Source organism: Rhipicephalus microplus, chromosome 3, assembly GCF_043290135.1.
Source record: "Rhipicephalus microplus isolate Deutch F79 chromosome 3, USDA_Rmic, whole genome shotgun sequence".
NCBI lineage: Eukaryota > Metazoa > Arthropoda > Arachnida > Ixodida > Ixodidae > Rhipicephalus > Rhipicephalus microplus.
In genome coordinates this window covers 22,707,407-22,779,495 of record NC_134702.1, presented here as the reverse complement: position 1 = coordinate 22,779,495, position 72,089 = coordinate 22,707,407, and the positions used below count along the sequence as shown (strand labels likewise).

At 45.5% G+C, this 72,089-nt stretch overlaps 1 protein-coding gene across 1 annotated transcript; it reads left to right on the top strand.

Annotated features, from left to right (window-relative positions):
• The first annotated feature begins 11,884 nt into the window (after nucleotides 1–11,884).
• LOC119163449 (uncharacterized) lies at nucleotides 11,885–69,518 on the top strand. The gene is made up of 7 exons (XM_037415450.2): nucleotides 11,885–11,993; nucleotides 55,366–55,517; nucleotides 56,510–56,622; nucleotides 63,229–63,305; nucleotides 67,337–67,408; nucleotides 67,558–67,799; nucleotides 69,036–69,518. Exons 2-7 carry the CDS (start codon nucleotides 55,374–55,376, stop codon nucleotides 69,489–69,491), a joined length of 1,104 nt encoding a protein of 367 aa, XP_037271347.2. The 5' UTR covers nucleotides 11,885–11,993; nucleotides 55,366–55,373; the 3' UTR covers nucleotides 69,492–69,518.
• Nucleotides 69,519–72,089: the final 2,571 nt, after the last annotated feature.

The window sequence follows — 72,089 nt, the reverse complement described above, 5'->3', positions numbered from 1 at the left end:
CGACGTTTCCTGGGGCTTTGTGCCTACTATAGGCAATTCGTTGAAAACTTCTCCAAGATTGCGGAACCACTGACACGGCTTACGAAGGAAGGTGTACCATTTATCTGGCACCAAGAGCAAGAAGACGCCTTCTCTGAGTTACGACGGCGTTTGCAGTCACCTTCCACACTCGCTCATTTTGACGAAGATGCCAAAACAGACATTCATACAGACGCCTGCAACGTTGGCCTGTGGCAATATTTGGCCTGTGGCAACGTTCGAGCTGTGGCAATATGAATACCTTCATGCAATCCATCGCCGGGCAGAGAGAAAATACAGGAGGACGAAATCACCATCTGACGCATCTACAGCACGCCAAGGACAACGACATGTATTGCGACACCTCGATAAGCTCTATAGGCAACGGTGGAGGGTATTTTGTAGCTCTCTTGATCCCAGAAAACCCCTGTCTCGAATATGGCAAACTGTCCGAAGCTTTCAGACGCCTACTCAACAGTTGTTCCCTTTCCGATCTTTAGCTCTAAAGCAAGGTCGACCTGAAGTAGAGGTTGCAGAAGATTACTGCCAATTACTCGTAGGTATGTCTTCCTCATCCATATCACCTTCGTGTTAAGCCTCACCGCCATCCAGCGACAATCGCCTCGACTTACCATTCCCAATGCACGAACTCGACGCTGAGATCTCTGCGTCCCGACGCTCGTCCGCACCAGGCCCTGACGGAATTACTTATTCGGCTATATATCACCTCAGCCAGGAAGCAAGGCAGGCTCTCTTGTCGTTCTACAACTCTACGTGGGAAACAGCGACAGTCCCAGAGAGTTGGAAGTGCAGCCGCATAGTGGCCTTACTGAAACCAGGCAAGTGTTCACACGAGTTGTCTTCTTATAGACCCATTACCCTAGCCAGTTGCATCGGTAAAGTGATGGAACGCATGGTGCTGGCAAGATTGGAATGGCTGCTGGAGAATAATGTCGGCTTACCAGATTTTATAAATGGCTTCCGTAGAGGTCGATCATCTACAGACGGTGTTGTAGATCTAGTTTCTTCTGTTGAAAAGGAAAGACAACGTCGGAGATTGGTAGGGGCTATTTTCTTAGATATAAAGGGCGCGTACGATAGCGTCTACCATGAGGCCATTCTTGACGCACTTGAAGACATCGGCGTAGGTGGCCGACTACACGCATGAATAGGGAGCTATCTCAGAGGACGTACCATTTTTATGTCGACATCCGACGGTGACACGGCCAGGCACCTCGTAAGCCGTGGAGTTCCGCAAGGCGCCATCCTGAGCCTCATGCTCTTTAACATAGCACTCATTGGCCTTGAAGCTGAACTTCCCGACGTTGTCAGAATCACTGCGTATGCGGACGACATATGCATATGGGCATCTGGAGTAACGCGACCAGAATGGCGAGCAAGGCTACATCAAGGCTACATCAAGGCACATCTATAACATCTAAGTACTTACGACGTCAGGGCCTAGAACTTTCAATAGAAAAATGTGCTGCATTAGCATTTACGAAGAAATCAATGTCGCGGTACCCAATCTTCGCTCACGGAGCAGTGCTTCCCGTGGTCAAGCACCACCGCTATTTAGGGGTCATCATTGATCGCAACCTGTCCTGGTCAAAGCATGTGACTGTGCTGCGAAACAAACTAATCAGTTTTGTGTATGTTCTTCGTGTTATAGCAGGACTGAGATGGGGCCCTTCGAAGAAAAGTCTTCTGCAGTTATACAAGGCATTCTTTGTGGGCTATATAAGGTACAGCTCACATGTGCTTTCCAGCATGCGGGCAACGTACCTTCGTACTTTAGAGAGCCTTCAGGCACGAGCACTGAGAATATGCCTTGGCCTGCCACGCTGCACGTCCACCTCTGGCACTATAGAGGAGTCCCGCACCTACCCTATACATGTTTACACGTCCTGTGAGCCTCTTCGAGTGCACCTTCGTCTGCTGACCCGACATGCACAGCACCCGTTGTCTTCGCTACAAGTGGTCCGACCAGGCTGTACCTATTCGCGATGACTCGATACGCATAGGCACATGATCCCGTCAGGCTTTGCACCTGCCGTAATCCCTGCAGTGCCTCCATGGATATTGACTAAACCGCTGGTGTGCCTTCACATACGTGGAATTTCGTATAAGTCGCATGTTTCTTATATTGCCCTCAAGCAACTCACCTTGGCACATTTAGATGACCGATACAATGACTCTGTGCACATTTACACCAATGGATCCGTAACTTCATCCGCCTCAGCTGCAGCCTTCGTGATCCCTCAACTCAGTATTTCCCGACAGTACAAATTAGATCATAGGTCATCTTCGACAGCTGCAGAACTTGTTGCTATACAGGAAGCCATAAAATTTGTGAACGACCAAGCACCGCGTAAATGGACGATTCTGTCTGATTCGAAATCAGCGCTTCAAGCTATCGATTCTTGCTCAAGAAGAGGCCAATTTTATGAGTTAGCGTTAAGAATCGTCCAAGCATTTGACCTAACACACAGGAGCGGTCACTTGATTACACTCCAATGGATTCCTGGACACTGCGGCCTGGTTGGCAACGAAACAGCCGATAGCGAAGCAAGAGCGGCAATATACAACGCTCCTATGCACGTCAAAGTACCGTACTCGCGAAGTGACGTCAACACATTCTTGAGATCACTCATGCGCGAATGCGCTGCTACTTACTGGTCGCTACCAGATCAGCGGAACAACCGCCTGCGGGAAACAGACCCCGGTATGACTTTTCGCCTTCCAGATAAAATCAGCCGAAGACATGCTAATATACTGCACCGAATTCGCCTGGGCGTCGCCTTCACTCGCCACTACACCTACCTAATCGGCCGTGTGGACAGCCCGAATTATGAACGCTGCCAAGTGCGCGAAACGATAGCTCACATATTTTGTGACTGTGCGTTATACGTGCTGCAAAGAAAAATGCTAACTGCAACGTTGGCAAGCATTGGACGAACACCATTAAGTGAAAGCCACATATTGTCAGCAATGAACGACCAAACAGTGTCAAAAACTGCTACAAAGGCTGTTCTATAGACTTTATAAAAAGCATTGGACTAGAAACTAGACTGTAGGGTACTATGCTAAGTGGCTACTGTACATACGCATCACCTCTTTTTGTCCCCATCATCACCCTACATCCCTCTTTCCTTCCACTTTCCTTTATCCCCTGTGTAGAGTAGCAGTCTGGAGCGAACTAGCTCAGGCCGACCTCTCTGCCTTCTAATAAATTCTCACTCTCTCTCTCTCCCCAACTGCCGTGCTATCCTGCGATAAGCATGTGATTTCCACGACTGCATAACAGGCAATGTCTAGAAAAATAACATTAAAGAAAATAAAAAAAAAACAAATGAAACGGAACAAAAAAAAGCCAGCAGAAGTGACCAATACTCCCTCGAAATGCTTGTGAAGTATATCCGCATAGAGGGAAATGTTAGATTGACTCCAATTTACCAATATGCTCAGTAAAACTTGAGTTAGAAGGTGCACTGCTGTTTGAGATGCGTTGTACACGGAAATAAATTATGTGCACTGCTGCACAGTACAAATCATAAGAAGCCCACTAATTTTGTCACCCAATTTTGATTTTTGTTACTATCTGACACTGGCTCACCCAACAGGAATAGACAGCTTTCTCTGCAAAGTTGAGGTGAAAGGCGGCAGAAGGGACCAAGAAAGAAGGCGTTTTAATACGAGAGAAACAAATAACTTTAACTAACTGTACACGATATAACGTAATTACGAGGTTAACTGACTTGGCTGTAGACGAAAAATGAGTGAAACAAGAGTGTCTATTTGGTTGTACACACAAAAGAACAAGTAAAACTAGGGAACCTCTGAGCCAAAGATTAAATATTTCTGCAAAATATATACATTACTCGTCCACAAGATTGAAGGCGAAAATTAGTGTAATGTGAATGAAAAGTGAAAGGCGTGTTCAAGAGGGTTATACTTCAACTACAGAGTTAAAAAAAAACGCGAAAGCACGAGGAGAATTGTGAAACTGCGGTCAAACTAAACAACCGCGCGTACTCGAAACGAGTTTCAGGATCGAAAAGAGGGATAGAAAGTGACAAGAGTGAGAGAAAGAGATTCGCAGACAAAGGTAAAGCCCGCCGGGTGGCTAAGACCGCGGTGCAAGGGACGAACGAGCAATCACGGCTAGCGGGAACAGAGTAAAAGAGCTGCAGTCCACTATTATTTTTTATTTTTTTAGTCATGATGGGTAGAGGGGAGCAGCTGTAAATTTTTCTTTCGAGCTGTTACGCCGCTGTTCGTGCGTGAAACGCGAAGTGCGTTAGCTGGGACGAGGAATAAGTATCAGACTGTGTGCCTTTCGGTGCACTCCTACTTCGCTTTGTACGTTTGTTTCTTTCCTTCCGCCAAGTAGCGCCAATTTCGCCCGAAATGCTTCCCCCCAAAATAAGTTTCTCTTATATTCTTGTACACATGCTTCTTTTTCTGTGACCCAATATGTTCCCACGTTTTATTAAATTTTCGCGCAACCCCCATTGCCTCGGGAAGTACAGGGCTCAGGTGCGGTGAAATAGCACAGTATACGGCTCGCGTCCGTAATAATGTTCTAGACGCAAACAAGGGATAGATAGAGAAAAATAAGAGGAAAGAAGTGAGGTGAACTATCTTATCTAAAGATGGTCGCATTCAGACTAGTTGGAGCAGTACATAAAGATGGTTCGTCTGGGCACGGATGGGGTCGTCCGCGCATGAACGAACCACTGCTCTCTCATGTATTCTTTCTTTGTTGGAGACATTCCAGAGACGAGAGGCAGTTGCGCCTAATGTCGAGGTTCATTCAAAACTGAGGGCAGGAAAGGATGACTTCTGCAGCTTCATCATGATGATATGAAAAGAAACGCTAAGAAAAAAAGAAAAACAGTAAAGGAGAAAAAATGATAAGGAAGGTGCGCGAAAGTGAGGTAAAACTACTCAGACGCGATTTCGGACATAAAGGTCCAATATGAAGGCTTCAATACAGAGACGCGATATCATAACCTATGCAGATTGAACCTGTCGAAGACCACTATGAAAACGCGAACGAATACACGCTAAAATATAAATGCGGAAAAATTTATCGAGGATCAATAAAACACTTTTTTCGGTGCTCTTTCAACATACCGGGGTGAGAATCTATCTGTGTTTTGTTTTCGTTTTTCACATAGAATTTAGATGTTTGAATAGGTCAACAGTGCTGTAATGTGTGAATAAAGCGCTCGATACAATACTGACGGGCGTAACAACGATTCCGTCTAATGAAGTATAATGACAAACGCCTTAAATGCCTCACAAAACGCAGAACTTACCGTGGGCGTTGACCTCAACTCGACAACTCGAATGATGTAAAAAAAAAAAAAAAACCATCGTCACATGATGATGTCCCAGAACTCTAAAATTAGCGTGACAGCATTACGCCACTTTGCACTGCTCGGAGGCAGTGCAAACAACGACGTCGGGTCGAAAAGGCACTTGTGGGGTGTTAGTACAATTGACAAAGAGGAAGAAAAGATGATGATGATTAAAGAGAAGAAGCAGAGCCGAGGAAGAATAATATTGAGAAAAAGAGATGATGATGATGATGATGATGATGATGAATAATCGTATTCTAGTCGTCTTAGCCGAATGTGTAAATGGCCCTGTGGGTTGTATAAATTTTCAGTGTGCTGTTACAGTTCCACTCCCCTTCCAAACATAAAAATTGTAACCGGTTTCGGTTAGCCGGTTAGTTGGATAGCTACAACGTTATAGCTAAAACAACATAGTTAGATAGCTACAACAATATCCGAACTTGAGGTATTTGCCCGGCGATAGAGCCACTATTACACATAATCTCAACAGTGTTTAGGAAAGCCAAAATTCTGGTGTTAGTCGCTCGCCGTATCATTTCTCAGCTGCGCAACGCGAGGACGAGCAAATGGGGTATACACATACACAGAATGTGTTGCACGACGCCGTGCTAGTGGTTTTGAACTTAGCGCAGGTGCACATTAAAGTATATCAACCATTGACAAAGACGATGAATTCAAACAAGTGCGCCATGCTGGAAATGTAGTTAAGGCTCTGGGCCGCTGCCCTGAAAGTCGTGGGATCGATCCTGGCGGCGAGGGTCACATTTTAATAGAGGTAAAATGCTATAGAAGCCCGTGTACTGCGTGATTTCAGTGTCCGTTGTTCGTTTTAAACAGCAGATAGCGGAACTTTCTGGAGCCCTTCACTGCAGCCCACCTCATAAGCGTATCGTGGTTTTGCCACCGCAAACCCCAAATATTGATAATACATCTCGGCTGTATGGAAGAGCTATGCAAGCCGCTGCTTTAGAAAGTAAGAAATTCCAACGCCTCAGTCAGTACGCTGAGTATCATTAAGAAATATCATTTTTGTGATTTTATCGCTTTCTCTCTCTCTCTCTTTTCCCGTCTATTCAGCCGACAGGCGCAGGCAGATTTCGAAATCTGCTCATACTCCCACGGCTTCCTTTTTGGTTTGCTTTTTGCACGATCAACTTCTACAGCTTTAGCACATGCGTCGAGCCCATCCTCAATGTTATGGACGCGCCACCTCCGTAGCGCACATGCATTTGTAATGACGGGGAACGACCCTACCAAGGGACACCAATCTGTTTCTGTCCAGTCATCTTTCACTCTACCTTGTCGCTTCCTTTTTTTTTTTTGAAAACCTTGCGGGTCACCGCTGATCTTTCTCAAAGATCCTATATATTGAGTTGCATTACTCATATATCGATTTTTATTATTATTTATATACTGTTGTTTCCCAAAGGGAGGGCCACAGATGTGTTCCTCAGTCCCTTCCACCTTGTCGCTCTTTGGCCTGACTTTTTATCTTCCTTTTCAGCCTCAGACGATGACGGCCTCTGCTGTCGCAGCTGTAGCGATCCCCTGAGGTTTATATATGCGCAAAGCAGAGGCTGGGCCGAGCCGACATGCGGAGATGCTCTGACGCGTTCACATCTCGCTCCAGTCAAGCGAGTAATTCCCGGATAACCTCCTGCTTCTTTTTCGCCATAGCCTCTCTTCGAAACGTCTTCCTTTTTTTTTTCTAATCCTTGCTCTTCTTTACCCCGGTTTAACAACCATATTTGAACCTCGCTTGGCGCACTTGGGCCTGCGGGTAGATATCAAAGGTTCGCTGGAGCGTGTCAATTGGGACCCCCCCCCCCCCCGATATCTTCGGGACGCCGCAGGGGCACTCTGGCATTTCGTCAGCGTCTGGTTCGAGGGAACGACACTGTATAGCGTGTGCGCTACCATCAGACATATCTCTCTTACATATACCCACTGCTCCGTAATCTTGCAATGTCTGCGGCAATATATGCGTTTTTTTTCCAAGGCGTTTTATCTTTATATCCTACAAGGCCAATCCCCAAGAGAATGCAGTGCTGTCACAATTGACAGAACTCAACAAGTAAAGCTAGGCCTGACTCAAAAAGCGGTTTCAATGATCTGTAGAGTACGTGGTTATCGCATGAGTAAAAGAATGAAATAAATACTGTTGTCGCGAAGAAATTCTTCAAGTGAATGGGAAGGTTCAGTCCAGGAACCGTGTGGCATACGCAACCGTTTCAAGCTCTGTTAATCAGTCTCGCCTGTTTTTGCTTTTTTTTTGGCTCCTAGCAGGAAAGCACAACAGCCTACCATCTGCTTCAGCGTCGACGTGTTGTTTATGGGCACTACTTTTAATTTTCGGTCGGACCATGTATTGTGGTAAACTGCCGGGTTTTTCTAGCGTAGCGGGCCTTCACTGTCGTATGTTGCCGTTTAATGTTCATATGGTAAGGACTACATAGAACAACCTGGGAAACGAAGCGAGAGGGCAAACCATACACGAGTACTGCCATCTTATTTTGCACGAATGAAGGCGTACCGTCGTACTTTCTTCCCCGATGTCATTGAAGATTGGATTGGGTTACCGAGTAACATAGTCAATGCACGTGATGTTAATGAATTTGTGCATTTACTCGATTTACATTTATGTGATTGATTGTAAATATTATTGCAATTGTTATTCGTTGCATTGCGAATCATGGTGTGTTTTTATTTTTCGTTTGGAATGCAGAGCTTTCACGGATTTGTATATATGTATACCTGGTTTATCATTGGGAGATGTATAGTTATATCCCCAATTTGTTTGTACGGTGTGTCGTACCTTTCCTGTAATGACCTTCAATAGAGGGTTGACAGTATTTCTAAATAAATAATAATGATGTTTGCTAAGGAGATCTCAGATTCGGGTATTGATTATTCCGCAGTTGTTTTCAGCCCACCGATTGTTATCCACAGAAGTCTTCGTGAGGAGTGCGATAGGTCCTCCTTACTATATGAACAAGCGGCAGCTGTATGTGACGCCGCCATACGATATCATTCACGTATGTGATAGCCGGTCAATAATACATAGGCAGTTGTGAAGAGAGGCTTCTCGGAATTAGGGTTCGAGATGTTTTCCGGAAACAAACGGGAATGAGCGAATTGCCACACGTTTGCGATGCAGCACATCAGGGTTTTATATTTGCCCATGCATATTCCAGCTTTGTCCACGCTCTTAATTACGTACCGCTTAACGTGAAAAATAAAGCCCGGAAACGAGACCTTTTTTTCCTTGTCTAATTTTCTGGTTATAACATTTATTGCAACAGGAACTTTAGTTGGAGTGCATGGCGGTTTCCAGAGGTTTCACCAGTACTAAGTTGCGCAGCAGGGCGACATTTCCATCTGACTCTCTATCGGCTATTCTCGTAAAGTGAATACCACATATCTCGTGTGGTTGTCCCGGAAGAGGTTAGACATCAATTGCGACGGCCAAAACTGGCGGCGAAGCGTGTGCGTAGTGTCAGAATTCGTTTTTGCGGTATATACCTAGTTCAGGTCAGAGACAGAACCTCTGCTGAGTTTTGCTGATGACAACAGAGCTTGCGCGTAGAGGTTGCATGTTCCAAACGCTTTGGTCATTATCAATATTGAATTGAGGCAAAAGAAAGAAACAAGTAGGAGAGAGCCATCAACAGATATTCTGTGACCATTTATTGCAAAGCGCTAACTTTAAAGTGCCACTCGATCCATCATGCATTCGTCTAAGATAATTCGAGAGCGAAAGTCCTTCCAATGTTTCTTCAACTTCTTCTCTGTCTATTTCTGAGGCTTTGCAAGTTTATGTTTCCTTGATTTTTGTATAGCGATGTCTTCCTTTTCTATTTGGTATTGTACTGTATTCTATTATAGCATTTCTTCTTTTACATTCTATGGTGCAATTTTCTTCGTTTCTTCTTCGGTGTAGTTTACTTTTATGCTTCATTTCTTGACATTTTTTTTCTTTAAATCCCCCCCCCCTTCTCAATGTTCTTCGGATCCTGTAGGGTACCATAAATAAATAAATAAATAAATAAATAAATAAATAAATAAATAAATAAATAAATAAATAAGCATTGTACCAATCCATTCTGCCTCTCTCGCTCGCTGTCAAAGTTGACAAAATGAGCTGCGCTGCGTAGCAACGTCGTCCTGCGACGTCATAGCGACGTCACTGTCAAGTCGTAATGACGGCGCTAATTTTGACCATCTCCGGTGCGGTGATGACGACATAGGATTATAGCTTTTCGCAACCTTTCGTATAGAATTCGCCGAGGTTCAACGTCCGTGGTTGGTAGGGCATCTGAGGCACTCGCTTCAATGTATTCTGTGAATAAATATAAACGGCAAGAAATGTTTTACCACAAATATTTGAAATATCTGTCTGGTACACAGTATCTTGTCTGAAGAAGTAGTGGGCGGGTATTATATGAGAAAACAGTTTATTGTGTGATGTGTTTGGAAAACAGCTCTACACAATGCGAAAAATAGAGAAAGTAGTAGTGCTTAAATTGCGCAATGTTTAAATTTATGTGCATACATGATTGCTCCAGGTCCACGGATGCCTGGAAGTATTCTTTCTGATGCTCAGAAAGCACCACGAACGTTGACCCCTTGATAAGCCTCGCAGCGGCCAGAGGCTTCAAAAAACCACATGCTAGTTACTACTCAGGATATTGCTTCTGAAATATTGCGACAGAAAAAGTTTCCGGGCAGCCAAGCGGCAACATCCAGATAAATAAAATTAGATAGGAAAGCTATTGAAAAGAATACACAAAGGAATGAAGTGCACACCAAGAAGAAGAGAGTGGCCCGAGGTCAAGGCTATATATAAATCAATCATAGAAGCCAGCAAGGCCTCGCAGATCCGAGCTCATCCGTATAAGTCTACATGCATGAATGTTTGAGAAACGGGCTGAGGGTACAAAGTAGGAGAAAAAAATGATGAAACTAAGTTGCTTAATATTTTTTTCGAGGCGTGGTGTACTGGTAGATCTGCTTCACTCCACGACCACGTAAAAAATTCAGTGTAGAGCAGCCGATGTAGTGGCTGATTATAAGTCTGGTAGCAAGAGTAAATTGCAGAGCTACCTGAAGACGACATTACGTAAAGCATATTGGTGCCGCCATATCGCGCAGCTGAAAAAACAACGAAGAATTTTTTATTCCGTGACACGAATTGATAAGCTAGGAAAACGAAGAATGTACTTACCTCACTGCCTTTGTGTGTATACGTCCACGTTATACACTGGGTCGTTTAGTTCTTTAGCAGTGAAAAACTTTCAAAACTGCAAGCTTGCATACTTGATTGATTGAGATTTAACGTCCCAAAACCACCATATGATCATGAGAGACGTCATAGTGGAGGACTCCGAAAATTTTGACCACCTGGGTCTCTTTAAGCATGGTTGCATGCCGTGAAACCGCAAAACTGCAAGACCAATATGGCGGCAACGAAGCCCGTCCATAAGATAGACGCCTCTGCCGATCACCGACTGAAATGTTTGCGTCCGTGGCGCGGTGAAAAGTCGTTGTGATGTTAATAGATGCATTGGCGATCATCTGTCGAAAGTGTATTACATCCAGCGAGCCTCCACCATTCCGGTGTTCGGGAGATGGCTAGTGCCTTTCTGAGTTTGATAGGGACCACATGCAAATGTAGGAGATCCATGAGCGACGCAACGCTGATTCACATATATGCCATACCAAAGCAGCGAAAAGGTCGTTGTTCGAAGGACGTTGAATGCTTCTCGTTTCCGGTCTTATCTCATTAAGGGTAATGAGTCTAACGACATGCCGTATGCTATCAGTGAGAGGAATTTTCAGTGTGGGGTACGAAAAAGAATATATACATACTGGTTGCATACTGTATAGTTTACGGCTACATAACACACACACACACACACACCTGTTTGCGTGTGTGTGATAAGCACGTCCACAAACAAACGACAATCGCTCCGCTTTTTGCCCGCCGACTCCACGGTGTGATTAGTAGAAACGCCGTTGAGGGGAACTTGAGAGTAACTTTCAGATATGCAGACTGCTTTGTCGGGAACATAAATTTCGTTCACGAGCCTATATATAGCACAGAAAAATACAGAGGGACATATAACGCGAAAACACACGCACGCACGCACGCACATACATACATACATACATACATACATACATACATACATACATACATACATACATACATACATACATACATACATACATACATACATACATACATACATGCATGCATGCATGCATACATACATACATACACACACACACACACACACACACACACACACACACACACACACACACACACACACACACACACTAACAAGTAATTCTTCAATACTGTGCTATGCTGCACGTATTTGACACTACAGCAAAAAAAAGCCGGGCCCCCTGTTAGTATATACGCAACTTTTCTCGGTATATAGCGGAACAACGATAGGCGCCTTCCGTCGGCGTGAACGCAAACACGACGGGAAGCGAAACGCTCTCAGAGGCGCGTGCCTCCGGGCAACTTCGGGGACGCAACGCGAAACGATGCCCTTGCTTACGACGATGACGACGCAGGCACGGTTTCTACAGAACAAGGTACTTCACGTCTATACTTATCGGTAGTCCCACCGGGGTATTAAAAAGGTAAAGAAGGGCTTTTGACTGCGAAGAGAAGATAAAATTTCGCGTAAAGAATATTTACGGCTCTCGCGAGTGCCCTTACTGTATGTAGCCTGAAGCACCAAGCGTCCAAAAAATGAGTAGAGAGATTATATGCTCCGTCATACTGAGTGTCCTTAAAGTAAAAAAAAAATTCTATGCATTATATAAGCTTGCCCGGTTGCTCATTTAAAACTAGATTTAGGAACACGTCTTGGTGCATCGTTTTTTCCCCCGTTAGGCGAGCCTCTTTTAAAGATCCCTCACTTAATTCTTGAATGTGCTTCTGTGCATTCAGAAAAGGCTTTATGGAGACTGAGCTCCCGAAGTCTTTCATAATGGGAACAGCTGCGTCGCAACTTATACCTTTTTCGGTACGATTTGATTTCACGTCGCTGGTACGTATACATACAGCCTCGGAACGGGTGCAGAACTTCGAAAAATAAGATGGCTGCTTGCTTTCGCCTGCTATGGCGTGATCGGAAGGATTCTTGTAGTTCCATCGTGGGCGTCAGTTGTTTGTCCCGTTTTCCCGCTACCCGAGCGTTCTGAGAGCAAATTACGTTCGCCAGACGAAAACGAGTCAGACGGGACGTTTAAATTCGGAAGCCGTTTTTTTTTCTTTTTTTTAATGCTGGGCAATACATGTGTCCCGGTCCTCCCAAACAATTACCGAAACGAAGAGCCTATCTCGAAGCCGGGCATGTGACTACATATTTCGTGTAATCAGCTTTCCCTTTTTTTTTTTGAGGGAGGGGGGGGGGGGGTTCAGCACTCGACACTGCGTTACGACGCGAATGCGTAATGTGTAAAATTCGAGAACCGTATTTAGAGCTCTACGCGGTATGCATGTATATTTATACGCGTTCTGTTGAAACTTGGCACTGAACTCACGAACAATGTGAGGCAATGTCGAGAATAAAGTCATTCGATCTGTGCTATTTATTTTTTGCGGTGTGGCAGAGAGACAGGCAGCCAAGGAGTCAAAGTAACAAGGTGTAATAAAGAAATCTGGATATTGAGATAGAACATCCAACCTTGAATGCTTTCTTGCGTAACAAAATATTTGTAGATGCTAAAAAGGTTCGCTAGATGAAGCCGATGGTGAAACGCGCTCAGATCTACGTCAGTGGATCTTAAGAAATTATTTGCATAGCTGTCCAGTCATAAGCCGGGCTTATGACTGGACAGCTATGCAAATAATTTGTCCTATGTAGCGAGCTTAACAGGCTTGCTACATAGGACTGAATGCGCACGTTAAATAAATCCAAACAGCATGATCTCAAAGTCTCCCCCCCCCCCCGATGCACGTTATAATGCAATTGTTCCGCGCACGCTATATAAACCGAGAAACATTGTCCAACGAAGAAACATTTCAGCATGTCTATTTATATGCGTGCGGAGAAGCATGGAGATCAAATTCTCGGTTCAACGTTTCTTGTTATTTTGTCACTATGTAAACAAGTTTATTTAAATCTGTACTTTCGTGCACGATGCGTGTGATATACTAGGCGAATATATATGCCTGGTGCATACCGAAGCAGACATTATCAGCGCACTTACAAACTCACTACAAACCTCGTTAAAGGGAAAGTGCGATGTAAAACTTTTCCCACCACTTTAGTGACTATATATTTATTGTCAGCAGTGAGCTGCGCCAAAGCTCCTCCTCCTCTTATTTTTAACACGGAAGATTTGTGTCCGGGCTCGTAACAGCTGCGCTGACGTAATTCCGTCACGGAAGTTACGTTGAAATATATGCACTAAGAAATCGCAAAGCAAGAAATAGAAGGCAAACATTTGTCGTGCTCAATCGAACCAGAACCCTCTCGTTTCACAGTGCGTGGCGCTAACCACTACGCCACGGAGCGTACGTTGTCTGCAGTGCAAACGATGAGCCATTTATATACACCATACACCGTTTGGCAGTCCTGAGAGCTTCAAAACTTCAGCGCGTTTTCATTATCAGTGGCGAGATGGCGCAACGGGTTCGCGTTGGGCGTGCTCTATAGGACGTCGCCTCCACGAAGCGTCGCTCCACGGAGCGCAGTCTCTACTGCGCGCGCGCTTATCTGACTCGTGTAACTCTGGAGAAGACGAAGGTCGCTTCGCACGCTGCCGCGGCTGCGTTTACGACAGGAGCGCGCTCATGAAACGTGACGCAGGAAGAGTTTTGACAGTTGTTCACGCTTGTCCGATGTATAATATAGTGCACTCGTTACGTGCGGATTTATTTCTGTTTTAACAGCGTGCTGAAAGTGTTGAACTGTGACAGTTGTTAGTGCGCGCGTCATTTGTACGCTGATTTTGTGCGCGCTTTCTGCTTGAAGTGTGCGCTGCAACGTTCCAGCTGCTTGCTTTTCCTAATGTGACTTTGCAATTTGTTGCTGTTGCTGAAACGATGCACAATAAACACTAAACTACATCTGAATACACACGTTTTGCTTTATTACTATACCGACTCCTACATAGGGGGATGAGCATCGTTTTCTTTTTAAAAAGCAGGAATGTTAGTCCAAAACTTTTTTTATATGAAAAGTCCGTGGTATACAGTACTCTGCAGGTAACCTTAATTGGCGCCAAACGCGTCACCATCGACAGGAATTGATCTCCGCCTTTCTCTCTTGTTCCGAATTGGCGATTTTTTTTCTAAATCTGAGCTTACTATGCCCACTATTGCTCAACAGTAGAACCCTTACCTACAAAGTTCAAATGCTTTATTGAAACGCTGGATGCGATGAAGTACTTAGAGGAGGTGGTGGTGGTGTCCTAGGCGGGATTAGACTCACAAACCTGGCCGCCAGTTACTCCGCCTGAATGATCCTTTCCATGCAGCACGTCGCACCACGTGTGCCTTAAACCAGTCGCACGCAGAAAGCCGTTTTCTTTCTGGCTATGTCTTCCTCAGCTCTCCAGGCTATGTTTTATGTCGTTGTTGTCCGTAAAAGGGGTTTCAACGCTCTTCTCCCAAAGAAACTGGAAGAATGGCCAGAAGATGCTCAAATCTGAGGCGAGTTGCTTCATTATGTATTTATCGGCGAGCTTAAGGAACAATGACGACAAAAATTGTATATCAACAGACTAATGACAGTCAACTGTGAGTGGTTTTGTTACTCGTCCGACATTACACAAAACAAAAAAAAATAAAATTCGAAATAGAACTATTACTTGTCCTGCGTCGCACAACTGAATGGCGACAAAAAAAGAAAAACAAAAATCCAGGCACAGAAAGCCGAGGTGTTGGCCGGCAATCACCTCGACTGAAGAAGCCATCGGTGTGCGCTGAACTGCGACAGATCTCTCGAGGAGGGACCCGAAGGTCCCGTAATTGTGCTACCCCGCGCTTCACCCAAGAGATTTCCCGCTGTCGATTACTGCATGCGAACGCTCTTGCGTAAAGTTCGTGTGCACGTTTCGTTGGCGAATTGCGTATACCGGCCGAGCAGCATCATTCACTTTCCACCTGCAATGCAACGAAGTTCGGGTGCGATTAGTTGTTGCATCAATAGCAACGCGCCAGTCGCTTAGCTCGTCTCCATGGTATTCGCGTTGTACTCTAGGAAAGAAGAAAAAGCAACGAATGAAGGAGCAAAGAAACATCAGAGTTTCCGACACCCACACGTGCGTATTCAGGTTTCCTGGGACCAGGTGGAGTGATTGATAACGACGCAGGTTTAGCGACAGGTTCTACTGTATAATTGACACGCGCAGAATTGACCTCGCGTTCCGACTGTATAGATAGAGGCTAACCGATTCTGTGAATTGTGCACACAGACGTTACGGTAATAGTAGGAGAGGCAAACACAGAAAACACTCGGTATAGAAGACGAGCGCGATACGTGGAAGGGGAAAGTTACACGTGAGAAAGAGAGAGAGAAGGGAAATTAAGCAATAGGAAAGAGAGAGAGAAAAGGCAGGGATGTTAGCACTCTGGAATTGATGTGGCAGCCTATACAGGAGAAAGATAGGGTGGCTTAAATGTTAGAGGTAGAAAAAAAGAAAGAAAGAAAGAAAGAAAAAAGAGAGAAAGAAAGTAAGTAAGTAAGAAAGAAAGAAAGAAAGAAAGAGAGAGAGAAAGTAAGTAAGTAAGTAAGAAAGAAAGAAAGAAAGAGAGAAAGAAAGAAAGATAGATAGATAGATAGATAGATAGATAGATAGATAGATAGATAGATAGATAGATAGATAGATAGATAGATAGATAGATAGATAGATAGATAATAGATAGATAGATACACAGATAGATAGATAGATAGATAGATAGATAGATAGGAAGAGAGAGAGAGAAAGGAAAGAGGAGGCAGGCAGGTGAACCAGAACTTGAAACACTGTTTTCTACTTCACCATAGGGGGAGGAAGATGCGAAATAAGCGCAGAGAAGAACAGGAACAGAAACCAAACATCAAAAGAAATGCGAAGAGAGATTTCCATATAGCCTGCTCTTAGGCGACTGCCCCGCCACTACTTCAATAAGGTTTTAATAGATTTCCTTAGCGACGAGAGTTCTGGTCGGCGTTATAATACTCACTGTTAAGGCAGCTGTTCGTAGTCACGGCGGGCGAAAACGGCCACTGGAAGCAGTGGGTAGACGCACTAGCGAGGACAACGACAGAAAACATGTATAGCTTCCTCTCTGCCCCAGCAGCTATACAAGCAGCACTGCCTTTACGGATTACCACTTCGTGTGACCCGCCTATAAAATGTAGAATGTGCACTCTGAGGCTAAACAAAGCAATCATGGGCGAGGCACTCATGCGTGCTTTTGTGAGCACGTAATTGTGTGTGGTTGCGTTTGCGTCGAGTTCGCAAACGCATATTCATTAACATTCGGGAAGAAAGTAGTAAGAGACTGTTAGTGGCAGGCATTGGCTGGCAGTCAGCGTGTTAGTGCCTTTGACGCGGTCACACGATAACACACGAGTCGCGTCTTAGCATAATTCTCTTGAGGCTTACAATCCGCAGCTTGTAGCGATATAGTTCAAGTCATTGCCATGTTACGCACAGGCTCATTTAGACCTCCAAAATGGAAAGCCACACGGATGAGAACAACCACAATTTGTGGATTAGGCGGTTATGAACCGTATATAGTAGCTCTTTGCGACGTAATCGCTTACGCAACAACAACAAGCAGGCGCCAGCAAAGTTAACAATCGTCAAGCGCGTGAAAGGAAACGTGCCGAGACATATGCAAATTGAGTTTGCGAAATCAGCGTAACGTACCAGAGCAACGTTCTCCCGAGAAAAGAACTCAATTATATCGACCTTAGACACAGAGAGATAGAGGGGAGGGCGAGGGGGTATAAAAGGGGGGCCTGTGTTTGCGTAAGTTACGTCTTCGCGCCGCTGTAATGCCTCTGAATAAGAAACAGTTGAGTTACTTCTGTCCCAATAAGGAATTCGGTTCTTTGAGTCTCAATTAGCGCCATTCCCCACGCACACAACAAAGTGAGAAGAAGGAAAGTAGAATAAGGTAAAAACGCTTGCATTGCAGAGAACAACCAGACTGAGGGCGCCGCCGGCGTATTTATTAATAACGAAGCGACGACCTAATCAGAACAAAAGGAATACAAAGGTCTGACCATCCGCTTTTTGAAACAGCTACGTTTATCTTTAATACTCTGCAAATGTGTACAACTGAACGAGTTATAAGAGGCACCCACAAATGACTAAAGACTGGCAGCTGATCGCGTCCATAAGTAAAATAGTCCCGCTCATAAACTAAAGCTCATGACGTCCCTTTGTCACGGGATTGAATCCCAGCTGCGGCGGCTGCATTTTTGATGGAGGCGAAAATGCTGTAGGATTTAGGTGCACGTTAAACAGCCCCAGGTGGTCAACATTTCTGGAGCCCTACACTACGGCGTATCTCATAATCATATGGTGCTTTTGGGGCATTAAACGCCACATATAACTTTCGGCATGTATGCAGATACAGCCCACATACTTCTTTCTATTCGTTATCTAGATAACCAATAAATATTGGTGTCTCGACACGTACGTCTAGAAATTCCGGGTTTCAGAAAGAAAAGCAGTCACTACAGAGTAGTATTGAAGCAGGTGACAGTGCAATTATTACATGAGTCGAACTTGGACCGAACGCAGATATAAAGGGATTGGTCGGTCTCATCCAGCAACTCCTCATAATCTCATGTTCTGAGGCCCGATGGCAATGTACGCTTCTATTACGCATTACTACGGCTATATTTAATGTTGAATAGTGCAACATACATCCAGGACGCGTGCGATTGTGAAGAATGAAAGTTACTCTCATTGTAGTTCCAAACTCAGGAAGTTGTTTTAACTGCATTCAAAAGCATAGGCATGGCTGCAGTGTGGTAGAACACCCCCTTGACACGCAAACTACCCTGGTTTGATCCCCCCTCAGACACACAAAGTTTAGGGCCGAAGCTCCTAAGAGTGCGGGTCATTCCCTGGTGGTATGTTGTAGTAGGCCATTCTAGTTAGTTTTAAGAATTTCTCACTAGATGGTACTGTGTGTGTATAAGTCCTTGAAGATAATATCACTAGATTGCGTTAGTGGTTTTCGTATGGTTGACGATTCAAGAATATAGATGGCGCTGTCACAGTAAAACATTCACATTATCTCCACGGAGTGAATGATGACGAGTGCACATAGTGTGAAGCTCCGTCCGTCCAATGCGTTCTTTAATATGATAGGAACGGATGAACGGATAGACAGACAGACGAGCATGACAGAAATCACACAATGGATGGACACGGACGGACGGACATTTCACCCAATTCATCATATTTCATTCCGAAGATATGGTGTGAATTTTTATTATTTATTTTAATTGCATCTTTCTAAATTTTCTGGTGATGCAAAGGTGATTTTTCGCTCACAACCAACGACGTCGGCACCAACGCCGGAATTTCTGGTAAACGAGCTCTTTAACGCTATCGCGTAAAGCAAATGTCATCTGCACACCATTCAGCCTCATTTCTACGCGGGCAACTGCGTTTGATAACCAGCTTTCCGATCTTTCTTCCGAAGTTTTTGTGTCTCTCGTTCAACGACGTCGCAGGCACAACCGTATAATCCCGTCTAAACGATACGGGAGCTTCCGTAATCGCGTTTTACCTAATCTTTTCTTATAATTCAACATGCGCGATTCCGTTCCAAATAGGAGCGTTGCGCCACCACAATTGTCACTGAGCCATCAACGTCTACTTGTTCCTAAGGTGTTTGCAGAAGGTATATTCTGAACGTTCAGAAGAACAAAAAAGGTAAACACATGAATGGATGAAGAGAACCAAAGAAAGCCTTGAATATACAAGCCGTTGCATCGTATCGCCCATACAGACAGTCTCGTGACAGCAGTTCTGGTCTGTTTTCCTCATCGTCGACGACACAGCCGCAAGGCCGCGTTCAGTCACGCGGAAATGTTGCCAGCAGGAACGGAACAGAACAAAACAAAGCGGCCATGGGACATGCGTCGTTTCCTAATGCTGCACGTGGCGAGAAGCTGCCGTTCCGCGGTCGGAGGACGGTAACTCAGTGACGCGTCTCCTTCAATTAGCCGTCGACAATCCGTAATCACAGTGGGACGACTGGAGGAGTAGGGAGTGGGGGGGTGTCCCTTTAATTAACGGAACGCGCGCTATACCTCTCTTTGCCGTGTACCTTTCCCTCGTGTTCGCCTCTTCTCCCTCCACCTCGACGTTATTTTTCTTGCTCTTTTTCACGACTGCTAGCAGTCTTCTTTACTGTGTTTTTTTCTTCTTCGCACAACTATACCGTTACCTGAAAACCACGCCCACTCAAGCCACTCTCTCACGTAGCTACGCACATATTCGCGGCTTTTTCGTGACATTTGCGTCTCCCGCGATTTGCCCGATATCTCTCTGTTTCTTGCTGGCACGGTATGCTGCCGATGCACTCGTTAGAATCTGTGTCACCGTCTGTGCAAGGAAGAAATTAACACGCGGTAATGTACCCATGTCCAGGCCAGGTGGCAGCCGTCTTGTTGGCTGCGGCAGCATGTCACTCTGGTCGCGGTTTCGATTCTCCGGCCGTGGAGGCACCGTTACTCGCATATTCGATCCACTGGGACGGTGTAAGAGATAGATAGATAGATAGATAGATAGATAGATAGATAGATAGATAGATAGATAGATAGATAGATAGATAGATGGATGGATGGATAGATAGATAGATAGATAGATAGATAGATAGATAGATAGATAGATAGATAGATAGATAGATAGATAGATAGATAGATAGATAGATAGATAGATAGATAGATAGATAGATAGATAGATAGATAGATAGATAGATAGATAGAGACATTCTGTTTGTCATTATGCAACGAAAACGCCATTTATAGCCTCCTTTATAATTTATTGGGACGACATAAGGAGATGGTGGTGCACAGATAATGCGGTTAAAATGTAATACTACATTACGATTGCACAATGAAAGAGATGTTGGCAGTGGTGCGGAAGTTCATGGGGCTTCACGTAATCGTTCTAAAGTAATGGATGACGAACTTTGTGTTGCACTCTAAAATTCAATGCACAGGGTAAAAATTGACATATAAAACGACGTACTTACACAAACCCAGCGCGTTAAAAAAAGAACGGAGCACACAGACCACTAAACTTGAAAGACAACATACAATATACAATATACAACATACAAACTTGATTGGCAATGTCTCCATCTGTGAACAAGAGGCCAATAATGCAGTCATACACCCACGCAAACGCGCATGGGTGTGTTATTTCACCGCTTAAACACTTGCAACCCAGAAACTCTTTCACCACTAAAACATCATCTACGGAAAGCTTTGAATGAATTACAAAGCACCAAGAACGACTATTAGAGGCAAGAACTCGCGGCCACAGCACGGTTCCATAGAATCTCACCCACACATGGAGAGACACATTGACTGGAACATCACTCGGTCAAAAGTGAGTTTCGCGTTGCGAAATCAGGGGTGCCAGTGGCTGTCGCACTGATTCGAACGACGATTACAGTGATTGCGTACTGGTCGGAAACGCGAGCAAAGAAATAAATACAACAAAGTCCAGAGAACAGTGTGCGTGCGAAACACTTGTGGCGACGTTTCATCGCCAAAACATTCTCAGTTTGTTTAGGAAAGCGCCGCAAACCTTGCCAGAACGTAGGCGTCTGTCAGGTTGCAGTATGCTACGCCGCAATGCACAACGACACTGCGGCATAGCATTCGCTCTTTCTTTTTCGAAGAGGTAAAGGTTGAAGAGCTTTCAAATGGGGCACGTGCGGTGAAGTCCACCTCTGCCCCAATTTCTTTCTCTGCGTGGTAAAGTGCTCTACAACCCCGCGTTGCCTGCTTGTTCTTTTCTTTTAGATGCGGAGCATCTAATACTCGAGGCTTGTAGTGCGGCGCCGTCCGCAAGCTTCCTCCTCCTTCTTCCACCATCTGTGCATCCCTTCCTCCTCTACACACCGCGCGCGCTTCACTCCTCCACTATCTGTGCACCCTTCCTCCTCTACACACCGCGTGCGCTTCTCTTCACGAACATTCGCTAGCTGTATAATGTAGCGCGCATGCGCCGTCACGCTTCGAGAACATCGGCAGCTGACGCGCGCGCATGCGCCGTCGCGCTTCGAGAACATCGGCAGCTGACGCGCGCGCATGCGTCGTTGCACTTCTCCCCCTTCTCGAACATTCGACAGCTGACAGTGCATGCGCCGTCGCGCTGTATATATACTCAAGGTCGGCACTCGCTCGCTCAGTTGCCGCTCGTCGGTTGGTTTGTACGGCACGTCGACGTCCAAGGTCGCGGTGAAATGAATTCCAACGAATCCACAAACACAATGATCGACGTCCCTTCAACCAGCGCCGCCCTTTCGCGTACGTGTGTACGTGTTCACTCATTTAACACCCCCTCCTACAACCACGTTAACCAATTTAGCCATCGTTCCAAGTAAGTCGCAAATTAACACCCCATTTCACAACCACGTTAACCAATTTAGCCATCGACCCAAGTAAGTCGCACTTTAACACCCCGTTAACCAATTATATGCTCCGCATCCTCCTCAGTGTTCCCCCGAGGGAAGCTGCGGGCAATTTTTTTTCCTTCTCGTTTCTACCCAATTCGATACGTTTCGCTTCACCCACTTGATTCCGAACGCGGCAACGCAAGTCGCGGTGGTATACCGACTCCCGCAAATCTCTATCCTGAAGACGCACTTTATTCGCTCTTGCCTCTCCTCCATCACAATGCATTTTCGCTTTCGATTGGATCTTTTGTTGAGCGACGGTGACGCAGTCCTCTGACCCGTGCTCGCGGAAAGCCGCGGCATCGGCGTTCCTTTTTTTTTTTTCTTTTTCGTACGCGCGTGCTGACCCCGCATACGTTGCGTCTGTGTGCGTGTGCGTACGTCATATACGTGCGAAAGTGCGGTATGCAAACTTACGTGCGTATGTTTTTGCACGCACCTTTAATCGTGAGCATGCATCCTAGCGTGCGTGCGTGCATGCTGAAACTACACGCGCGTGAATGTCCGCAGGTGTCTTTGTACGTGAGCGCCATTGCACTAATGACCACGTCGCATATATATGCGTTGGCGAACGTTTTCATGTCCCCATCAAAGACGCGCAGTGATCTGGCGCGTTGGCTAGACACATTGCACTAAAAGCGCGTCCCAGTGACCTCTCAGCGACATCGGCAAGTGACCTAGAGGCATGCTGCTTTGCGTATAGCCTGTATACCGAGAAGGAGGAGGAGGCGACGATGGCACGGTCGTGAAAGAGTTGCAGGCTGGGCACAGCGAGAAAGCTTTCAATAATAATGGCCTTCCCAAGTGTGCGAGCCCTCGGAGGAGAGGAAAGTGCCGGACAACCCGCCTTCGTACGAGTGATGCATCGTAGGAGTTCACTAATGCATGTAATGGATGCGGGTTACTCGGCTAATGCCCACTACTCCACTGAGGCGGCACTCGTTAAGGCAAGTAATAATGAGAGAAATGCGAGAGGAGATTGTTAGGGATTAAGGGCGATGCTGCTGTGGAAGGTAATAATAATTATCGCTGATTGGACTAGTTATCCGCTGGATCAATACGAAAAGAAACAGTTTAGTCAGCGTAGATGCGTGAGTGGCGTACTTCAATAAAAACTTGGTAAACCAACCCGTGCGTCTTAACAGCCAGCAAACCATCCAGCTCCCGAGGGATAATTTACAACTGCATCGTCAAATTTCGACGCCGAGGAGCGCCAGCTTGAATCACGTCGTTAAGCTTCGATGTTAAGGTTTGTTTCAGCGAGTAGAAGTGGGGGGATTTTTCTTTGTGTGGTAATGCCGTCATCGAATGGATTTGCGAATAGGCATGTGTACTTCAGCCTATTTTTAAATGCGAAGCGTTTTTTTTTTTTGCATACTGCAAGCACTTTTGGTGTCTATCTAGCTAGCTGCTTACGGGAGGGTGCTCTCGTGATCACCAACTTGACGTGAACCAAAATTAGTATGGAAGTATGGGAGGTATAGTATGGGAGAGTAAGATGGTTTGACCGATATAACGCGCTTACCAAGACGTGAATGATGTGAAAATTTCGTCGTGTACGTCGTCAGACAGTTCCCGCAAGATAGTAGCACACACCCGCGGGTGGGTGTGTGCCACTGGTATGTGGGTATGTGACACAGGTGATTGACACTTGGTATCTACCTATAGGAACGATAAGAACACACATGGACACTTTTAACGCGTGAGCTTTCAGAAAAACCTAACATTGGCAGCGTTGACCCAATGAACGCAAAGAATAAGTGTCAAGGTCACAGCACCAATTGAACCCAAGCATTGTGCGTGGCAATCAAGCATTCTACCACAGAGCCACGCCAGGTCCCGGAACTACTTTTGAAATAGACCCTAATGTTCATGAAACGGCGATTGTGGTTGCTATGCTGGCTATCTAATTTTATAAACATCACATATGTACTCCTACGATGCAGCTGCCACGTCGGGTTAACGTCAGTTGTAGTTGGGTACCATGCGCTAAAGTTGATTTATGTAGCAATGTGCAGGGCTACCATGCTCGCCAGCACCAGCGATTCATATCAGCTTATGGCTTCTAGTGTTGCTAATATTTATGTTCCTGTTGGCATGGTTGCACAAGTTCAAACAACTGCTTATTTGAACATCTGCAACTCTTTTACGTATGCCTGTGCGTGCATCATACATACATATATTTAGGGTCACTTCATGACGTGTTATTGAATAAAAAAATTACAACATGGTCACATTCCCTCCTCATGCTTCGCATGCCGTCGACTCCCAATGTACATGGGATTTCACAATTTTTAACTTTTTCACCTTTCCTGTATGTATGCGTTGTTTGTCTACATGAATTATTATTTAAATATCTCATTTACCAGTCTTCCCATACGTTCATAAATGAGTATTCTTAAGGTTAAAGCCTTAGATGCCGCTTAAAACGCGAAAATCGGCTGTCAGCGACAACATGATTGATGCAAGAAAATCAGCACACCGTGATCACGTCATCCTGTGACGTAACCAAGACGCAACAGGCTGCCAAGGTTTCTGACGCTATTGGGACGTCACTATGACATCATGTAGCATGACGGCACGTGACTTAGTCGCTTGGTTAAAGGTAGGCTGATCACGGAGGCGGTGCCACACCACGTTAAGCACGAAAATACTTCAAGGATGGGGACGGGTATATATATGCAATATATCGACTGAGAAAAAAATAAGAACAAGAAGACTTTCAGGCCTTCGCGTCATAAGCTAATGCATAGGGGTTAGTCGAGGTTTGCCGTGTGTCGTAGATGTAAGATTATTGTCATCATGAGCTGGTATGGCCTCAATCACCGCTCAAGCACTCTGTACAGCTGCATGATAACAAGAGAAGCTATAGAGCATGTGGAGCATGTGCAGTTGTGGCACAGAGTGTAGACACACTGCACAGAGGGCCGTTGCGCGACAAAACGCAAACTGCACTAGTTTTTTTGTGTGTGCACCCCTTCTCTCTTTCTTTCTCCTCGACATTTCCTGTAGTAAAAGCGTCATCCATTTACCGCGTCACTGCCTGTCCCCATTAGGTCGGTTTCACACGACACAAAAATGCAGCGACTCTCAGGCTGCGAATGTTCTCTCAGCGACCAAAGGAAAAAAAAAATGCCGTTCGATCTTGTCGCAGTGGTTGGCGGTGAGCCACCAACATGCTGAAAAATCTTCGCTCTGTTCGCAGTGGAAGAGCAATTTTTCGGTCGAGACCCGTCAAAATAGCGCCGGCCCGGCCGAATCGCTAAAATGTCATCGACGTGTTTGTTTCGGTGACGCCCGCTGTCGCACGCTTTGAAGCCAATTTAGATTAGGGAAATGTAAATAAGTGACGAAACTCGGTCACCATTTGGTTCAGTTAACGAAAACTCAATGATATGATAAGGCATACACCTATACGTTACGTTTGAAAAAAAAAATAGATAAGTGTCTGCCACAAAGAACGGAAGCAATATACCTAGCTGATCACGACAGTCACTCAGCGAAAATTGCAGGTCGTTCGCAGTTTATGTGAAACGAGACCGCAAATAACGGCAGTTGCGAACAAAGCGAATATAGCGAGCGCAACTAGTTTTTTTTTGCTGCAATCATGGCATGTGATTGATTTATTGATATGTGAGGTTTAACGTTCCAAAACCACCATATGGTTTTTAGAAACGCTGTAGTGGAGGGCTCCGGAGATTTCTACCACCCGGGGTTCTTTAATGCGCACCTGAATCTGAGCACAAAGGCCTACAACATTTTCGCCTCCGTCGGAAATGCAGCCGCCGCAGCCGGGATTCGATCCCACGACCTGCGGGTCAGCAGCTGAGTACCTTAGCCACTAGACCACAACGGTGGGGCGATCGTGGCATGTGAAACAGCCTTTACGCGTTGCCACATGAGCTGTGCCAGCATCTTCTGCTGCCTTGTCCAGGCTGACGCGATGAGAGCGTACGGGCGGACCTAAACTCGAGTAGAGCGTTGAATAGGCGTGTCTCTCGACTGGGCTAACTCGAACGACTCTGTACACAGAATTACTCGACGGAACCAGAGTTGTGCGGCGGTGGTCAGGAATAGACGAGAGACGAATTGAGGGCACAGACTAGAACGGAGTGATGAACACGTCACGAAGAGCGCACGCGGCCGTAAACAGGAAGGAATTCAATTTCTGAAGACGTCGACAAACGCTCAGTAGTGGACAGATGGTTTCGTAGTCGGAAATACGCAGCCTATTAGGAAAGAATTGCAAATGAATGGGTGTCTAGGGTTGATTCAGGCGAACGAGTACAGTTGGCCTTCTTTGTAAGACATAGAGGAGTTTATCCGCTCGTATTTTAGTTAGGAAGCTAAGGGGAACGAAGCAAACGAAAATTAGGTAATGAAGGCTATAATAACGGGAAATATTCGCTTTAGATAAGGTCGGTTAGTGTTCAAGATGACGTTATTGAGTGCAACCACATCGAACATTCTAAGTATACACTGCAAGGTTCATTGGTTAAATGACTGATTAGCGATCAGCGGGATGACTGAATAACTCATTTCCTATTGACTGAAGGTGACTAGACTAACTGACCACCAAATCATTAATATTATGACCAAGCCCACCAAGGAGGTCGAAGACTGCGTCTGAGGCAGACATATTCGAATAGATTTTGACCAATTTTGGTGGGCCGTTACTCTTACGATCTAATGCGCAAGTTTGAGCTCGTGTCTTTGAATAAATAAATATAAAGATTATTAGTAGAAAAACATAAAACCAACGAACTTAAACTTCACAGCTAGCAGATGATGTCTAATAGTTACATTTCATTAGTTTTTCGAGGATATTTCATAACTGTTGGTTCAACCTAAACGCTTAAGGAAAAGCTAAACGACAGACGTATTTACCGTGAATTTCCCTAGCAGTCATGCTCTAATCAGGCTGACACAATGTTTTAGTCAAGTTGAGCTAGCGTGTGATGCTTCGGTATTTTACGTGACTGATTTCGTTCCAGCAACTGAAACATTTATGAGCAAGGTGGAACCGTAGAAAGCAATAAAAAGACGATGTGAACTCATGCAGGTGTGAATGATTCGATCATTTCTGCGTACAAAGTGCCATGGCCTCTAAGATGGAAGCCACGCTTTCGCCCAGAAATAAACGAAATGCGGTATTCACCAGCTGTTATTTTTTATCTTTCTTTAAATGAAGACTATTCGGGCAAAATGATGGAATCGTTCACGCCGATCAAACGTCTTATCCGGAGCGAGGGTCATCATTTTTCTGAAATGGTTAAAAGGCGCCCAGGCGACTATACAATTGCGTGGTTGTTCTTAGAAAAATTGAATGCGGCGTTTGTATGGAGAGCGAGCCGTTTCACTTTAAATCACGATCTAGCAAAATAAGCCGCGCCAATCGGTGAAATAAAGACGCAAAAATGTTCGCTAGAGTCGGCAGGCAATCCGACCATTTAAAGCCGTCAATAGAATCGGAGTATAATCTGATGGAAGTAACGTGGTGTATTTAGTATTTCGTCTCTTCTCTTTCTTTTTGAGATCCGAAAGAGCTAAGGCGGTAGACTTATATTTATAATGCTTGTACGAAAATGCGCACTGTCTTTCTTGTGTTGCAACAGTATGTGCGCCGCCTGATTTGTAAGCGGAGTGTTCCTATATGAGCGTGTTTTGTTGAAATGCTTTTTGTGCGGCTTTTGCGTAGCCTTTTATAACACGCACTTCACGTTTTTATGGCGAATCTTTGAAGAAAGCCAACAAAAGAAAGGAGCCCTTCGTAGACGTTGAATGCGGCGACAAATAGAGAATGTAAACGATGAACACGCAAGAAGCGGGGGGAATCGGGGGGGACAATACGTGGCTATAGGAGTTGCGTCAAGCTTTGAACGCAGCAACCGCCTACGTCACGAGGATTGCACGACCAACGCAGAGAAAGAAAGAAAGAAAGAAAGAAAGAGAAAGAAAGAAAGAAAGAAAGAAAGAAAGAAAGAAAGAAAGAAAGAAAGAAAGAAAGAAAGAAAGAAAGAAAGAAAGAAAGAAAGAAAGAAAGAAAGAAAGCCGGTTACGAAAAGCCATTGCAAGCTCCGGTTTTGAGACCACAGTTCGGGCCAGTCTGCCTAATTCAGGCTTCGAGAGGGCGCAATTGAAACAAAAGGGGGAAAAGAATGAAAGTAAAGAGAAAAAGAAAGAGGGGGAAGATGGGAAAGCGAAGGGTTAGTTGCTACCCATCGTTGCAAGACACTGAGCGGTAGCCCTCCATAAATATCTCTCGATATTCGCTCGTAAAACTTGTCGCCGCGGTGTACAGTGGGCCGGATTCTTGCGTGGGGAGGGGAGGGAGGGTGTGCTATACCGCAGCGGTCGTCCCGTTAAGGCTGCTGCAGCTAAGGCTACACACCATCATCGAAAACCCGGCGTGTAAACGACGTCGCTGACGACGGTGACCGCGCGGCCGCCGTGGGTTTCAAGGGCTCGGCCACAGGCCTACGGCTCTCCACAAGACGGAGTGGCAGTACGACGCAATCCACCGCGGTGGTCTAGTGGCTGCGGGGCTCGATTAGTGACCCGAAAGGGGCGTGATTGCATTCCAGTCATGGCGGCCGTGTTTCGGTGGAGGTGAAGTGCTCACGCCATGTACTTACATGTAGATATCTGTGTACTTACATTTAGGAGCCCGTTATATAGTATTGGATGGTCGAAATTTCCGTAGCCCCAACTACCGCATCCCGCACGATCATATCGGGGTAATAGGATGTAAATGCCCGACAATAATGCTATTGTCACTGGTAAAGAACTACCGCTCCCACAGAGCCGCTGAAATGGCGCCAAATGGAAGAAGACAACAACTTTGTTGTTGTGGGATTGAGTCTGGGTTGTCCTATTGACTAGTATTCTGTGCGCTATTTTTCGGGGCTTTTAGCCTGTTACGTATACGTTTTCTAAATTCGCACGTTCTCGGATACCGGAAGGAATCTGCGCGGACCAACGTACAATTTCACGGAACGTCAACTACTCACCGCGCAGGCTTTACGTATTCGCCCCGATCACGCGAATCCACCTTCGTTCATGTAAACAATAAAGGCCTGACCCACGTGGCCTGACTACACGGGCACATTGCAGTGCGTCAACGCGTGGCGTGTAGACTCGGCGCCGCGCCCCCTTCCTATGTCGCACCCTCCGCCTATGGAGAAAGAGGGCGCAGCTTCATCAGACGAGCCAAATTAACCTGGACTGCTGGCGATCACCTTAATTGTTCCAGCAAGATTGCCGCAGCTCGAGTGACCCAGCATGCTGAAGCGGTTAACGTAAAACACCCGTGACAGGCTGAATAAGTGGCGTCATCTAGCAGGGCTAAGAAGAACCAGTCAGACACAAAATTGTTGTTGGAGAAACACTGTGCATTCTACATTTGATACTCATGCCTTGCAGCGGCGTAATTACTAATGAGTTTCCTTTGAATCATTTTTACCCCCCCCCCCCCAAAAAAAAAAACACTCGGCCAAAACAAATGTGTCAACGACTGTGGTTGTACAAATAGTCACAACATAGCGCCACTATCGTCCGATATACCGGTATATTTACACTACTTGGCGTACATAAGCAGACGTTACGCGAAAATGAGAGAAAAAAAAAAACCTTGTTGATGATTTTGCCACGCTAGAGATTCAACCTTATGAAAATTAATTATAATGTAAGCAAGCGTTTGGTGGTTTGCGCAAAATTAAAGGTACAAATTCACGTATCAGAGCTAAAACTTTTCTGCAACATGCGTTTCGGTAAAACGGTACAGGTAATCCGGCATTCCAGTAACACGGTGACGTCAAAAAGTATACGTACAAGCCCAACGTTTCTGACCACAAATAAAGGACTGTGCTTGCTCGCCTTCAGAAAACGTTGCGTGTCACCTACCAAATTAATTTCCTAAGGAAGTCGGGGGTTTATTGATGTGCTTGTGAAATGCTGGACGCCAGTATGCTTCAATTTTAGTCCTTGAATCGGCACAATCACGCAAACTCCCTGGCCATAGTAGTCTGCAAAGACTACCAATCACACTTTTTGAAATAATTAGCGAAGTGTCCACACATCATTTACTTCTAGGTTAAACCGGTCAATGAAAGGCGACAGCAACGCCGCTCCATGGCGTCTGTATTCTTCTGTACAACGGCCACATCAGTATAGCGTTCTAAGGTCTTACTGAGTGGTTTAGGAAAAGTTACAAAAAAAGAGGTTGTGTTAAGTGAGCTCACTGTTGGGCTAGTTGGTGCATGTTTGAATTAAATAGCAAATTTAGCACCGAAATCACAACCACACAGAAGAAGAAAGCACATAGACAGGTCGGTCTTTATGTTTTTTTCTGTGTGGTTGTGATTTTGGCGCGAAGTTGACTACTTAATTGACGTTGTCTCAGGAAACGTTATTTGATTCTCGTCTTTTTAGATTTTTAAATGAAAATCTCAAGAGGATTACACTAACAGTCTCTCCGCACCTAACATCATAGGCACGTCTCTCCCCTAGTCCTACCATTGTGCACTTTTAATCAATGATGTCTTGTAAGAAAAATGGAGGGATGGGAGAGGAGCGTACAGTAAAGCTGAGATGTCTCATCAAACGCGAAATTTGAGCGCTGGAGTCCTGTGTCGGCGGCGTCTCGCGTCCTGTGGCGTCGGGGTGACGTGTGATGCAAAAAATTATCATCACGAGATGGCGTCACCATATGACGTCACGATGATCTCATTTACCGTCATAACTTGGGACGTCGTTATGACGTCACCTGCCTTAAAATAGTGTTACGACGTCACCACATCGCATCCTAACTTGATTCAAGGGGGTAAGATCACGGAGGCAATGCAGAAAAAGAAACAAAAAAAACATCTGAGTTGCCTTGAAAGCAGTGTAGAACCACGTCTCGTGCAGAAAGCATTTGAAGACTGGTGGGACAGCATCACTACATCGTCTGAGAGGCACTAGGAGATGGCTTTCTTCTTGGAGTCAAAGTGCACCATAAGGGAACCAGTTAGCTATACTTTGCCGTACGTTCTGGCGTGCTGTGTAGGGGGTGAGGTTTAATTGTCTTCTTAGTCACCTAAAAGTGCTTTCTGAAATGGCACTTTGAATGTTCCTTCACCTATCGCCAGGTGGATGCCACTCCGTCACGCGCTGCGACCGGCCCCTCCAAAAGCCGTTGCCGTTAGCGGTCCAAACAGCGGAGCCCGTTTCGGGTTGTCGCAAGGGGGCAATGCTGCGATGGCCGTTGTAGTCGTTTTGTTCGTCGATAATATAGAAAAAAGCGGGCCTCGCACGCGTAAAACTGTGCGCGGCCACGCACGACACGGCGTGACGAAACAATCGTGCGCCACCTCGTAGTAGGAGGCAACCACTTTTCTCTTTATCGTATTCTTCCGAAGGACTCGAAGGACAAGGGTCGGTCGCGATACGGCAACCACCGAGGAGGGTTCTCAATGGCGACACCGACGTCAGTGAGAGAAGAACCAACATTGAGCATTGGGGCAAGGGGGGGGAAGGGGTATATAAATCACCGGGCATTACGGGCTTTACACTCAGAGCAGCCAGCCGCGCGTTCGCAAATGGTCGCACTTATCACGACTTCCATTCCTTCATTGCGTGCACGTGGGTCTTCTGTAGATGTAGCAGGAATTCGATGTTGCCCGTCGGCGACATTAAAACTTAAAAGGGGACGGGTGGGAAACAAGGACACGAATTACTTGTAAAAGTAGAAGACGAAGACGAATACATTCAATGGCATGTGATCCCATCATTATAAACACACACACAAAAAATTGGCAGCATATCCACAGAGTGAATGATGGAGAGTGGGGTGAAGCATTCGTCCGTCCATTCGTTCTTGCTTCCTTCCGTCTGTGCGACCGCACATGCGTCCATCCGCCCGTCCGTGCGTGCGTCCGTTCCTGCGTTCGTCCATGCATCCGCCCCTGCGTCCATTCATGCGTCCATCCATGCATCTGTCTGTGTCTGTGTGTCCGTTCGTCCATCTATTCAACACTCCAAGTACTACCATCTCGCATCTTTTCATCATATATTCCACATTTAGAAGCACCGCCATCCAGCGGACATTCCAAGGACTAAACGAGAGCTGGCACACGCACACTTTCTTACGGCTTGCGCTTCGGGTCCACTTCCCACCTTTAACCACCTCGAGTTCATGGTATATACTAGTTCACTGTATTCATGCCACTGCGGCCCAACACTCGCTAAACCTTTCTAAAACCAAGGAGGTTACGCCCAGCGAGTATAACGTAGCAACCTTTTCCTGGCAGATAGAGCTCAATGTACATGCCAATGGCTGCATGGGAAATGAGAGACAGGAGAATTCGGCTTTTACTTTATTACGGCTTGCACTTCGTACCTTCTTCCCACCTTTAACTACCTCGAGTTCATTCATGGTATATACTAGTTCATTGTATTCATGGCACTGCGGCTCAACGCTCGCTAAACCTTTCTAAAACTAAGGTGGTTACAGCGGGTATAACGTAGCAACCCTTTCCCTTCAGATAGTGCTCAATGTACATGCAATGGCTGTTATGGGGATCGCAGCGTGCACGTTAACTAAAAGCCGTATGCTCCTGTTTCTCATACCCCATTATCAGCTATTGGCATGTACATGGAGCACTATTTTTTGTTGTTCAACAACGCACAGAAGGAATCTCTCACCGGCACCACCTTGGAGGTCAAAATGTTTGCAGGTCAAAGCGTAAGACTGGTTACATACTACGATGGGACGCGAAACAAACGGGTGCCGCTATAAGGAGCTTCGCCCCTAAAAAAATGCGGAAGAGATGTAGGCAGAGGGAGAGAAAGGGCGAAACTAAAACTTCGTGTTCGCCTCCCCCCCCCCCCCACCAGAGGTATCGTAAAAGGTGTTGCTTCCGTGTTCCGAGGCATACTCGCCAGAGAAAGAGGTTGAAGGGTTAATTCCTTCAGTTGAAGGTCTCCTTTCTAAAGCGAGAAAGAAAATTGCACATTTCGTATTATTTCAGCCAATCACGATGCGGGACACATCATCAGCGAAGCCGGCTAACCAATGAGAGAACGCACTTACGGGAGAGAAGTTTTGGGAACTCGGCACCAGAACTTCCGAAAGGGCTCAAGTGCAGTGAGGAAATATTGCAGCATTGGTGTTTCGAGAATTCGGCTTGAACACTTGTATGTTACGTAAGGTATCGTTGTTGCAAAGTACGAGCTGGGCGGATACCAACTACACTTACAAAAAGAAAAAATTCCTCGCGCACGAACATATTAGCTGTCAGAGCATTTAGGGAAAGGAGGTTTCATAGAATAATTCAACGAAGCCTATTTTGTCGGTATGCCCGGCGCGGTGCGTTTCCGAAAGCTTTCGCGAATGTTCAATGTCTGGACAATGTATAACTAGTGCCCCTATTAGCTCGCTTTCGGTGCATGATTCCGAAAAGTCGACCACTAGGGTATCTCCATGGTTATGGATAACGAGGACGCTATGTGCGCCTTATGTTCAGGTCTTTTCAAATAGTGAACTTAATCGCCTACAAAAAATATCTTGCTTTTTAGTACCGAATGCCTTTACATTCATGCCCCACCGCGGTGGTCTAGTGGCTAAGGTACTCGGCTGCTGACCCGCAGGTCGCGGGATCAAATCCCGGCTGCGGCGGCTGCGTTTCCGGTGGAGGCGGAAACGTTGTAGGCCCGGGTGCTCAGATTAGGACGCAGGTTAAAGAACCCCAGGTGGTCAAAATTTCTGGAGCCCTCCGCTACGGCGTCTCTCATAATCATATGGTGGTTTTGGGACGTAAAACCCCACATATCAATCAATTTACTTACATTCATAAAATTTCTTCGCCCCTTTTGCAACACTGGGAAAATGAAGAATCCTATCACGTGAAGCACAAACTTAGTCAATATTTTTATTGTGTGTGAACTGAGCACTTATTTTATCAGGTTTGCAGTAAGCGAGCTGTTCTTATATTTAGCGTAGTACGCTTCAAAAGCCCATATATACGAATACTGAGTGTTTGAATGAAGCCTTTGACGTCACCAAGCGTGCCAAACCACCCCCCCCTCCTTTTTTTTTGGTGCTGGTTACAAGGCCGGGCACGTAGCTCGTGATCAAGATAACCCCTGGCCATTGGACGTAACTGACTGGATTTCATGGCAAGGTAAACTTAGAAGCGTGGCAGTGTGTGCTAGTTGGTATGACATGACGATAGTTATAACACGAGAACAGAACGACGACAAAGATAAACGCGTGAGGGGGACACAGAAAATTAGATGGGAAGATGAGATTAAGAGATTCGCGGGTATAACGTGACATCAGAGTGCACAGGGCCAGGCTGGTAACGACCTCTGCATGCCTTGGTCCTGAAGTTGGGATGATGATGATGATGACGACGACGATGATGATGATTACAAGAATAAAAATCTACTCCATTCTTAGGCTATAGCTTAGATATGCGTTAGTGCTTGCTCAGCAAGTTAATAGTTTCCCACTTCATTTGGGAAGTGCCTAAATCCTAAGGCATATATTAAATAACGAATTGTATTGCTTAGCCTTACCTTCGTTATTCTAACTCGCTCACTCACTCACTCACTCACTCACTCACTCACTCACTCACTCACTCACTCACTCAATCACTGAATTACACGCATGAGGGTCGAGGTAAGGGTGCGCCAGAGATGCGACCAATTTCCTCGTGCCAAAGGTGCATAATAAAAGAGCTCTCAGCACGCTGATAGTTTAGAATTCGCCCTCCTAGACTCTATAAAAAGCCATGGCAAGCACGGCACCGCATTTCAATTTACGGCATGCAAAAATAAAAAAGGACGTGCCGTTAACGCTTTAGTCGACCCACACCATGAATGCACAGCTGCCAGAACTGTGAACAAGTTCACGATGAAGGCAACAAAATATTGTATGCATCTGCCAGTTTCTGAATCTAAACCAAGCGCCGTTTTAGGGAAATAAAAATAAAATAACAACGGGCATGCGTTGGGAATTCTAAACGCAGCTACAGCGGCAGCCGTGGCCATTACAATGGCACATGCAAACAAATATTTACGAAAAAAAGAAAGTGAGCGAGGAAAACCATTTAGTCAGTCGGAAAAATGGGTCAGCGTGGGAACAGCTCTCTCGCATTTTTTTTTCTACAATAGCTGAATGCACCGGAAACGGCTGTGAAAAGCGGGTGCACTTTCAAAGGAGTTGACAACGCCAATGATTGCTCTTGTGTGGAGAAGAAATTCTTGAAGTAAAACGCACGTGCCGCCGAGATTTCTTTGCTGTGAGGGCCCGCTAGAAATCTATTTTGAGGCTTGCGATGTCACTCTCTACGGCACGCGCAAGAAACTGCATAGCTAAGATAAAAAGTTCCAAACACTGAGAAATATTTGTCTAAAATAAAAATGAGCTGTCATGTTGAACACTGCAAGCTTGCTCTTGGAGTACACCCTGGAGACCGGAAGCTGTGAATAGCTACTCGCGAGTTCTCTTTACGTATGCCCGACCACGGAAGCGAGCAACTTTTATGTGATGTTACTCGACAAACTATACTCTTAGAACAATTGTTCGTCGCAGTGTAGCTGGTTTCGCGATAGAAATTATATGGGCATGACTAATGAAGTAGCACGTAAAATGTGAGACACAAGATAAGGAAACGGACAGAGGGCTAATATGGACACTCTTGGTAATCTTTCGCCGTTGGTGTCGCCGTGACGTTCCCTATATGTCTACGTGTGTAGGTTAAGTGTATATAACCTGCCCATGAAAATAGCCCGGATGAAATTTTTAAAATTTAAATTACGATGTTGCATCTAGCTCCCAATTTTTAACATTGCAAATTAGTTCTGCGGAGACCAGCAAGGTGGCCAAAGGGTTAAGATAAGGAAAATAGCAATTACCCGCTGTGGCTTCGTGCCACAAAATGGAAGGTTTACCATTTTCCCTTTGTTATTTTTTAACTGTCATGTGCTATGGACGTTAAAGAGGTGCCCTTAGTACGTTAGTTGTCGAACGAAATGCTTGTGCTGGTATATCTACAATGTTGAACGTTTCAACTTGACTCAGGCTGTGAGTGAGACAATGCTGCTTACTATTTTGACGTTACGAGTAGGACGTTTGCTATGAAACGGTGATGCCATATGAACTGCCACTGTGAGAGTGGTGTTACCGCACACGACAAGAGCTGTCTTAAGTCACTGAATTGAAACATGTGAGTATTGCCGAAGAAGCCGCTCTGCGGATTGAGGCAGCGCCTGACGAGTGGCAAGGTGGATCCCCTCTGTCATGGCCATTCGCAAAGCCAGTGCAAATAGAGAAACTCTGCTGATACTGCTACAGAAATTCCACTTCTTATCACATGTACAACATTACCTAATTATTTACGAAAGTAGAGAAAAATGAGACTGTTTCAGCTGACGTGACAGCCCCGCGTTTGACGTTGCAAACGGCGAATCAGTCTGGTATCCCAGAGTAAACGCAACAGCGCTTTCGCTGCTTTTCAGAACTGCGATGAGCAGCCCCATAAACTTTATTGTCTCTACTGAGAAAGCACTTCCGTCCAGGTGATTTAAAGCAGTGAGGTGGTAAAGCGTCTCGCCCGCGTTAGCCGCGCGGAAACACAAGAGCTGCTCCGAAAGCTTCATCGATGGCATCCAGAGTAATTGCACGCGGCGTTGTCGACCATCTCGATTTCAAGCGAGTAGGCATTGGTCAATAAACGGCTCTTACAAATACACTTTCAATCAGCGCACTTCAGAGCCTGCGTTGAAACACATCCGCATTTATGCAGCACGCGCACGGGCGTCGGTCTTTTGACGAACAATGCCTCCACTACCTCCAAAATGTGCAACTCATAAAATGTTTATAAAGAGAAAGTGGTTTACGATTTAGAGTACTCGGTGCTCTACTGTGGGAGAGCTAAAAGCCGTCCCTTGGGTCACACAAAATTCTTCTTAACCGCTGTACCCAGTGCTAATCATATGGAATCCCTAGAGTTGGCATCAAAGATTGCCTGTTTAGAAAAATGTATTGTCACAAACGTTCATAACATTCAACAGAACATATTATTCTTAAATATACAATGATTATAAACGAGACGTCATTTACATGAACATGGATATGAAATGATGTTGAAAGAACATGTACATTCGATGGTTCACACAAACACAGCCACAAAAAATATTTCAAGGTATAGACAAGAGACCCGTGTCTAGAAAAAAATGTTAAACGATTTCGAGTACTTCGTGCTCAACTATGGGAGAGCACTGAGCCGTCCCGCTACCGAATTACGACGGCAGTACCATTCGCCGCAAAGACCTGTTTAGAAAAATTTATTGTCACAAACGTTAATAACACTCAACAGAGCATTTTCTTCTTAGGCATACGATAACAATGATGACGAAACAGACGTCATTTACATGAACATGGAAATGACCTGTGTGTTTAGAAAAAGTGGTTAACGAGTTTGAGTACAAGGTACTCTACTATGGGAGAGCCCAAAGCTCAAAAAATAAACCGCACATACACCTGAAATAATGCTGGAGATGAAGCAAAACAGTGTACATTACATCATGAATCGTGGTCCTATATTTTCTTTTGGTTAACAGCTTTTAATTTTGTTCTTGTCAACTTTTTGTTCTGCACTATGCTTTCCTTGATGTTTGGTTAAATGTTGGTATTTTTCTGTTGTTGTGCCCTTTTATTTCGTTTGTTCTCGTTAACAGACTTTTGACAGCCTTCTTGCTGTTTACAGATGTTTTGGTGTCTACATCGACACTGGGTGGTGGATTCTGGACGGAGGGACATTGTGCGTTCTTAAGGTGCTTCGCGCCTAGAAACAACAACAGCTATATAAAGTAGTCATTTAAGAGACGGACGACTATTTCCAGTCCCCGCAGTTTTCTGGTTGGTTTCCTGGCTATAGCGCAGTGCCGGGAATGTCAGTGGCACTTTCGTTTCTAGCGGATTCGCTGTCGTGCCATTGGAAGCCGCGACTGCAAAGAACGAGAAGTAGGCACTTTCGTTCGCGGGGCGAGACCTTTTCCCTCCATTCACTCCCTACGGCTCTCTCGATTCAGCGGTTTCTCGAGTCGTTTCTGGAGTGTTGGACGATTTATACTTTATATATCGCTTCTTTCTAACGAAAACGATGAGCGGAGCGGGTGTATAAATGCAAATACAGACCAGCGAGAAGGCTGGGAAAGAGGAACACGTCGAAAAGCACTTTTCGCTTCTCTCAGCGTGATCGATAAGCTGGAGCATGCTTACAAAACACGTTCCTCCGTTTCACGTCTCGACACACATGCCGCAATCATGGTGTAAATCAGCGCGCGTTTCGAGCAAACATGGGGAAAAGTTTCGTCACATTCCAAAACGACCGAGATATTTGGTCAAGTTGCTTCAAATTGATGGTACCGAAATGTATCGTTTTGGTTGTTTGTATGAGCATGCGGTCTGCCACGGTAGAACAGCGGTTACAATTCTCCGCTACTGACCTGAAATACGCGGGCTTAATTCCTACCATGGCGGTCGCATTTAGATGCAAGGAACCGCAAGATACCCGCGAGGGGTACGTAAAAGGGGCCATGACAACCGATTTTCGATCGTAATCTGTGTTGCGTGGGCTGGTCAATGTGCATTTACAGATAAGCCGATGAGACCCCAGCAAGTTTGGTGCAGCACTAAATTTATAATTGAGTGTGTTAATAAACAAGCGAGGGCCCCGCCGTGGTGGTCTAGTGGCTAAGGTACTCGGCTGCTGACTTGCAGGTCGCGGGATCTAATCCCGGCTGCGGCGGCTGCATTTCCGATGGAGGCGGAAATGTTGCAGGCCCGTGTGCTTAGATTTTGGTGCACGTTACAGAACCCCAGGTGGTCGAAATTTTCGGAGACCTCCACTATGGCGTCTCTCATAATCATATGATGGTTTTGGGACGTTAAACCCCACATATCAATGAATTAAATAAAAAAGCGAGGGGCCTGAGAGTCTGACAACAGTGGCAAACTGACGAGCCGTGACGCAACGAGCAGCTAGATGTGTTGACGTGTGTATTCCAGTGAACCACATTGTTCCGTCGTCAACTGTGCGTGAAATTGAGATATGTTATCTTTCTTAAGTTCGGCACTGAAACTGAATTATATGCAGCGGCTGAAACATCGGTAGAAGATGGTGGTTCCGCTCTTTGCTGCGCGTGACGTCACACGCGCCATAGCAACGTGGCGGTCACGGCCGGTGGACGGGCTTCACAACCGGCGACTTCTAGGGCTCATTTTGTAGCGAAAGAGTCCTTTAAGGACAACTTTTCACATGTGGATAGGCATAATATACCCTTTGTAGTTTTCACCGATGATCACAGCTTGTTGGGTGACCATGGTATAGCCCTTTCAAGACCGAGTAGTTCAAGACTAGAGTTACTATATATGTTCCTCACCTAAATGTATTGATTGATTTGTGGAGTTTAACGTCCCAAGCCACCATATCATTATGAGAGACGCCGTAGTGGAGGGCTCCGGAAATTTCGACCACCTGGGGTTCTTTAACGTGCACCCAAATCTGAGCACACGGGCCTACAACGTTTCCGCCTCCATCGGAAATGCAGCCGCCACAGCCGGGATTCGATTCCGCGACGTGCGGAACAGCAGCCAAGTACCTTAGCCACCAGCCCACCGCGGCGGGGCTCACCTAAATGTAGCATATACAGTAACTCTAGTCGACACTATAGGGAACCATCCCCTACGCCGTGCCTTATAATTTGCCTTTGCATGACTTCTCCGCCCCGAGCGAAAAAGTCGCGAAACATGTCTTCATTTTGGATGCTTTTCTTCTGGCGATTTTGGTTGCCCAGAGCCCTACTAAAACCGCACCAAAGCTGCTGAGGGCAGCACAGGAAAATAAAGAGGCGGATTATAAAGCTTAAGAAATTATTACGTCCTATAAGTGAATTGGTGGGGCAAGAGTTTCGAGCTTCTGATTACCACCAGGTGTATACGCTTAATGGACGCACATATCTCCAAACCCGAGTGCGATGTTGCGGGATCGATTTTAAGCAAGTGGTTGCATATAGGCGGAAGGAAATTGTAAGACAACTAAAACAAATGCAATAGCCCGTGATCTTACCACATAATTGACTCATGATTTCAGTGGAGGAGTAGAAGGAAGAGGATTGAAAGAGGAAGGACAGGGAGGTTAGCCAGTTCTCAGACCGGCTGGCTACCCTGTACTGGGAAGGGGGTAAGGGGGATAAAAGATTAGAGAAAAGAGACGTTGAGAAAAAAAGAAAAAAAAAGGAGAAGGTCATCAGACGATCCACGACGCTGCTTACAGTCTGCCTCTAAGACCACTTGCCCGCAGAAAGCGCAACAACGCTCTCAATGCCTTGCGTGCAGAGGACGGTCTCGGCCAGTGTCTTAATACCCTTCCATCCGACAATTGGCGATTGTCTAGTCTACCTAAAACTTTCAATAGTTCTTTTCTTTGCGCACTGAAGCGAGGTCACTCGCAGAGATGATGGGAGAAAGTCTCTGCGCAGCCACAGTTGTCACATGTCGGGCTGCTGGCCATTCCGATTCGGAATGAATGAGCATTCGTAAAGGCCACCCCAATCCACAGACGGCACAAAAGTGTCTCCTCAGCTCTGGTTGTTCCTGATGGAAGACGGAGCTGCAGGTGCGGGTCCAAATTATGAAGGCGGACGTTGGTGAATGCTGGTGAATTCCACAGAGCGAGTGTCAGTTCTCGTGCAAGTGATGGAAGCCTTGCAGCGGCGTCCGTTCTTTAAAATGGTATAGCTGCACAAAAGGCATCATCATGAGCAGATCGGGCTGCTTCATCTGCACAGTCGTTTCCATCAATGCTGCAGTGGCCTGGTATCCACTGATACGCCATGTCATGTTGTTTCTCTATAGCCCAGTGATGAAGCAGTAGTATCTCAGCAAGTAGCTGTTCATTTGGTCCATGACGATATGGCGAGGCCATGCCCTGGAGGGCTGCTTTGGAGTCGGAGAAGATTGACCATGTCTATTGCGGTTCTTCAACTAGGAACTCCAGAGTGGCACGAATGGCGGCGAGTTCTGCCGCCGTGGATGATGTCAGATGCGAGGTCTTGAACTTTATCGTGATGGATTTCTCCGGAAAACTACTGCGCCTGCTGAACTTGTTGAAGTGACCGACCCATCATGCGTGTAAATGTGAATGCGTCCACTGTGTTTCTCATGCAGAAACAGTAATGTTGTTTGTTTTAGGGCCAAATTTGACAAATTTTCTTCTTTTGCATTCCGGGGATGGTTATCAGGGCTTCCAGTGGATGTAGACACCACAATGGTAACGACGGTCTTGCTGCGTGCGTGAAGTTCGTGGGAATCAGCGTGCGATGTGGGGCAATAATAGATCAGAACGCAGAGCATGGCCTGGAAGTTGGAAAAGAGGCGAGGTGATGCGATTGAATCCAGATGGTATGTCTTATGTGCGTTCTTAAAGCATCGACACGAATGTAGGTTGTGATAGGGTGTTCATGAGCGATTGCGACAGTCGCTACTGAGAATGCGCATCTCAGAAGCCTGAGGCATATTCTCAGTGCTTGAGCTTGTAATGACTGGAGGACGCGTACGTTTGTTATGCGGGCCTTGCCAAGCACTGGTAGGTTGTAGTGCATGAAGCCAAAAAAAAAAGTGCAGCGTTCAATTGAAGCGTGGCTCGTACCGATGCACCCCATGATTTTCCCGCAAGAAACCTTAGGACGTCGGTGATCATGGTCAGTTTCTTCTTCATGTGAGCGATATGAGGGCTCCAAGACAAGCCACGACTATTACTCCCAGGAAACGGTGGGTCTTTTCATAGCTGATCGTGTGTCCATTAACTCTGATGCGGTATGGCGTCATTGTCTTGCGCGTAAACGCAACCAATGAGATCTGAGAAATGCATGATTTCAGAGAAATATTAAAGACCAAGGACGTAGAAAGAAATGTCCACGGTTCTTCATTCCTGCATCTGCTCCACTTAGGACACGTCAAGTTATTAGCAAAAAAAAATCATAGGTGCACAGGGAGAACAATTCTACAAAAAGATGGTGTGAACAATAACACACCTACATAGCTGGCTTTCTAAACAGTTTGGAAACGTGAGAGGATATAGAAAAAGAAGCTTTATCAAAAAGGAGGAAAATGAGAAGAAGACAAGGAGCCGGAGTTGGATGACAGGACACAATTTCACTCGTTCTCTCTCTCCCTCTGTATATATATATATATATATATATATATATATATATATATATATATATATATATATATATATATATATATATATATATATATATATATATATATATATATATATATATATCTTTGTACCTGCGCCTTCCTTAGAGAATCACACGACGTTTTGAACAACACACGTTTATTGCTTCTCCTTCTCACGCTTATACAAACTCGTTTCATTTTATGATGGCGACTGTTCTAGAGCCCCTCTTACGCAGCCAACCTTCTTGAAGAAAGAGAAAGGGATGCAGATGGAAACCATCGTTTTTCATATATCCGCCAAGCTGTTACACATACGATAAGAAGGAGTCCTCATCCCCAACCCCGCGAAAAAAAAAATAAAGCCTTTCCAGAATATCTCACACTCATAGCGCTTTTTCTTTTCGCCACGGCCAACAATTCACGCAAAACTTGGAAGATTCACGCGATCGCCTGGCGAAGAAACACGGTCGAGGCCTCGTGGCAGCAGCAAATGTACGGAATTATTCATGACGCATATGTCACCGCGGAATAATGGGAATAAAGAAACGGGAACTTGGAAGAAAATAGCGAAGCAAAAGAGCGAAGTGAGGCCATGTCATCCTTACGCCAAATACACGAAAAGCGCGGTTGAAGACATCCGCCGCCGAGATGCACTTCTTCCGCTTCCTGTTGGGAATGGGAATCGATCAAAATTGCGCGCTCGGCCAATTTGGGCGAAAAATTTTCCGCGCCCGAATAAGTCTAGAAGCGGGGACGCTTAGGACTTACTCGATAATCTTCGACGGCAATTTGTCGTCAAGGAAGAGGGCGCGGTGAAATAGCGTCGAGGTTTTTCTCTCTTGCAGATTATTCTGCAGTTCTTTCTTTCTTGAGCCTGCGTTCTTGAGCGCCTCAAATGCTCGTTTTCTAAATGCACACACACACACACACACACACACACACACACACACACACACACACACACACACACACACACACACACACACACACACACACACACACACACACACACACACACACACACACACACACATATATATATATATATATATATATATATATATATATATATATATATATATATATATATATATATATGAATGGCGCTGACTGACACTCCCACGTTTAATTCACATAATTCACATATAAACCCTATAAAGTGGCTGGGGGGAAAGCTGTCGTGGTAGCTCAGTGGTAGAGCATCGAACGCGTCATTCGAAGGTCGCAGGTTCGGATCTTGCCCACGGCAAGTTATCGTTTCACCGACTTTTCTTCATACTTGCATTGCAATTTGGTCTAATATCTTCCCCCTATACTTTCCGTGGCATTGTTGTTTGTTAGATCTCATTCATATTGTGTAAAAACACGGGAAAACGTGCACTTGGGTATAAACTTCTTTCCTTATATATATATATATATATATATATATATATATATATATATATATATATATATATATATATATATATATGAAAAAAAAAGGAGAGACACGTCGAAAAACGGAAAGGTTTCTTTACGTTTCGGCCGTGGGACCGGCCTTCGTCAGAATAACAAAATGATTTTGTTATTCTGACGAAGGCCGGTCCCACGGCCGAAACGTAAAGAAACCTTTCCGTTTTTCGACGTGTCTCTCCTTTTTTTTTCATACTATTTACCGGCGTCCAAGAATTTATTCCCTGCAAATATATATATATATATATATATATATATATATATATATATATATATATATATATTTATTTATTTATTTATTTATTTATTTATCAGCACAGATATAGATAGATAGATAGATAGATAGATAGATAGATAGATAGATAGATAGATAGATAGATAGATAGATAGATAGATAGATAGATAGATAGATAGATAGATGCGCCTATGTTATGAGTTTTTTTTTCCTGCTTCAACAGCGGACCAGCAAACGATTGGACCAGCGGGTATATTGCACAAACATACCGTGAAAGGTAAGGGTCGCGTCCATGAGAAAAAGATTAACAACAACACCAACAAAAAAAATGTACAGTCGACATCGGGATTGTTCCCAAGGAAATGGCCACACATACCACGAAATACTCCTCAGAGGCATCACCGCGTGCATTCGCAATAAGGCCCTTCTTCAGCCGATGCCTGCACACAAGACTCAGTGGACTCTGTCATGGCGGGGCCAGGATGGAGTGTTTAGTATACGTATACTCCTCTTATGCGAGCATTCCTAGGCGCAGACGGCTGCCGCCGTTCTATTATAGTTTCTGACACTGACGTAGCGCACCGTACCACTGCGTTGCATATCAATGGAGACCCGAACTGCATGCGCATTGCGTCATCAGAATCTCATAGGAAAGAACCAAACTATTTTTTTTATATAGCTGAACTAGGATTCTGGAGATCACGCATCATTTGAAGTGGAAGCGTGATGCCTTCGCGGTCTCCCACCTACTGAATATCCGCAGCATTATGGAAGACAAGGGCCGCCATGTGTCAACCAACGTGTTTCTCATTTTTAGTCTCAGCATTGTTACCCCTCGATGGGCATAAGACGTTGCCTGTTGTTGGAAGTTGGAAGCAGAGAACACACCGTAGAGTTTGCCAGGTTATACTGCATATATGTGATATCGGAGTGTAAGTTTACCTAGGGGCTGACAAACGGCCACACTCGAAGAAGAAAAGTCTCTTGACTCTTTTTTTTTTGTTTTTTTTTGCGGGTTCTGGCTTGCCAGATATGACTCTCATTGAAGAGGTTCGTAAATCCTCTTTGGGGGTCATTATACTCCCTGTTAAGAGTCGTGTGACCCATAAGATTATTAGCGCGCCTCTTTAAAGGAGTCACTTACGTGGCAATTAACTAACTGCTACCCAAATCATCATCCCATACTCTTTTGTTCTTAGAATCCAAGACAATTGGCGATAATTAGTTATAGGAGTTCATCGAAAAAATGCAGATTGCTCTCTTGTTAGCAGACGAGATGGTAGCGGCGCCTGGAGGTATTGATCACAACCATGCACCTTTTTCTTCTTGGCCTCTGGGATTCGTTTCAACAGCGCACAACGATTAACCGAAGAAATACACCAGGGCTGGCATATCCGACGTTCGAATGCCACTACCAGAGATTTAAGTCAGAGATTAGGGCCACTTGCCATCTTTTTTTATTGACCACACCTACATTAACGGATTGCGAGATGGCAGAAAAGGAGATTCGAGGCACACAGCTTACTGCGAGCACCGAGTTTTGTCGGGTTTGGGTTCAGGGTGACTCGACGTGAGCCGTACGTCCACATGCTCTGTAGACTGGATCGGATGGGAGCTCGTGAAAGGAGATCGATTGCACGAATAGAGTACCCCGATAATGTCTTTTGCAATCCGTTCCTACGCACAGATAGGCTCCTGTGTCCATCGTATGAGTTCATGCATTCATTCGGCGATTCATATTTATCGTACCATAAAAGTGGCTGTCTATTCTCAGCTGACTTCAGTTACCGCACCTGCTCGCATATTACGAGCAATGGTTAACCTTGGCTTCGATTGCCTCACATTCACCGAGTGGGGCCAATGTCGGCAATTCTAGGTGAACCGTTGGCTACCAGCTGTTGTGAAACTAGAATTTGAGATCAATGTCACACAAATATATGAGTTTTCTAAAATTAAAAAAAAACATATTTTAGAGTTAAACAATTCCTGTCCCGATTCAGCGTCATATCTATCTATCTATCTATCTATCTATCTATCTATCTATCTATCTATCTATCTATCTATCTATCTATCTATCTATCTATCTATCTATCTATCTATCTATCTATCTATCTATCTATCTATCTATCTATCTATCTATCTATCTATCTATCTATCTATCTATCTATCTATCTATCTATCTATCTGTTTGTCTGTCTGTCTGTCTGTCGATCGATCGATCTATCTATCTATCTGCTCATACTACATACATACATACATACATACATACATACATACATACATACGTAGTACATACATACATACATACATACATACATACATACATACATACATACATACATACATACATACATACATACATACATACATACATACATACATACATACATACATACATACATACATACATACATACATACATACATACATACATACATACATACGTACACATGCGCGGATGTATGGCAGTTCATCTGGCCTGCTTTCAAAAAAGTTGCGCAGTGCGGTTTTCTATGAACCCTATTTACATCTGCGATTTCGCTCTGGGAGCCTTCTAACTTTCTTTTTCCTCTCCCCATTATGTGGGGTATAAAAGTGGATGGGAGGATTTGGGTTAACCTCCCTGTCTTTCTCTCATTTCCTTATCTTTCTCGCTCTTCATCATGGCTCAGGTCAATCGAAAGTGTTCATATTTCCGTTGTATCAAGTGACAAGTAAGGCTCATAACTGATTTTATAGCGGGTAACACAGGCCCGTTCTTAGGAGAATAGATTTTACAATGCTATCTGGAGAAAAAAAAAACGAAACTAGACATCGAGTGAATAAAATTAGGAAGACAGAAAATGACAAGAAAAAACTGCAAAATTTAAAGAAAAAGTTTACCAACAAATAAAAAACAAACAAAGGGGAAATGCTTTTCACCTGCAGCTGAGTTTTAAGAAAACCTTTAATGAAGAACGAAACTTGTAAGTCACGTACTTGTATATCGTATCGAGACCTTCACTAACCGTGAATGCTTCGCTTCTTCGATGAAACCAGCAAAGAGAGAGAGACTCAAGGCCGAAAGTCGGAGAACTAACTTAGAAATCCGGCCAAGCGAGAATTGCTTGCGTCTATTATTATTGTTTACGAGTTTCGTTCACTCTTTTTCACGTACATTGCGTCCGCGTAGTAGACAGCCAATTAGAAGCGGCAGAGATTCTACGTAATCCTAACTTCAGATCTGTCCTGTCGAGTGGAACAGTATTGAGAGTAATCCGTAATATTTTATCGCTCACTAAAAGGGGGACAAAACACATGACCGACATAAAAAAGACTTGAGCCATGTAATAAAACAAAATCACGATACTATATCGCTCATCCATTCGCTCGTTCACTCTGAGGTGCTTCAAGAAAACAGGGAAGTTCAAGAAAAGACTACAGCAAGGATCATTTGTATCGTTCTCATTAGAGAAAACATTAAAAATTTACTGCGCTAAAAGAATGACAAAAATCATTTCCACTACATATAAGATTTTAATTATTTCTCTCATTGTACGTTAATCGTGCTCATAGTATGTCCGTACTGGCGATACCTATCCCTAACTCCAATAAAACAAAACCGACGAAGGCTATTTACAACGCGAAAGACGGGACAGTGAAACAAACGAACAAAGTGTTATATAGGGCCACTGTATAGGGCATCAGCCGGCCGAAATGAGCACTTTAGTACAGTTCATGTCCAGCTCGTGTTTGTTCTATAACCCCACAGCACATTACATGATTCGCTTAGAGGACACTAAATCATTCTAGCAGAAGCTAGCGGGAAAGAGAAAGCGAGAGTGAAGGGCAGAGAGAGTGACCTGAACGATAGGATGCCCTAGCTTGCTACTTCACATGGGAGATAGAATAAAAGACTAATTAATGACGATCAGTGGCGTAGCCAAGTGGTAGCACACAACACCCTTGCCCCTCCCCCCCCCCCCCCCACCAACAAAATTTGCCATGGTATGCCATGGCATAACAAGTGAAATGTAACACTTTCAAAGGATCCCCCCCCCCCCCCCCCGCGCAAAGAAGTTTGTATAGGTAATGCGCAACTTTACACGTGAGCACTAGACCAAACTGGAGACACGACACCGTTGGTTGAACAAATAGGACTCAGAGATGAGTTTTCGTATTACCGCAAATTTAAACGACCGGATTCGTCTTGATGTGGCCTTCACACGAGGCTACCGAAATTTATGACGATTCGATCAGTACAGTGGATAGTGGCCTTCGATCTGCTTGTAAAATGCTTTATGAAGCTGCTGAAACATGCGTATTTACGATTCGAGTTTTCTCGAGCTTCACAATTCCCCTCTGATACCGCGGTTTTTCTCATTTGGAGATAACTCATCAAATGAACCTCCTTTCATAGCACTTCTGAAATAGCGCACTGTATAAGGAACACTGACCTCTCCAGCTTGCCTACATTTCTCATTTTTCGCATACTCTGGTTCTTTCCGAGTAACACCCAGTTGCTACATATATAACAGCGTTTCCATAGCGCCGGAATACACCTTTGTTGCCAAAACAAAACAAAAGAAATTGGGTGAGCACGTGGAGTTATTCGCTTTCCGCAATCCAGACAGGGCGGGCAGTTATAACGTCTCGACCACACTGGTTCCATCTTCCGAATATTTCCTCTGCTCTTCGATATTCTCGGATGACGCACATTCGGATACGCCTATACATAGGTGCTCTCAAAGGTGCACCCAAAGTGGGTCACACTTTGCGGCGACTTGCATACTCAGCATCCCTCGGAAGATCGATATGGAAGCTGGAAGAGGGCAGGTCTGCATGACCTACACATTTTCATCGGAGATATATAACCGAGCACGATCGTGCCAAGACGTCAAGTTTGGGACAGGTTTCTTACATCTACTGCTACGCACGCCCCCTTATGTGAACGCGCTCTCAGCTGAATGACCGATCGCGTGGACACATTTGTTTTGAGCTATACGCTCAGGCGTGCTCTATCTTCACGCAGCTACAATTTAAAAGAATGATGCATCCCCATTTCATCCTTCCTGGTTACATTCTACCCATGCACAAGTACTCCCCCTTTTCTCTCTTTTTTAGATAAAGTGTATTATATTGTGCGAGACCTTTTTCCCCCCGTCTCAACTTTCCAATTTATCCTTCTTTCCCCTGCTCTCTCTGTCTCCTTTCTTCCTGCCTTTTTTTCCCTTGTAGGTTCTTCTTCGGCGTTCCCTTCCAGAGGCGCACCGCTACAGCTTAGAGGGTGCAGCCACAGGAGCGAGAACAACCCGACAGTGTCTACGGAAGCGAGAGGACGAAACAAGACCCGGAACCTCGGCTCTCCGAGCCTCAATGCTTGACCCTCTTTTAGGGAATGTGGGTCACACGAGGCGACGTTAAGGCTATAGCCGGCTCTTCCTCTTCTCACCAAAGGTCGCGGGGTCACTCGGAGGGGCGAAGGTCAGTGGGTAAGCAGTTTTGACCTAGAAGAACACGCTTGAACAAAGGAAAAGGTGCACATAGGATGGCGTAATATTGTTTCCTTGCCCTGCTCTCTTCTTTTTAACAACGTGCTGCAGCGCAAATGCTCTATGAAATGTGTGGCCCGATTTGAGAACACAAGCTAGGTAATAATAATCATTGGGATTTAACGTCCCAAAACCATGATTATGAGAAGCGCCGAAGGGGAGGGCTCCGAAAATTTTAACCACCTGGGCTTGAAACGCACACCTTAATCTCAGCACATGGTCATCTAGCATTTTCAACTCTGTCGAAAATGCGGCCGCCAAAGACGAAGGTTAGCCTAGGTCGTTAAATCAAATTAGCACATTAAAAACGTAGGCAACCTCGCCATGTAAAGAAAAAAAATGGGAGGGGGGGGGGGTTCGATGATAGAATGTCGTACAATGTCGGGACGTGCGTGTCTGAGAATGCATTCCTTTCTTCATTTCCATCACATTGCACAATGCTCCTTCCCAACTTCTGCATTATTTCGTGCCGGGCGTCGGACCTTCACCTATGCGCTTAGCGGCGCAACACTTCTGTTGCTACATGCAGCAACGCCAGTCATGCGTTTACACCCGGGCAACAGTGAATGTGACATTCAGAACTAACAACTGACCTCGATAAGTGATCCCATCATCATATTCAAAATCACCGCCCAAGCACTCCGTACAAATGATTAACAAGGAAAAGACGAACCATGCGGCCTCGGTGTTTTGCAGCGGGTAGAACTCGACTTGGCCGTGAAGCCTTTAACAATCGTTGGTTACATATGTCCGCGCTTCTTAATGGGGGTAAACGTTCGGCTTGGGTTCACGTACCACAACGTTGATTTCACATGCCGCACATTGTGCCTCGCATGATCACGGTCACGGAAGAGTGTAATGAGCGGTTAAATGCATTTCGCAATGCGTTATTCGCAGTGGCTGTTTTGAACCGCCGTCGGTCACAGACGTCGCGGGTGACGCGAAATTGCCGCAGGAGAAACTCCCGCCGAGAAGTGGGCGTTTGCCCCGGCGAACGCGCTTCCAGCAGTCATCACGCTGACGCCACAAAGCCACACAATCGGCGTAGGCACTGTGTCACGTGACCTATCACATCACATCACATCACATCACTTTATTTCCTTAAAGACCCCTCAAGGGGGTAGTACGTAAGGGGTGGGTATACAGTGTAGCCAGGTGACTTCACTCGGTAAGAAAGTTTGTTACTTTGTCCAAGACGTTTGATGGATTAGTAATGGCTGCAACGGTGTGGGAAAGGCCATTCCAATCTGTTGCTGCTCGGGGGGAAAATGAAGAGGAAAATGTGAGGGTGCGAGCAATTGCGAGAGTGACACTTGCAATTGCGGGAGTGACAATTGCAAGTGCGAGAGTGACACTTGCAATTCATGTCCGCGGCGATGAGACAGAGAGTCATCACGTTGACGCCGCAAAGCCACACGATCGGCGTATACGCACTGTGTCACGTGGCCCATAGACAGAAAGAAATCAAGACGAATTTTTCGCTTCCTCAAGAACCACGCATTGATTGTTCGGCGCGGCGTCGTTACAAGCGTTTGACGTTGACCCGCAGGTCGCGGGATCAAATCCCGGCTGTGGCGGCTGCATTTCCGATGGAGGCGGAAATGTTGTAGGCCCGTGTACTCAGATTTGGGTGCACGTTAAAGAACCCCAGGTGGTCAAAATTTCCGGAGCCCTCCACTACGGCGTCTCTCATGATCATATGGTGGTTTTGGGGCGTTAAACCCCACAAATCAATCAAGCGTTTGACGTCGCGAGCAATGTCGGTCGTGGTTAGCAGGATCCGCCAGCCACCGGCGCTTGCATATACATACCAGTTCTTGATTTAGATCGGCTGTCGGATCATCGGTACGCAGTCGCGGCCGGCCCTCGGCCTCCCGGGCCTGTTTTTTGAGCCAGGACTGCGTCATCGACCCGGCGAATGGGAGCTCCCTCGCGCTTCCACTGTCGGCGCACTTCTAGGGTTAGTAGATTGTTTCAGGAGAAACTGGTGTGCTCGGCGACATGGTCAGTGTGCGAACTTTTTTTTTTGACAAAGCCACCAGAACGCCTTGATAAAGTCGCCAATTTTAACCAAAAGTCGCTAAACGATGATGATGCTTATCATTTCTTTCCTGAGTCATTTCTTTTTGATTTGATAAAGTACGGGAAGGGAATATTTTTTTATGTAAACAACATTTACGATCAATTTATCTTGTAGCCAATGAAGGTGAACTTCTCTGCCACATCCTGGTTACGCCGGAACCGGTAAGCATTTCACGCTAATGATCGCAGCGCGAAAAGCAGCTCGATCTTTTGCGCTTTGGCCTGAAGTATTGAAGCTCGTTCCGAGCATTTCGCTGTTCTCACAGTTTTCTAATTTTCTACGTCTGTTTCACAACATTCTGCCTCAAATTTTGAAAGTCCTTAAAAAATATCGCTAAGACTCCAAATAGATGCAATTGTCGCCAGCACAGCGGTAAAGATGGCCAATTTAGCGACTTCATCGCTAAGTTGACACCACTGGCCACGGCTGTGACGAGATGGATGACGTCACTCACAACACAAGCCACTGGCGCACGTGCTTGGGTACGGCACCGTGAATGACGTATCTGATAGGACACCCAATGAAGACGGTTCGTGACACCGCTGCCGGGCAGTTTTTCGTTTCTTTTTGCCATATATAGCTTTCGCTGCACAATGACCGATCAGTGACAATCCCACAATTAAGAGAGCATCGGTTATTGGAAAACAGTGCGTACAATACGCACGCGATTGGGAAACATTCGAGGGACTCATTTCCGTACCCTCACTGGTTCCTGATGTTTTTCGCACATGACGCCGCCACCGAAATCAGCGAGGGTGTACGTGGAGTTCCCCTACAGGGGGGTTGGGGAGCAGGAGGAGAGGGGAGGTGAGAGCACCAATGTTAATCATATAATTCCTTTCCCTATTAAGTCAATGCAATGGGGATATATTGCGCACCCTCTTTTTTTTATTGTGTGACTAGGGGCACTAAAAGAGCCCCACCCTATGCGCGTGCCTATGGAGATCAGTAACTAATAGCAAGCATTGTTTGAGATAGCTCTGTATTGGACGATCACCTTTTAGCTCGCCCGCATTCACTCCTGGTAGCATCCCCAGCTGGCTGCCCACGGAAGGGTATGGACACCACTAGATCGCGCACTTCCGGGAGCACTTTCTTTTAACGTATTCCTGCCAAAAATGTGGCATTTAAGCCACCCAATACAAAACAAGAAAAGGACGAGAAAAGGGGAGGAGGGTTTTGATTTAAGTATCCGCGAAGAGTATGCAGCGTCAGTGGTTTCGTTTTTCGTTAGTGTACGTTTGATCGGACAGGGTTGAAAAGAGGGGGGGGGGGGGGGGTATTCGCGAACTTTTTTCAGTCGCGCCATATGAAAAGATTAGAAGTGTGGGAGAGCTCCACTCGAAACAATTGTCGCACGCATGGTCTGCGGACGGCCACGCCCCTTTTATTGTCTCCCGCATCGACTCGCACAAAAGCCTTTTTTTTTCACTCCCCCCCGAGTCGTCGTGGCGGTCAATGAGCGGACGTTCACAATAGCAGCTGCGTGGGCGCGGCGAATTTCTCCGCACCTGCCCTTCACTACGACCAGTGTTTACTTGTTTGTGGTTCCTGTGAGCTGGCTTTTGTTTTGCGGCAAAATAAATGGACAAACGCGGCGAAAGTTTTGCGACTTTAAACGCTGCGCGTTAACGAGCGTCGCCGACGCACGCGGGTCCTCGGGGTATGCTCTGAAGGCACGCGAGATGGCAGGGACGTCCGAAATGAGTGGATGGAGTGGGCATTTCTTTGTTTATCATTTTTTTAAGTGTGAATACACTTTATAAGCGACCCCAAACCATCCACCGCCGTCGGCGGCGTCCGCAGTCTTCTCTCTATCTTTAAAACAAAGAGGACTTGGCGGGCCGCAGCGCGACGCTCTACCGAATAAGCCACGGACGCGACGCTGATATCGGTGTCAGTAACGCGCCTTATACCCCCTCCCCTTTCGCTCGCTCCTCCGCTCTTCTCGCTCGCTGCAGCTGCGCGCGCACCCCTCTCTCTCGCACGCCCGCCTTCTCTCTTAGTCTCCCGCCGAGAGTGGGTCGTGAGGGGGAGTAAAGTTAAAATCCGTTGGCATTCGCCAGTGAGTTAACGTAAACTCCCCCGTGTGATCAAATTGCGATTCCCAGGAACCATTACACCATAAAGGCACCATAGTGTGATTAATAAATATAATAGTGCGAAATAATAAATACCCCTCATAGCATCACACCGTGTATTCGCACTTAACCATGTTCACCCTCGGGGAAATGCTTGGGAGTTTTTTTGTCAGGGGGTTGTTTTATGCTAGCTACTTCCTTCGAATGGCGTTATATGGATACAGTAGCCACGTTGCTACCCATCAGAGAGTTTTCTAACGTTAACTGGAGGGGATTCCGGCACTGCCATCATTCAGCGACCATGGGAATGATGGGTATAGTACACAAATTTGCCTAGTCTTCTTGCTCGCGGGCTTCAAACGCACTTCTGGCTATCTTTAGTGTTGGGTTCTGGTTTCGTTTCGAATAATAAAAAACAAACCGTTGTTAACTTCGTGACCCTATTTGAATTCGTGAGCCTAAAAGGTTAAGGTGGTGAAGAGCAACTGCTGAACATTTGCTGATTGTTGTTTCGTGTCAAAGGAGCTTCGAGCACCGCGAAGCCAAACGGAGCTGAAAGTAGAAAGATCAGAACAATATTCTCTAGAAGCCTCCTCATCATTAAACGCAATAATTGACCATCGGCATCCCACGGAGGTGTCTGCGTCAGCACAAGTGATACAAAAAAAAAGAAAGCCACCATCCCGTGACGACGTCACTCCATGACGTCATGACAACGTCCCTACATAAAGTCGCAGCTTGGTGAACGTTAGGATGATCACGGAGGCCATGCGCAATTCTTAAGTAGCTGGGTATCCGCCACCATTGTTTGAGACAGAGAATCACTCCTCCTCACACGGCAGTTCGCAGCCGAGCTCTCGTCTCCCGCAAATCTCTTTCGTTAAACGTTATACACACATAAGCCGGCTTATACTTAGTATCAAATAATTAAAAGCTAATTAAACAAAACCTATTTTATTATCCTGTTGTCTTACTGTTTTGCGGTCACGCTGCACGCTGCTTAGACAACAGCTGTGTACGTTTAAACAGCTGCGCTCAAAACTGCCCAAATAAAAAACGCACTTGGAAAGGCGCTTGTAAGTTCTCGTAATTAAGTATGCATTTTAGGATTCGTTTATAAGGTAAGTCGGCTTTTGCGTGACACTAATGTGATTTAGCATAACATTGTTAGCTTTGGCAACGACAAACCATCAAAAATTACCATCGTATTTCATTGAGTTAGCCTCCCGAAAAGATGAGCTGCGCAAAACTGCGGAATTCAGCTTCCTGAATGCTTCTTATAAACGAAAAGTACATTTCAACATGTATGGCAGGGTGTTGGCGTTCTTAGGGGCAAAGTAATTAGCTTGCGTAGAAGCAGTAGAATCATCACCTTAGCTGCAGTCGAACGTAGCCTCGCATTTCATGCCACATGTTGGTCCCAATAAGCGTCACTGAATGCGTCTGTTCAAACTCGTTACAACGTTATACGTGGTTATCAGATAGTAGTTAGCCACTATGAACCCACTAAGAGTGACGATTAAGGCAGAATTTCTAGGTACATAAGTCTTTTGAGGACTACCACAAGTTCCAGATATTGAAACGATAAACAGAGTGAGAAGACAAGGATGAAAATGAAAAGGAATACACACGAGCAATGTGGATTCGAAGTTGGAATACATACAAACTTTGGTTTCGTTTCACACCAGGACACACTATGCGCATTGGCAAAAAGGTGTTCTTGCTGCTGGCTGTGACGTGGAAACTGGCACACAAGCTGCCCAGCGCACAGGGACGTAGTAGGCCGCAGATCTGTGGCTGCCCAGTGTACAAGGCGGCAAGCGTATCAAACTGGACAACGGTGAGCAACTTGCTATATATATTCATTATCGATGATTATTGGTCTCGATATCTCCATGTCATAATAATAATTGTTGCGGTTTATTGCACCAAGACCCCCATATGATGATGAGAAAAGTCAGAGGGGAAGTTGCCGGAAATTTCGGCCACCTGGGGCTCTCTCATCTGCTCCTAAATCTAAGCACGTGGGCCTCAAGCATTTTCGCTTCCATGGAAAAACGGGCCGCCCCGGCTGGCATTCGATCCCGTGACCTGCGGGTCAGCAGCCTTAGCCACTAGACCACCACGGCGGGTGATATCTCAATGCACGTAGGCGACCTTTCACTGGTCGATTTCTTGCTCCTTCTTCAAGTGCTTGTGCATGAATTTAGGTTAAGGGGAGGTTCTCAACACAGCCGACATTCAAAGTATGATCGCTGTAGGACTATTCTCGAGAACTACGCAGTACATCACGATCTTAGAAATAGTCCACAGAGGTGGTGTGGTGGTTAGGGGGCTCCGCTGCTGACCCGAGGGGATGGCGGTTTCGATACCGACCATGGCGGTTACCCTTTGAAGAAAGTTAAATGCTATAGGAGCCAGAATATCACGGCCGCTGGCTAAAAACAAGGTTTTTTTCATCCAGCCGCCGTAATCACACCGTGGTTTTGGAACGTAGAACCACAGATGCTGATGATAATAATAATGATAATAATAATATTAATAATAATAATATTAATAATAATAGCAATAGTAGTTCCGATCATGTAGAGAAGGTCTCCTTAGCGTTATTTGAAAAGGAGTTATCTGTACAGAACTCAAACGGTGAGGCAAAGAAAACCAGGCAGAACAATGAGCAATTATTAAAAAAATTGCAGCTCTGCATTCGCCTTGCAGACCATACAACCATAAATAGAAATATTGTTGTTTAGCGTCATCTTAAGTGACAAATAGACAAGATATGGTAAGATTGCGTTCAGCGTGTGCAATTCAGCGTGTCTCTTGGACGCGCAGTTCTCGGGACCGGAATGGTACGAAGTGCTCAACCACCCTGGCCCTCTCCACAAATGCGTAGTGCGGAAGTACGATGTGGACAACCAGACCATGAAATGGATCGAAAGAGACGGGTACGTAGCAGCCGCCCAACGCATAAGCCTACAGGGTGACTCAAACAATCAGCACCATGCTGGTTGTTTGAATCACCCTGTACGCAGGAATCACCAGGCATCTAGCTCTTCCCCATGCGCTGGTTCTTTCGAATGCTAACGGATAGCGTTTACTGCTGGCGGTATTCTCATCTCGGAGGTGCTTCACCGTGCTCAATACCATCCGAGAGGTGGTGAAGGGCGTGCTTTGAAGCAACGCTCCTAGATTTCGTTTCTACTGTACTTGAAAGGTGCACTAAAGAGTGGCTTATTTGTGTACCCATTCACGATATGGAACGGTGGGCAAGGAACTCTTTGTCTAACGGCGTAGGATGCACAGATGATTCATTCTACGCGTCGCTGTTGTGTCCAACGAGGGGACACTGACGTAGTCGACAGCTGCATCGCGCTGACCAAGCACGAAGAAGTAACAGCTGTGTGACGGTTGTATGCGTTCGTTCTGCGTATAGTGGGGCGTTGTCTTGAAACGTCGTTATTTCATTTTAAGCAGCGTGGTGGGTGTGCCGAGCCATGGCCGTGGTTGAGCTGTGACAGTTGATGCTTTGCGCTCGTCTTGTGTGTGTTCTTTTCCTGCATCCCATGCGCTTGAGCAAAGCTTAAAAAGTATCGGGTTGCTTCTGGTTCATAATGTGGCATTCTAAATTGTTGCTATCGCATTCATGGGTTAAAAAAAAACTCAATTGTACCATTCCTGTATGTATATCAACATTCCTTGCAAATAGTGCTATGCCATGTTTCTTTTTCTTTATTCCCGTGCAGAGCTTTCGCTTTCTAGTGTATAATTTCTTAGTGTTAATTACAACCCTGTTAGACAGTGCTTGGGTGGTAGGGCCATTGTCAGGCAGTTAATTCTGCCTTTAGCCGTACCGTCCCTCGACATGTATTTATTTATTTATTCAATACTGCAGGCTCGAGGTGCAAGCAGGGTGGTAATACATATACAAATATAAATAAAGTAATTGCGAAACGAAACAATAAAGGGCAAGGAGGTTGTTTTGTAGGTTGATTCATTCATCACATGTATTAGTAAGACAGTTATATTCACATATTGTTCTTGGGAAGTACGAATACTTCAGTAGGTCTGCGCAGCAAAATATGGGATCAAGGCCTTTGGGTGGTGGTGTCGGGTGGGCCGGCTACTAAGGGGTGTCAGACACGGGGATGGGTGTAGAGCTATTTTTTGTTCAAAAGTTGATCAAGCAATTCTAATCTAGCTTTTTGTCTTCGCATCTGCAGTAAGGGAATGTAGTTGGCTAGCATTAAATCTGAGGGTGAGTCTAACTTGGAGTACTTGTAGAATATAAATCTAACAGCTTTTCTTTGAATACGTTCAAGAGTGTATATATTATGTTTTGTATAAGGGCCCCATACCATAAACAATGCATTTCAATTCAATTCAATCCCTTGCCGCAAAACTGCGACTTCTTTAATAATTCATCGTGAATTCGGCGTAACAAACCCCATCCGACTCAGTTACTAGCCCATTGTCAATCTGCAGAAGCCTTCCAGAAAAGTCTCGCATTATTCGTTCAATTTCTCTTATTTACACGCACTGTTCAGTCAAATAATGACAGTTTCGTGTTTCCGAACCCGCAGTACGATAAAGACGTGCCTCGAACGTTCAAAATCGCGCACCAATTTCATTCGCGTACAGTGGGCGCGATCACACCGACTCTTTCGACTCGCTCTTCTCAGAGTCAGTCAGTGCGCACTCGACTAATTTCCAGCCAGCCACGTGTTGAATGTCGCATGAATGTTGAATTTATGTGTTCCACCGCATGTCGGCCTAGACGTCAAAGTCAGATGTCGTTTCCCGAACCACTGCTGTCGGATGACTGGCTGCCTAGCAACGTATTCAATGGCACGCTCCAGTGCTTCATCCGGCCGAAGTGCGCTTGCGAAACCGCCACATTGAAAACAGTGAAATATGTCGGCGTAGTTGACTCGCGCGTACCAAGTTACAGCGATGCAAGCTATTACATATTGGAAAAGAAAGCGAAACACCGAAGCTGTCGCCAGACGCCAGGCGGAACTTTGCAAATGGAGTTCATTCCGAATTCGTACTTGGCGCACGACAGTTATAAAGGCTTGGTTGGTGTCAGTAATAACTTTTGCCGATGTCAATAGCAACTACATTTTACAGATGCCTTGCCGCAACGAGACTGTTACCCCCATGTTGGAGTTCCAACATGGTGGGATGTGAAGCTTGCGATGCTACGCAGTGTTATCCGCAAATCACCTGCCAGATTTTTAGCTAGCGGGCGCAGAGGCCAAGAAATGTTTTAGTGGCGTCGCTTTCGGGTTCATCACAACCATATTGACTTGCCTTGACACCAGCACTTAGGAGCGTCAGCAAGTTGATATTTTGAGCGCATGACGTTACGTACAAGCTATCAGTATGAGAGGAAAGCGCACTTGTGGGACCCGTTGGCTTCACCGCCAGGGGCACACTGTCAATGAAGCCCAGGGCACACTGACAAGCCAGGATTTTTGTTTTTACTTGGGGAAGGGGGGGGGGCAAGCACCTATTTGCTATATGTCTTGGCTATTTGACTATTCAATAAAAACCTACATCCTAGATATGGACCTGGTGAGGGCGATAACCTATAACTAGACCCCATCGAGTAGGCTACAAGTTTCATCGCGCCTCTCGCGACGTGTCGAAAGTTCGTTATGCCACCTGTGGTTAAGAGTGACTTTTACGAAGGCTTGCTCTTATCGCGTAGGAATGGCAGACACCTTCATATGTGGCTAGTGCAACTGTGACGAAACGGTCGAACACATACTTTATTCTTGTGATCTCTTTGTGTCCGTAGAAGAAAAGACTGTACGGCCCCATACGCATAAGCAGTACTTTCGGAACAAATGCCACGTGAAGTATGAATTAAACAGAAAACAAATGACGGAAGACATGCAAAACAACGCAGATTTGTCTTCGGCCTTTCAAGCTGTCTTAATTCAGACGTGAGTCATGCCAACCTCCCAAGTATTGGCTTTAGGAGCGAAATAAAAGCTTCTTGTAAGTTGCTCAACTCTTAACGATCCCGCGTCCCAACTGAATTATGGAGCCCGTCTGGTTTGATCTGTATCAAACGTGCACGAGAACTCGGGCAGAAGGCGATGCACTGAGAAGCATCGATTCCATGCCCTACTCTCGATTGCAGGGGTGGTGGAGTTTCGGTATTGGAGTTTTCGTTGTCAAGAGGACGGAAAGATGCAAGGCAGAAACATGTCTCTAATGCGGTGACCCCTGAAATGCACTTCACCGAGGAAAACTGAATTAAATACGAGTCGAGGTGAGACGGGACACGGTCAGCGTTGCACTAATAATAAATGCAGTAGAAGGTTGACCCGAGAAATACGCCTAGTTCAGAATATATACATCATCACCCCCGGGTACAGCGTTCATATGCTCTGACTCGTAGTCTAAGTGTCATTTAGGAATCTCAGCGAGGCGTCTTAACACCTCTGGTGACACGCGTGTCGGCAAGATTGTCAAAGGAAGTTTCGCATTCGCTCGGCCACTGTCCAGCCTGTCCAGTGCGACCGAAAGCCACATTCCTTGCATGCAGTAGTGAGGACAGTCGCAAACGGTATGCTCCGTGCTTCTTTCGTGTAGGTACAGTGGGTAAGGGCAGTGCTCAAGGCGCTCCTGGTGAAACACGAATGCTGGTTAGCGAATGCCGAGTCCAGCCACAAACAGTTAATATATGTCGTATTAATTTCTCTTGTGGTTAAATAATATTAATGTCTGGATTCAGAATAGAATGCGCAAAGAGGCCGTGTGTGTGTCTTCCTTTTCATCCGTCGTCTTCTTTGCAGCCTACATTTCTGATCATAGAACGCAAACACGCTCCGTTGTTCACTCTCGCAATAGTATCTGAAGTTTTATGGGCAAAAACAATGATGTCATTGTAAGGCATAACGTATCGAAGAGCTGCCGACACTTTTTAACGTGCATTGACATCGCACAGTTCACGGGCCTGTACCATAGCGCCTCTATCGAAATGTCATTACCGCGGTCACGTTCGAACCTGCGGCTTTTGGGTCTAAGGTCCCCAGATGAAACAAGAAAACTTGTTTTATCTAGGGACCTTATTCGGGTCAGCATTCGAGCATCATAACCTATTGAAACGCCCTGCCCCCTTCCCTTGTGTGGTTACACTTAGGTGTTGTGTGAAAGGTTATCTGAGTGCAGAAGAAAGAAACAGAGAGAAAGAGAGAGAAGGAGAAAATAAGGGAGGGGTGTGGTTAACCAACGCCACCTGAGAGAGGTTGCGTCTACTAGACATGGTACATTCTTCTATTTCTTTTTCTTCATTATAGTACTGACACCGACTAACAAAAGCACGTGGTATATAGCCAAATAAAGTTTCATTCATTGATTCAATCATTCTACCTTAGAGGGGAGAAAAATTGCTAAGTTGAAGGAACACTAACCCCGAATGATAAATAAGCTTGGTCTGATAAATGCTCTCTGAAAACTAGTGTTATCAATTTCACAACCATAGACCTATTACTGGACGAGTAAGCTAGTTACGAACGTTTCACTTTTCAATCTCTGGTGGTGACATCACAGATTTCAAAGTGTTTTCTGCATATTGGCCACATTGGCTCGACAAAATTTTTTGAAACTCGGTATTCGGTAGAAGGAGCGAGTCCTTCTGAAGGACTCGCTCCTTCAGAAGGTGACCTTATTCATTTTTATAAATTAGGCACTAGGACTCGCTCCTTCAGAAGGTGACCTTATTCATTTTTATAAATTAGGCACTACGTAGGTCTCCATAGATTACGTCGAAATATACGACGTCATGGTTTCCTAGTGCGGGAACATCACGGTGGCGCCAGCACCCGCATTTTGGTTTTGCGAGTTGTCTCGCTTGCGAAGCGTTTGATTGCAGAAAGCGTGGTGTGTTTGTATCGTGAAAGAGTAACCTACTATTACGAAGGAAATCATTTTCCTCTCTAATGCCTCTTTCAGAGAGCGAAGACGCACGCTGCATCGTTGACAAGAGTGTTGCGTCGTGCGTTTTAATATTCTGTAGGTTTTCCTCGATTTCGTGTCATTATTTCGTTCCTTTTTATTTCACCCTTTTCTTATCATTCAATACCCAGGGCACCTTATCACGCTACATAAAGTGTCCAGCATGTCACCGAGTTCACCAATCGTTACGGATTTCCGTAGAGATTTTTCGGGGACGACTGATTCGAAGAACTCAGCGGATGAATTGTTCCAGTGGGGGAACGGGCACTCGTGACCCGCAAGCGTGGGACGCGGGAACCCAAGTATCCTCTGTCGGGTCAGGTTCATCCCTCGAGTTCTTGGCCCAGTGTTTCTAGGACTGCATAGACTAGAACATTAGAAGAGTAGACCACGCCCTGCGAGGCCCGTACATACCCCACGCAGAATCCTGTGAATAAAGTCTTTTCTTTCTCTCTCTCTCTTGGAATAGGGGCACTACAGGGCCAGACAGACTACGCTTTTCACCCTCACGTTTTCTTCGGAGCACTGAGGCAATAGGGTAGCTTGTCTGGTTTCTGTACATAATAAAGTTTTTATACTACTACTATTGCCAGAATGGTGAACCATTGCAGTATGGTTCATTACTTATATAAATACCTACGCTTCAAACAGACGAAAACAAAGAACACAGTACACAGGACGTTTGTTGTGTAAATGGGTGAACTGAACATTTCCTCATTTACTGTAATAGACTCTCTGCCTTACGAAAAAACACTTTAGGTGCCATTTGCCACCTTCACGGAATAGATATGAATGCACAAAATGTGCTTTCTTTCGGGTTTTGTCTCTTGGCCACAGCGGTGGGAAGATTGTTGACGCATTGCAGGCGTTCGTCAAAAGCTCAAAGAGGTTTAAGTGTTGAAATAATTGCTAGGTCGATTTTATGACTTTTCTAAATTCACATTAAATCAAATATGCCGCTTTATTGCCTTAAACTACAGATTATTTACAATTCAACCATCAAATTTGTCCTGTTGCATCTTTCTTTTATTTCTCGTAGACTAATCTTAACCTGTTATTAAGGAAGTAATTTATGAAAACTATCTGGTTCTTGGCCAATTTCACATCGTGGGTGTGTGCTACATCCTCAAGGATCTTGACTTGACTCGACTTGACGAGCGTGTTCTTTGCCTACATTACTCTACTTAAGTTTTTCCATAAGAATGTATGACAAGCTCGCTCAGATCATAGCAGCATTTTTACGAGGCATATAGCTGGGCTAGGCCCTCTGGTAATCCACCCTGTCTACCATGTAGATGTAGATCCTGAACCTCTGGCTCACACCCACCATGGTGGATCGGCCTACCATTCATCGATCACCGGCTCCCCTTGATTTCATCTTCCTCATTTCTAGATATTTTTATCTACTCTCTTTCAATCCTCGAGAGATAGACGTTTGCCTGGAGAAAAGTGAACTCTCAACACATTGATTATAGGAGGACTTGGAAAAACGTGGCACAATAGAGACTCGCAGAAACGAACGGGCTACCATCGATTTTGGTGGTGTGGTGTCGTCACGTCCATGTTCTCTTTCTCCCTTCCAGACCCTACGGCGATGCGACAAGAACGAAGATGTTCGACTTAGTGGTCGAAGAAGGACAGCAGTTTCTAAATAGAGACAGTAAGTACTCTCAGTGCTCGAGACACTGTCTTTACTGTCTTGACAATTGAACTTTATAAAATCCAGCGTGCTCCCATGCAGGCACTATGTCTGCCATAAATGCTCCAAGACGGCTTGCGGCGCTAACCAGCGCGTAATGGGTGATAAGGAATCGCTAACCGGAGGCTCATCATGCAATATACCTCCACGTTGTCTAGAGTGTCAATGCATGCCAAATTTGACGAATGCCCTGATTTATGCTGACACGCAAATAAAGAGGCGTGTCGAACGGTTGAGGCCTGGTATAGCGATACCAGGCCTCAACAGTCGCTCCTAAATAACATCTTTGTATTCAGGAGCTACGAAACAAATAACTGTTACTGCTGCTAAAAGGGGAGCCAGAGCTTAATCAAGCAGCGTGGAAGCAGATTTTTTCTCTGGCCTCGTAGGTTTCGCTGTAACATGTACTGCTCATAATGAAAATCAGTTTTTTTTTCATTGAGTGATAATAGTGGTAGCACATATGTTAGTCAACAATCAGTTGAGTCGCATAAATAATAATAACTGATGGGTTTTCACGTTCCCAAACCATGTTAGGGTATGAGGGATGCATACGCGGAGGGCTTTTTAACGTTTACCTAAATCTAAATGCGCGACCTGTAGTGTTTTCACCTCCAGCGAAAATGCGGCTGCCGTGGCTGGGATTCAAAACCGCAACCATAGGGTGAGCACTCGAATACCATGACCATGTTCATGGTATTCGCTACTGGTCAGTTGCACAACAAAGAAATGAAATGCCTGTACAATTATCTTTCATAGTATCCGCTACTGGTAAGGCCACCACTACTGGTCAGTTGCACAAAGAAGAAATGAAATGCATGTACAGTTACCTATCATGGTATTCGCTACTGGTAAAGCCACCGCTACTGGTAAGTTACGCAAAGAAATGAAATGCCTGTATAGTTATCTATCATATAGTGTTCTCTATTGGTAAGGCCACCGCTACTGGTCAGTTGCACAAAAAAGAAATGAAATGCCTGTACAGTTATCTATCATGATATTCGCTACTGGTAAGGCCACCGCTACCGGTCAGTTGCACAAAGAAGAAATGAAATGCATGTGCAGTTATCTATCAAGTAGATCACCACGGGTGTCGGGTTGATATTTATTTCATCTTGCTTGGGACTGCACGGATAAGCTTTTACCTTTTCCCCACCGTCCTGTCCCTTTTCAGTTGTTACTTGGCGTTTGAGGTTTCCTCACTTTTCTGTTGCGCCCGCATTTGCGTTCCCAGTATTGACATGAATACCTACGTACTAGCTCAACTCCGTTATCCAAAGTCTTTAACACTTCTCTAATGCAATTTCATACAACGCTCCCATCCTTAAATATAGCGAAGGTCGTGAGTTCGATCCCGGTCACAGCGGTCACATTTCGATGCAGGCGACATGGTAACGGTCCGTGTACTGTGCTATGTCAGTGAACGTTAAGGAGCACCAGATGGTCGACATTTCCCGAGCCCTCCACAATAGCGTCCCTCATAACCACATTGTGCGTCTCAGGCTACCAACCCCACATATTAATATTCAATGGAGCGGAGAAAGTTCTCACCAGTACACATTCGAAGCACTGTTTCGCTATAGCAGCGGCCTCGCTTTGCAAGCGTTGTCGCGTGGCATTGTTAAGAAGAAAGTCGAGAAGAGCTCAGAATTTCGCAATGCTATCTTCGAATGCCTGTTCCATCAGCAAGTAGCTTAAAACTATTAGCACTAGTTCTACGGAGATCGTATTTAAAAAAGGGGTATTACATCATAGGATGCTACGAACACACGGAACAGTGCCTATACAACATTAAGATAACCAACACAAAGTATAAATGGAGACATTCGCATAAATGAGCATTAACAAATTAAGAAATAATATCAAACGCTCTTTCGTTTAGGTCATTTGCTACTTCCTTCAGGAACATAGTCATAAGACGGGCTGCTACACGGCATGTAATTCGAAATGCCCGAATCGAGCTAGCCTTCACTTTTTGAAAGTAAAATAAGTCATTGTTTAGTTTCGAGACATGCTGGTAGCGTTTTTCATAATAGCATCGGACAGGAATAACCACGGATGCTTAGTATGTTATCTCAGATATTATTCTAAATTAGAATAGTCAAGCAGATTAATCACGCGTCGACGATGGTTTTTTCATATTCTATAGGTCATACTCTACGTTTTGTTAGAGTACAAATAGCAATGAGCAGTGTGAGTGAGAGAGGCAAGTTTGACACTCCCTAACCTCCTATATCAACCTAAAAGGACACGCACTAACACGCACGCACGCACGCACGCACGCACGCACACACACACACACACACACACACACACACACACACACACACACACACACACACAAACACACACACACACACACACACATACAGGGGCACACAAAGAGAGAGAGATAGAGAGAAAAGGAAATGCATTTATAAAATGATAATTACGTTACTTCGAGAACTCTAATGCTGGAAGTACGCAAATAACTAACCAACCTCACCTAATGAGAAGTTCAAAACAAGTTGCCGTAGTACGGCCATAATAAAACAAGTTCACCCATGACTATTAATTACGACTGATTTGCCAGTATTCATAGCTCAATTAGGAAAGAATTCGCGACCATTTGCGATCAATCTTTTGGTGTACCGATAAATGCAACCTTAGTTGCTGTGCTGGATTAACCGAACTAACACTGCATCGTCGCCGCCCATGGCCAAAATTGTGTGGTCGAGATAAATGGGTACCGTCATAGATATAAAAAACAAAGAAAACACTCAATACTGGCACTGCTGGTTGACACGTCACTTGCCACGCTTTCGGGCAATGATGGACGGCGGCGGCTGGTAACTAGGGCAGCGTCCACGGCAAGACCAAGTACGAAGCATCTCACAGTCGGCGTTGCAGCAATAACTAGAGAAAACAAAGAGGCAAACATGACGCAGACTTATGAGTGATCAAGATGACGTGCACCAACCCGCCCCCTGAACCTGCTGGTGACTGCTTGCAGAAAAAAATATATACAAAAAATGATTAATCAGACGCATTGATTGTGAGACATTGTGGCGGCCTTCTTGAGTTTTTTTTTCTTGTCTTTCGTGTACTATGAGGTCTTTGGTATCAGCTTTTGACGTTTTGCGATGTCACTGCGGGTAGGAAAATGTTAGGAAACATCGAGGGGTTACATTGTTTTCTGCAGCTACAGCGGTCACTTCGTGGCTCCGTTGTCTGTCAAGTTATCTTAGTCTGCCGTTGGAGGGTCATGGTTTTCTTTCTCGCGTTACGGGACGTAACTGTTTTTGGCAGAGAAGGAGCTTGGAGTAACAGACGCCTGCCAGGATCGCTTTGTTTACCACCTCAAAGGATGGACCGCCTTCGTACATAGTCACGAAAGCGTTACACAACACGTTTAGCAAAGGACAGCGAGGATTCACAAAATCTCGCTTGCGTAAGCTTCTTAAGAGTGGTGGTTGTTTGGGCGTGCTGGTGCACCAAATGTCGGTGCTTGTTGCGCGAACGTAACACAGCTAGAAAGGTGAAGAAAAGGGAAGAAAGAATGTGACAAAAGGCGATATACCGTAGTTGAAAGGTGAAATGGCAAGCGAAAATTGCACGCGAGGTAGAAGGTAAAAACAATTTACTATTTATGTTTCTCTTAGTACTGTTGCGCAATTCGCTCTGTCATTGTGTACAGTAAATGTGTAAAGCAGCTCCCACAGCAATAGGCTTGCTTGAAGCACCATCTGTCGCGTTCTGGTCATTGCTGTGTTTATGCGTTATTCTTGTTGTCCCTTTTCTCGGCAAGTTCAACCTCTGGTAGCAAGAACTCAGGTTACCTAAGCGCATTTATTCGCTAAGGCGTCTGTAGATTGAGGCGCCACCATTGTGAAGTGCAGCGCCGAAATGCGTTTGCGTTTACTCTACGTGTATATGTACGTGGTTGATGATTTTGAGTGAGTGTGTAGATTGTATACACTGCAAAATAAGTGCCCACTCTATTTTTTTCTCAGAGTCTTTCTTTCAGCAGATTCTGAGCACGGACTTCAACAGTTGGGCCTTGCTACACATATGCTCCGATGGAGGTGAGTGTGAAAATCGGATGATTGCACGATCACTTTTAAGGATTAGGACCGTAAATAGCCTCACAAGTACCATGGTTACCATGGTTACCTGTCACAGGCGCGCTTGGGCAAGCGCCCTTAATGCTATGCTCTGAATCTTTACTTTTCAGACCGGCGATCCAAGTTCACGTTGACGTTGCGCGATCCATTAAGCGTGATACCTTCAGACGTAATGACTCGCGTCAACGGAACGTTGGACATGTTGGGCTTATCGGACTTCATCAGGTGGACACGGTCACCATGCATCATCGACCGCACCCTGCGTCAATTTCTCGGGATGACCGGACTGGTGATTATGTACCCGCCGGAGGGAGCAGTCTTGCGATTCGACCAATCTCTCGCGACCGAGAAGGTACCAGTATACAGGCAGAATCGCTTTTGTCTAGAGCATTGGAGAGCACGTGGCTGTAAACGCTGTTGTTGTCTGCCGCTGCAGCTGACTTACGTTAGCTAAGCTTTTAATCAAACCCCTGCTTAAATTGATATATACAGCCAGGAAGCCGCACATTTTTCATCGGGGTCCTGCATATAGCTAGCTTATATCCCGGACATTATCAAGAGTGTTAAAGCTTTCGTTTATGCATGAAATATAGCGCAAGGACCAAGCACTTAGTATGACTATAAGGTGTCATCATGGTGTCGTTCGTTGTTACTGCAGATGAGGGCAGCTGAAGTGGCCGGCTGGATGGTGTAAACAAGGGTGATCCCGTCTATATACATGCGATTTCGCACTTTCACTGCTTCTTTCAGAATTAGGATTCACACGGTGCTTAATTCATTTGCCGAAGATAAATGTAAGGTGAAGGTTATCTTCTTCTAACAATAATATCTGGGGTTTAACATCACAAAACCGACATATGATTATGGGAGGCGGTGCAGTGGAGGGCTACGGCAATTTCGACCACCTGGATTGTTTAACGTACATGGCCTCAAACACGGGCCTCAAAGTAAACGGGCCGTTAAGTACACGGGCCTCAAACGTGGCCATCTTTCGCTTCTCAATCGAATAAATTGACGTTTCCCACGCCCCCAAAAACTCACAATAACCACCATCGTTTAGCATTGCCTCCACAATTCTAGGCATCCCAGCTATCTGAAGCTCACGTGGTATTGCACTATGGCCTCCGAAATCAGCCCATGTTTGACCGAGTGATTGTATTGTGTGGTGAGGCCTTCATGTGGCGTCTGGTTACGTGGTATCAGAATGGCATAACGATTACGTCACACATTTAGGCGGCATATATTTTGACGACGACGTCATCACAGGATAATTTCTTTGCCGCTGATGGCCTCTTGTCAGGCTTGTTGGGACATGTAAGGCTTTTGCCCTAATAATACAATGCCTTCTTTAGACTCTTTCTGAGAGGCTCATAAAGGTATTGAGAGACTGAGCGGAAACCAGCTTGCACGAATGTCCCTTACAGATGAGCGCAGGTGCACCACGGTCCTGTGGCTGGAGCTCATTTTTCCCCCCTTAGTTTGTAGCCTAGTGCAGAGCTCTTATATCAATAGCTTTACATAATAGTGGCGTGGTCAAATCTTAACCAAGTATAAGCAAAGCGTACTTTAAATTCTCTCCTTTATGCAGCGCACGGAAAGAACGCAGCAGACGAATGCACCGCAGGCAACGATCGGGCTGACCGAGTTACGCATGCTGGACGATACAACCACGCCGTGCGGACCCAATGTCGCGGACGAAAGAAGTATTTCACGTGACACCCATCTACCATACGTCACCGGTCAGGCGCGTGAGACAATTGCAGCGAACGACGCTGTTGTACTTCACGAGAGCCACCAAGCATGGCACAGGGACAAACTCAAGGAACTCAGCAGGCCACAAGAGACCAGTGGGTCACAAGAGACCAGCGGGCAAAGCCATCCGAGACAGGTACAAGAGACCAGCGGGCCGCATCCTGTGGAGACGGCGCCGACAAGCGACCAGTACAAGCATTCAAGCCAGCCGCTAGGACCCCGTGCGCCGAAACAGGCCGTGATGACGCTACCGCCGATTCGTATTAGGACGACTACATTGACGTATCAATAAAGAAGATGATTCTTGGTGAAAAAAGAACACACGGATGAGTTTTTATGAGACTCAGCATCAACACGCTGCTGGCTTGCCAGACACATGCAGATATTGTGTTTTTTTATATAATAAATATGGCCAAAACTAGCCTAAGTTAGCCTTAGTCAACCTAACTTTCAATAGCTAACTTTTCTTTATTCTTCTGCCTGTAATATCTTTATCGTTGCCATCATAACTACTTTGTAAGAAGATGAAATAAATGTAACCTTTAAGATTGTTCGGCTTCACCAATAAACCTCAGTGCCTGAATTTAGATGTGATATTAAGAACGTTATTACGTCATGGCTTGTTGCTCCTTGCAGCAACTGAACGCACTCTGTAGACTTCAGGCCGACCTGGACGTGTGTGTACGAGATGAACGGCTTGAAAAAAGTGCCCCGGCTGCTTAATCATTTAGTCTTCTCCACCGCGCCGCCTCCTCTCCTCTTCGACTCAGCGCCATGTTCTGTTGCGTTAGTTGCAGAAGCGTGCATATTTCCATACGTCAACTTTCTTATCGAAACCGACGTCACATGCCGAGGTGATTGCCTTTCGAAATTGGTTAGGAGAGTGCGCGGGTGCCGGGGATTTCTCATTGGTCGCTGAAATTAATTGGAAGCAAGGCGCAGTATATATAAAGACGCACGCTTTACTTTTTACACTTGTTTTACTCGCGGATTTCGTCACAAGGAGGGCGCGTGAAGACCTGTTCTAAACGTAGGTCCTGTTCGCGTCGCGCAATCGTTTCGTAATTCGCAGCAGTGGTGACTGCCAATTAAGTTATCTACTCCTCTGCGCGTCGCTTCATTGTTAGGCACCCACATTTTTCAGAAACCCTTAAAAACAAGCCGACGTTATGTTAATCTCAGTGGGAGAGACTGCAATCCATTGGTAGTGCGTATACCTTGTATTCTGGGCGTTCCACTAGCACATAATTAAGTTGTAACCGAACTGTGCCTAACCGTCTTTCAAAATGATGGACAAAAAGAAGGCGATGAACGGGGGTGGTGGTGGTAGGATGTATAGAATGACGCAGCCAAAGGCACGCGTAGTATGTGTCCCTCGCTACAGCTTGTCGCTGAATCGGCGCAGCAGCCGGGGACAATAGAGCATAGACGCACAATTAACGGGCACCACACGCCGGTCTGCTTGCCAGTGACGCACGGAGCCCCGTAGCCACAGCGCGTACCTTCGCAACCACGCAGCGTCAGCGGCGAGCTTTTCAGTGTTGCCATTCCATGAAAAAAAAAAAAGAATGCGCAGAGAGTCACTAAGCGTTATTCGAATACGTGCAGGACGTCATTGTCTGGGATTAAACGACGCCTGCGGTTACATGCAAGCGTACGTGACAGTGAGACCTGAGAACACGAAAGCAGCACTAGTTTATTCTTTCGAATTTGTAACCGCGAAGCTGTTCCTACTCAAGGCTCCTATGAGCGGGATCCATGGTAATGCTTGCGGGTACCTTAAACGCGTATACGCCGCAAACATTAGGTAAGCCCCACGTCTGGTTCTCTAAAAATGAAGAAGGCAATAGCTAGCTCAGTAAATGGCGATACGGCACAGAAATATGTGCGGTTTATCAGAAAGCTGTCATCGTTATAAAATTACACCATCTCCTACTAACGGAAAACATGTCGTGATGCGAAGCAGCACTGGTGTTCACCTATGTTTTCGTTCGTATGTATCCACGTATGTTTCATTTGTGTGTGGAGTTGTACACATGCAGTGCACCGCTCATGTTACCATCCTTAGATTTGTGTGTATTATCGTGTGTATGCCACAAAGTGAGCACCCAGCGCTGCTAGGAGAGTGCAACAGAGCGAGGTTGTGGAGAATTATGTACGAGTGCACAGCTGGGGCGAAAAGGTAAAAGTGAGGGGAAAAACAAAGGGGAGGCAGCGCACAGCCACCTCCTTCATTCCGCCTCCTTTCACTCGCGCGATGAGATGGGAGAGAGTTGGCGCATGCGCAGAAGGAGAAACGGTCAGTCGTCGAGGGACGGACACAACCCTCCAGCAAAAGCTGCCTCACACCTGAAAGCGTATGTACCACCGAAATTGGGTATTGTGTCCAGCCCCTCTTCTCTCCCTTCACCACTTTCCAACTCGGTGGAAGGCGAGGTAGGTCGTTCAAAGTGACACAAAGTGCGAGAAATGGAGATATCCAGAAGGTTCCAGCCATTAGCCCACGTATACTGTGGGCATGACTGCCACCAACATTTGGTCATGCAATGGCGACGGAGGCCTTTGTGGAGAAGGCTCGGGCTTGCCGACTCACTAGATGCATGCAGTGCTGGGCAATATACGGATTCATCATCCAATGGGGCAAGCCACCGTGCTGCTTAGCACAGCTCCTCGATGTGTAGAGTTGCAAACTCGGTCAAATAATAGATATTACTGAGTATGATAACCAGCCAAAATACCATCCACTGAAGAGAGAAGCGGTGAGCACAACTATGCTGGTGTGTGCAAAGACTGGTGTGTTGATGTAGTGCGCACAAAAATGAGCAAAACGAGGCAAGTGTTTGCTTAGTGCCGTGCTTGGGTTTTCTCAAGCTTCTTTTTTGCGTATTCG

Bases quoted from the DNA above. Each gene is read 5' to 3' on its own strand.
- LOC119163449 (XM_037415450.2), top strand. From the start codon at position 55,374: ATGCGCATTGGCAAAAAGGTGTTCTTGCTGCTGGCTGTGACGTGGAAA. The intron at 55,518-56,509 runs GTGAGCAACTTG...TTGGACGCGCAG, and splicing joins GCGTATCAAACTGGACAACG to TTCTCGGGACCGGAATGGTA. The intron at 63,306-67,336 runs GTAAGTACTCTC...TTTTTTTCTCAG, and splicing joins GCAGTTTCTAAATAGAGACA to AGTCTTTCTTTCAGCAGATT.